General features: G+C 39.2%; 2 protein-coding genes across 7 annotated transcripts; both read right to left on the bottom strand.

Annotated features, from left to right (window-relative positions):
• Positions 1–14,219: 14,219 nt before the first annotated feature.
• On the bottom strand, positions 14,220–35,350 carry LOC104240971 (protein phosphatase 2C and cyclic nucleotide-binding/kinase domain-containing protein). 6 transcript variants are annotated; one of them, XR_011407598.1, is made up of 17 exons: positions 35,146–35,350; positions 33,347–34,743; positions 29,196–29,327; positions 28,873–29,103; positions 28,612–28,737; positions 27,350–27,412; positions 27,095–27,177; positions 26,385–26,616; positions 25,948–26,261; positions 25,697–25,784; positions 25,545–25,611; positions 25,068–25,345; positions 24,919–24,984; positions 23,951–24,081; positions 20,469–20,622; positions 19,650–20,104; positions 14,220–14,643 (listed from the first exon to the last, which is right to left on the bottom strand). XR_011407598.1 is itself a non-coding variant. In XM_009795878.2 (16 exons), the coding sequence occupies exons 2-16, from the start codon at positions 34,385–34,387 to the stop codon at positions 19,859–19,861; spliced, it is 3,252 nt and encodes a 1,083-aa protein (XP_009794180.1). In that variant the 5' UTR covers positions 34,388–34,743; positions 35,146–35,350; the 3' UTR covers positions 19,267–19,858. The 6 variants fall into 6 exon arrangements, 1 of the variants encoding a protein (XP_009794180.1); XR_011407601.1 differs by having other exon boundaries at positions 14,220–14,637; XR_011407602.1 differs by lacking the exon at positions 35,146–35,350 and adding an exon at positions 35,053–35,098.
• Positions 35,351–48,139: 12,789 nt separating this feature from the next.
• Positions 48,140–48,934, bottom strand: LOC138868823 (uncharacterized). Its single transcript, XM_070146394.1, has 2 exons — positions 48,618–48,934; positions 48,140–48,533 (listed from the first exon to the last, which is right to left on the bottom strand). The coding sequence occupies exons 1-2, from the start codon at positions 48,932–48,934 to the stop codon at positions 48,140–48,142; spliced, it is 711 nt and encodes a 236-aa protein (XP_070002495.1).
• Positions 48,935–72,089: the final 23,155 nt, after the last annotated feature.

The raw sequence follows: 72,089 nt of genomic DNA, 5'->3' as shown, positions 1-72,089 counted from the left end.
GATACTTGATCAAATTCTTTTGCAGCTGCCTTGAGGCCACTAAGATTCGTTCATTCAGGCCTTAAGTGAAGGCCTGCACCGCCCAGTCATCGGAGACCGGGGGTAGTCCCATTCGTTCCGTTTGGAAGTGAGATACGAATTCTCGTAGCATTTCATTCTCCCTCTACTTAATCTTGAAAACGTCGGACTTCCTTGTTGCAACTTTGATAGCACCGGAGTGTGTCTTTATGAATGAGTCTTCTAGCATGGCAGACAATTCTATGGAGTTGGGAGCTAGGTCGTGATACCACGTCATGGCCCCCTTCGAGAGCGTTTCTCCGAACTTATTCAGTAAGACGGACCCGATCTCGTCGTCTTTCATGTTGTTGTCCTTTACTGCGCACATATAGGCAGTGACGTATCCGTTGGGATCTGAGGCTCCGTTGCATTTTGGGAGCTCTGGAATTCTAAACTTCTTTGGAATAGGTTTTGGAGCCGCTTCCTCTGGGAACGGCCGTTGTACGGACTTCTTCGAATCCACACCCTTCAGGACTGGGGGTGCGCCGGGATTTGGTCGACCCTGGAGTTGTAAGTCTCGACCTTCTTATCGTTGGCTGCTATCATTTTCTCGCCCGATTCAATCCTTTTGGCGAGGTCCTCGAGCCTTTTTACGATGGTAGGGTCGGCTATCGATCCGTTATTGCTCGATCTCTCAGGTACATGTTCGGCTGGAGGAGCTGTCCCCGGTGCTACCGTGCTGGGGGTCTTCGAGTGGCTTTGTAGCTGAGCGATAGCCAACTGTTGTGCCTGCAACATTTCGAAAATAACACGAAGTCTAACTTCCTATTCTTCCCGAGCCGGGGTTTTTTTGGCTTCCTATCGGTCACCGTGTTGTACGCTCCTATCGGTGTGTGAGGTTTCATCGACCTGTTGTGCGTCTTGCAAACCCGCATCAGTTGGAACCGGTCCAGGCACGTTGTCGGGGTTCTGTGGTGGCGTGCCAATAATTGGAACAGCCACACCATTTTCTCTGTGGTTTTCAAGGTTGTTGTTCTCAACTCTGTTCACTGAGCTAGACATTTTGACCTGAAATCAAAGAACTTGGACAAGAAAAAGTGTGAAAGATAACTTGCGTTGTGTAACAAAACCAGCAAGAAAATAATCACTATTATTTTTAGCCCCACGGTTGGCGCCAAACGGTTTACCGTGAAAATGGTAATAACAATTAAATTTGTTGATGAGACTCTAAAAATACGTGATCTATTCTAGATATGTGAAGATAGAAGATGAAATGCGAGCTAAAATGGAATTACAATCGAACTGGGGGGTAAGCTATTCTAACCTCGGACTGACCGATGAGGGGCCTCGAGGTCGATGACTGGGCTTGGGCTCGAGCTATCGGGGATTATCGGGAAAGGGCTAACAGTTAGGATATAATTAAAGGAGGCTCTTTATGGCCAACTATGAGCAATAAGTGAAGAACAAGTATGAAGACAATAAATATGAGCAATAATACCGAGAGAGTAAGTTAGAGAGAAAAGAGAGAATTGTTATTTATCTTGTGTAGAATAGTTGGAGCAACACCAGCCCCATACAAAGTGGTAAGGAGCCCTTTTATATAGGAGGGGAAATCCAACATAGTACAAAATGCATTAATTGTAAAGGTATAGAGATGGGATGGCTAGATGCGACACCTTGATACAGGCTCCGGATAGGCCGACTTTGTCAGACTTAGCCGCGTGCCTTGGGAATCCCCTATTTTACTCTAGCCTCGATCAATATTCTCTTTAGGTCGGGCCTCGACGAGCTTCGAGGGAGGGAAATCGGTCATAGCTTTGCATCCTCGAGGCCTCGAGGTGTTCTTCTGAAGTGACTTAATAGCAAGAAATTGGACCCTCTGATTTCGCCGCATACAGAATCATCTTGGCAAATCAAAATAGCAGAAACAAACACGGGGAAAGCAGTTAATAGAGGATTGGGGTGTTAATTCTTAAAACGACCGGCCAGGTCGTTACATCCTCCCCCACTTAAAACATTCGTTCGTCCTCGAACGAGCATAGAGACATACCTGAAGTAATGAAAAGATGAGGGTAACGGCTGCGCATATCCTGCTCGGTCTCCCAGGTCGCCTCCTCGACCGACTGACCTCGCCACTGAACATTCACTGATACAATATTCTTTGACCTCAGCTTTCGAACCTGCCTGTCCAATATCGCCACTGGCTCCTCAACATAAGATAGATCTTTGTCCAACTGGACTGAACTAAAATCAAACACGTGCGACGGATCACCATGATACTTCCGGAGCATCGAAACATGAAATACCGGATGAATTCCTGCCAAGCTGGGAGGTAAGGCAAGCTCATAAGCAACCTCCCCAAAAACGTCGCAATATCTCAAAAGGACCAATAAACCTCGGACTCAATTTCCCTTTTTTCCCAAATCTTATAACGCCCTTCATAGGCGAAACCCGAAGCAAGACCCACTCTCCAACCATATAGGAAACATCACGAACCTTCCGGTCCGCGTAGCTCTTATGTCTGGGCTGGGTTGTATGGAGTCTATCCTGAATCACCTTAACCTTCTCCAAGGCATCCTGAACCAAGTCTGTGCCTAACAATCTGTCCTCGCCCAGCTCGAACCAACCCACCGGGGATCTACACCGCCTACCATACAAAGCCTCATACGGTGCCATCTAAATGTTGGACTGATAATTGTTATTGTAGGCAAACACTGCTAGTGGTAGGAACTGATCCCAAGAACCTCCAAACTCTATCACACATGCACAAAGCATATCTTCAAAGATCTGAATAGTGCGCTCGAACTATCCTTCCTTCTAGGGGTGAAATGTTATGCTCAACACCACCCGAGTACCCAACTCATGTTGTACGGCCCTCTAGAACCGGGATGTGAACTGTGTACCTCTGTCTGAAATGATGGAAACTGGAATACCATACAAACGAACAATCTCCCGGATATAAATCTTCGCCAACCACAATCACCCAAATGGCATCGAACTTCCTCAAAGTCCGTGGAAGTCCAACTACAAAGTCCATGGTGATTCGCTCCCACTTCCACTCCGGAATCTCTATCTGCTGAATCAACCCACCCGGTCTCTGGTGCTCATACTTTACTTGCTGATAATTGAGGCACCAAGCTACAAATCCAACTATATCCTTCTTCATCCGCCTCCACCAATAGTGCTATTTCAAATCCTGGTACATCTTCGCGACACTCGGATGGATGGAATACCGCGAACTATGGGCCTCCTCTAGAATCAACTCTCGAAGCCCATCAACATTGGGTACACATACACGACCATGCATCCCCAATACCCCGTCATCACCAATAGTTACATCTCTGGCATCACCGTGCAGAACCTTGTCCTTGAGGATGAGCAAATGAGGGTCATCATACTGATACTCCTTGATACGATCAAATAAGGAAGACCGAGAAATCATGCAAGCTAGAACCTGATTAGGCTCCGAAAGATCCAATCTCACAAACTAGCTGGCTAAGGCATGAACGTCCATTGCCATGGGCCTCTCCGCTGCTAGTAAATAAGCCAAACTCCCCAAACTCTCCGCCCGGTGACTCAAAGCATCGACCACCACATTGGTCTTGCCCGGGTGATACAAGATAGTGATATCATAGTCTTTCAGCAGCTCTAACCACCTCCTATGGTGCAAATTAAGATCCTTCTGCTTGAACAGATGCTGCAAACTCCGGTGATCAATGTAGATCTCATAAGGAACACCGTACAAATAATGACGCCAGATCTTCAAGGCGTGAACAATAGCAGCTAACTCGAGATCATGGACATGATAATTCTTCTCATGCACCTTCAGCTGTGTGGACGCGTAGGCAATCACCCTACCGTCCTGCATCAATACCGCTCTAAGGTCAATCCTCGAGGCATCACAATAGACAGTATAAGACCTCGAACCTGTAGGCAATATCAAAATTGGGACTATAGTGAAAGTTGTCTTGAGCTTATGAAAGCTCTCCTCACACTCTTTTGTCTACTGGAACGGAGCACCCTTCTGGGTGAGCCTAGTCATAGGTGCTGCAATAGATGAAAACCCCTCAACAAATCGACGGTAATAACCCGCCAAGCCAAGAAAACTACGGATCTCTGTAGCTGAGGATGGTCTGGGCCAACTCTGCACTACTTCCACTTTCTTCGGATCCACCTTTATCCCCTCACTCAAACCACGTGACCCAAGAATGCCACGGAATCCAACCAAAACTCACATTTTTGAGAACTTTACATATAATTTTTTTTCTCTCAAAGTTTAAAGCACTGCCCTCAGGTGATGCTCATGATCTTCCCGACTCTAGGAATATACCAGAATATCATCGATAAAGACAATGACAAATGAGTGAAGATATGGCCGGAACACACTGTGCATCAATTGCATGAAGGCTGCTGGGGCATTGGTCAGCCCAAATGACATAACAAAGAACTCGTAATGACCATACCGAGTCTTGAAAGCAGTCTTCGGGATATCTGGCTCCCGAATCTTTAATTGATGGTAACCTGAATGCAAGTCGATCATAGAAAATACTCGGGCACCCTGTAACTGGTCAAACAATTCATCATACGAGGCAAAGGATACCGGTTCTTCACTATAACTTTGTTCAACTGGGGATAATTAATGCACATACACATAAGACCATCCTTTTTCTTCACAAACAAGACATGAGCACCCCAAGGTGATAGACTGAGCCGAATAAAACCCTTATCAAGCAATTCCTGCAACTACTCCTTCAACTTCTTCAACTCAGGAGGAGTCATACGATAAGGAGGAAAAGAAATGGGCTGAGTGCACGACAACAAATCAATGCCGAAATTAATATCTCTGTCGGGTGGCATACCTAGAAGATCAGATGGAAACACACTAGGAAGTCTCGTACTATTGGGACTGAATCAACTGTAGGGTTATCAACACTAACATCTCTCACATAGGCCAGATACGTGTCACACCCCTTCTCAACCATTCGCTAAGCCTTAAGTAAAGAAATAACTCTACTGGGAGTGTGATCTAAAGTACCCCTCCACTCCACTCACGATGCACTTAGCATAGCCATCGTCACAGTTTTTGCGTGACAATCCAGAATAGCATAATGGGGCGACAACTAGTCCATGCCCAAGATAACATCATCTACCATGCTGAGCAACAATAAATCGACTTTGGTCTCAAAACCACTAAGATAAACCAAACACTACCAATAAATGCGGTCCACAAAAAGAGAATCTCCCACGGGAGTAGAAACATAAATAGAGGAACTCAAGGAATCCTGAGATACGCCCAAATGTGGGGCAAAATAAGAGGACACATAAGAATAAGTGGAGCCTAGATCGAATAAAACCAATGCATCTCTATGACAAACCAGGACAATACCTGTGACAACAAAATCGGAGGCGACAGCCTCGGTACGGGCAGGAAGGTTATAATATCCGGCCTGGTCTCCCCTCTAGGGAGACCTCTACCTCCCCGACCTCCACCTCTAGCTGGCTGAGCAGGTGGGGTAGCAACTAGTGCTGTAACAATAGCCTGAGAACTCTGTGGGGCACGCTGTGGCTGAGAAGTCTGTGGAAGTGCACCCCTCCTAAGTCTGGGGCAATCCCTCACCATATGGCGTGTGTCACCACACTCAAAACAAGCTTTAGGAGGACGTGGTGGTTGTGACTTGCTTGGTCCAGGTCTGCTGGACTGACCACTGAAAGCACCTCGTGCAGGAGGCGCACTAGATACTGGAGGTGCATAATAAGGAATACCACTAGCTGTTGGAAGATTTGAATGAACGGGGTGACGAACCGCAGCTGGAGCACGGACACCAGAATAATGGCATGACTCTCGAGAACTCTTAGACTCCCTCTCCTCTCTATCCCGAGCATGCATACCCTCTACTCTCCTAGCAATGCTCACCACCTACTGATAAGAAATATCCATCTCCAACTCCCGAGCCATGCTAGACCTGATGTTGGGAATGAGCCCCTCAATAAACCGGCGAACTCTTTCACGAACTGTAGCAACCAAGACTGGTGCATGCCTAGCCAAGTCAGTAAAACGAACATCATACTCTTAAACAGTCATAGTGCCCTAGCACAAATGCTCAAACTCTGCGCGCCATGCGTCCCTGAGGCTCTGAAGCTCTGAGGGACAAACTCTCTGATGAACATATCTGAAAACTGAGTCCAAGTTTGGGATGATGCCTCAGCTGGACTGTCCAACTCAAAAGTATGCCACCACTGGTAGGCTGCTCCTCGAAGCTGGAAGGCAGTGAAAGAAATCCCATTTGATCTTGATATACCCATAGTGCGGAGGATATGGTAACACTCCTCCAGAAATCTCAGGGCATCATCTGATGCTAAACTACTAAATATAGGAGGCTTGTACTTCTTAAACCTCTCAAGCCTCCACTACTTTTCCTCTGAAGTTGCTGCCCTATCCTCAGGCTGAACTAGGGTCACAGGCGGTACCCGGTATAACCTCTGGGATCTGATCAACCTAGACCTGCTGCTCAGGAGTGCGGGCAGTGGGAGTCTGTATTCCTCACCCGGCCTGGGATGTGGATGCAGCAAAGGGAATCAACCCAGCATGAGCTAGAGTGGTGTACATGCTCACGAATTATGCAAGGGTCTCCTGAAGAGCTATAATAGTAGCAGCAGTAGGCGTATCAAGTGCCTGGACTCTGGTTGGAGCTGTTGTGGCTCCTTTGTGGCTATTTGCGCGGGTGCTCTGGCTGCACCACGGGTGCGTCCTCGGCCTCTACCCTCGCCCCGGCCTCTAGCAGCTCTAGGAGGGGGTGCGGATGCCTGGTCATCTCCGGTAGCACGTGTCCTCACCATCTGTGAGAGAATAGAAGACAGAAGTTTAGAATTTTGATATCAAGATTCTCGTATGACAAGGAAATCAAATGAAGTGGAAATTTTCCTAATAGTTACATAGCCTCTCTTAGTTAAGTACAGATTTCTCCGTATCGATCCGCTAGACTCTATTTAAACTGGCTTGTGATTCATAATTCCTATGAACCTAGAGCTCTGATACCAACTTGTCATGACCCAAGTTCTCCCTCCGTGAACTGTCATGACGGCACCTAGTCTCTACGACTAGGTAAGCCTAACAATTTGCGGAAAAAAAGGAAATAAAAATACAAAACTAGCAAATTACGAGAAATATAATAAAAGAAAGTTTAAAATGTCGCTCGGCATATACCATAATAACACTCTCGACCAATAACAACACTCCCAAAATCCTGAATCTCATGAAATCATAAGCTGTAGAATAACTACAAAGTGTTCTAACTCCAGAATGTCTAAACAAAAGTAAATATAGGAGAGCTAAAGCTAGAGGGGAGAATAGAGAGGGACTCCTCGGTCGGCGAATGTGGAAGATATACCTCGAAGTCTCTGAAGGTCGCCTAGCCTCACTGATAATATGGCTGGGCCGAAGAACCTGGATCTGCACACGAAAAACATGTGCAGGAAAGGGCATGAGTACACCACGGCGGTACCCAATAAGTGCCAAGCCTAACCTCGATCGAGTAGTGATGAGGAAGGTCAGGGCCCTACTAGTTATATACATAAAACGAGGGAAAACAGTATAAAATGTAACAGTATAATTAAAGCACTAACAGTTGGTAGAGAATAAAAATCACAAGGAGAATGTAACTCAGTACACAGAAATAACAACAGGGGATCTCCCGGGATATCATCCCGTAGTCCCAAACGTAAATGTGCAGAGGATCTCCCGGAATACCAATCTGTAATCTCAAAGTAAATATCTAGTATAGGGGAATCTCCCGGGTGTCGTCCCATAGTCCCAAGTATAAACGTGCAGGAGGATCACCCGGAATATCGATCCGTAGTCCAAAGTAAACAAGCAGGGGAATCTCCCAGGATATCGTCCGTTCCCAAAGTAAACAAACAACAGTAGCAAGAAGGAAACTATGGTTCTATTCGTGAATAAACAGGAGTTCTACTCTAAACATGCTACACAGGATACAAGTAAGCAGTTAAAGCAGGTAAAATAATTAAAACACATAGGCATGTTTTTCTTAAGCTAAACAAGAGGCTACAAGTACAAGAAATGCTCAATTACAAGATAAATGCAGATATTTACTTAATAAAAATGTGATTTTTCGATAATTAACATGTGTACACACTCGTCACCTCACGTACACAACACTCATATAACAAACAACACCAAAATCCTAAGGGGAGTTCCCCCACACAAGGTTAGGCAGCCAATTACCTCGAACCGGCTCAAAATCACTTCGAAATCACGCTCTTGCCACGAGTATCCAACTCCGGATGGCCCAAATCTAATCAAATTAATATCATAATGTAAATACAACTACAAACAACTAATTTATCTAATGAAATCAAAGTTAAGGCAAGAAAATAGAAAAAACGCCCAAAAATCCTCCCCGGGCCCACGCCTCGAAATTGGGTAAAAGTTACGGATTATGCACCCTCATTCACTCACGAGTCTAACCATACCAAAATTACTCCAATCCTCTACCAAAATCTTGATCAAAACCCCAAAATTAGGTCTAAGAACTTTTCCAAAATTTTCCCCAATTTCTCAATCCAAATCCGAAATTATATGATGAATTCATGTTTAGATTAATGGGTTATAAACAAAAAGGAGTTAAGAATCATTACCCGCAAACTCCCTCCGAAAATCCTTCCAAAAGTCGTCTCCTACCGAGCTCCCAATTCAATTTTGTGATATGAACTCAAAACCCTCGATTTTGAACTTTATGTTCTGCCCAGATGCGACCTTAATCGCGATCGCGGAAGCTCCCACGCGATCGCGAAGAGCAACTTCGCTGGCTCCCAGATTTACACTATGCGGACGCGATACTTCCCACGCGAACGCGATGCTTGCACTGCTCAAGTCTACGCGATCGCGGTTGACCTCACACGATCGCAAAGAGAAACTCCCACTCCGCAGCTGCCTTACTTCTTCCTCTTCTCGAACGCAACATAGCCCACGCGTTCGCGATTCAACCTTCTACCAATACTACGCATTTGCATTCCTTTTCCCGAGATAGCGTAGAACAAAACTCCATCTGCCTCAGCTAAGCCTTCGCGATCGTGAGCCTCCTCATGCGATCGCGATGAAGGAAAGTCTGCAATAGAAAAACCAGAAAAATCTGATCCTTCTCCAAGTCCAAAAATGGTCAGTTGAGCATCTGAAACACACCCCAGGCCCCCCGAGACCTCAACTAAACATACCAACCAATCCTAAAACATCATACGAACTTAGTCCAACCCCCAAATCACATCAAACAACGTTAAAACCATGAATCGCCCTCCAATCCAAACCTAAAGAACTTGAAATTTCAAGAATCCTATAACCGATGCCGAAACCAACAAAAACAAGTCCGATTGACCCAAAATTTTGCACACAAGTCACATTCAACACTACGGAACTAATCCAACTTTCAGAATCGTGATTTCGACCCTGATATCAAAATTTCACTATTGATCCGGAAACTTCAAAAATTCAACTTTCGGCATTTCAAGCCTAAATAAGTGGACCTCCAAAACACAATTCGAACACGCCCCTAAGCCCGAAATCGCCCAACGGAGCTAACGGAATCGACGAAATTCCGTTCTGAGTCTGTCTTCACACTACTCTGACTACGGTCCAATTCTAAAGCTTAAGCTCTCATTGAGGGACTAAGTGTCCCAAAACACTCCGAAACTCACAACGAATCATCCCGGCAAATTAAAATAGCAGAAACAAACAAACAACAACAACAACAACAACAATAACCCAGTATAATCCCACAAGTGGGGTTTGGGGAGGGTAATATGTACGCAAACCTTACCCCTACCCCGAAGGGTAGAGAGGCTGTTTCCAGGAAACCCTCAGCTCAAAAAAGCAACAGGAGACGATATATTAGTACCATAAAAATGCATAATAGAATAACATCAATATAGGAGATATGAAATACAGAATACGAAATACTAAATAGATGTCTGGTATAGTAAAAACTAGCAGGTAAAGCCCTGCATCAATAGACGAGCAATGACATTCTTAGTCTAACTCCTAACTGGCTAGTCTCACTCTATTGTGCTGTAGAAATATTCACAATTTTCCCCTAACCTACAACCTTAATGCTCGACCTCCATAATTCCCTATCAAGGGCCATACCCTTAGTAATCATAAGTCGCGCCATATCCTGTATGATCACCTCTCCCCAATACTTCTTAGGTCGCCCTCTACCTCTCTGCGTGCCCACTACAGTCAGTCGCTCACACCTCCTCACCGGTGCATCAGTGCTCCTCCTCTGAATGTGCCCGAACCATCTGAGTCTTACTTCCCGCATCTTGTCCTCCATGGGGGCCACACCCACCTTCTCTCGAATATCTTCATTCCTAATCTTATCCATCCTTGTATGCCCGCACATCCACCTCAACATCCTCATCTCTGCTACTTTCATCTTCTGGATGTGTGAGTTCTTTACCGGCCAACATTCAGTTCCATATAAAATAGCAGAAACAAATACGGAAAAAAGAGTTAATAGGAGATCGGAGCATTAATTCTTACAACGACTCGCCGGGTCGTTACAGAGAGGAAGCGGTAAAGGGGCGGCTAGGGTTAGTCCTAAAAGGAGGAGGGTCCGTTCTATTGAAGAAAGGGGGCGGGTTGGTCTTTATTGTTAAGACCTAAGTGAAGGAGGTGAAACGACGTAGTTTCCATGTGAAACTATGTCGTTTAGTGGTCTGGGAGGAAAGGTTATTGGATCGGATTTGAACTTATGGGAATTCGACTGGACAAATTTATTGGCAGACTTGGGCCATTGAAATAGCTTTTGGCCCAATTTTGACTAAAACAAAATAGACTACTTATTTCTTTTCTTTGCTTTCTTTGATTTTAATTCTACAAAATTAACTAAAACCTAACTAAGTCCTACATCAAATCTAATTTGTGGAATTAAACCTATATCTATTTCTCACATTTGAAGAATTAATTAACTTAACACTATTGAAAGGAAATTATTAAAAAAAATATAAAATGACCAATGTATTTTTGTGGTTTTCGTTTAATGATGCAATTAAACCTAAAACGCCATGCCATGAAGAATTAAACATTTTTTTTGTTATTTTTTCATGATTTTAAAACATTAAATATGCACAAAAATGCAACTAAATTCAAACAAATAATTAAAAAGGAATTCCTAAAATTCTATGAAATCAAAAACAATTAGAAAGATTTATTTTTGTGAATTTTGTAGGAGTATTTTCATCGAGCAAAAATCACGTGCTCACATCCATAATTTTGAAATGTGTTTTGTTAATTAGTTAGCCATGTTGCAATTGATAAATGAAGTGATATTTGACTAGTTTGTGGTTGGATGATGTAGTGACTCAGTTCTCAGGTTATACTATTGTATTACTGGTTGTTTTAAATAGAGAAACACCCGAGCTTTTGCATTTATATCCAATTTTAGGATCACAGTTGAAGCTATACCCACTTTGCAAAATAAATTACAAGCCTACCATCTTTACGTTCAACTTCAGACTTATCGGGTCTGAAGTGCAATGCACTTAAGCGCCAATTAAGTATAAAGTGCAAAAATTGCACTTAAGATATACTTATGGCCAAATTAATCTGAAGTGCAATAAATATTTTTATGCACTTAAAGTCAGAGAGGTCTGAAGTGAAAAAATTACACTTCAGATATATTAAAGGCCAACTAGATCTGAAGTGCAACCAATGGTTTTATGCACTTAAGGCCGAAAAGTCTGAAGTGAAAAAAATTGCACTTCAGATACACTTAAGGCCAAATAGGTCTGAAGTGCAACCAATGGTTTCAAGCACTTAAGACCAATAAGCCTGGAGTGGAAAAATTGTACTTTAGATGTACTTAAGGTCAAATAGGTCTGAAGTGCAACAAACGTTTTCATGCACTTAAAGCCAAATAGGTCTGAAATGCAAATTGCTCAGAAATAGAAATTTGTTCTTCGAATTTTAACAATCCAATATATAATTTAACACTTAAATCTACTCCATGTGATCTCAAATTTATAACATAACTTCCATATATCATCAAGAACAAACCTCAATCATTAATTTGTCAAAACAACAATAAATCTAATGAGCCCATTTTGCAATTAAGAAAAAGAAGAAGAAACCCTAAGATAAAGTAAATAATAAAGCGTTACAGCAGTTCACCATTGTAAAACATCATAAACTACTTTAAAATATGTTCACAAACACCATAAAAAATTACTGTCACCCGAAGAAGAACAAGAAGAAGAAAGAGGAGAAAAAAGCATGGAGTCGTTTAAACTTTAGGTACTAGTTAAAAAAAATTAAAAAGTAATTACAGGTTAAATGGGGACGACCAAATAACGCGCTCCGTGAAATTTTAAGAAACACCCGAATACAACCTCATTAGTTGCAATTTGAGGATCTGGCCGCCAGTTGGTCCGATCCAAGCATTCCTGTTCAATTTTTGATCATTTCCCTTTAATAAACACCTTTGAATTCCCGACTTTTGTCGGCCTGTGTGTTTTTTGTTGTTGATAAGAGCCTAGGTTTCAATCTTGAAATACTCAAGTTTGCAACGGTTGTCTCATGGCTATTTTTTCAAACTTGACATTTGCTCACAAGGAAAACAAGGCTAGAGGATGGTTATCTCATGAAGAATAGAAGTGTTTAGCCACTGCAAGTTAGAAGTTGCTAACAAGAAGGGCTACTGCTGTAATAGACTAGCTTCGTTTGATTGTAATATGATAAATTAGTTATTATATCTGCAAGTGTATTCATTTTGTATGAGATTTGGGATAGTTTGTTCGATCAATTGTTTATTGGTTTATTATGTAATGTTGATTGTTAACAATATTCTGGCCGAATTGGACCTATTGCCCGGCGACAAGTGGTTTATGGGGAGAAATTAAAAAATAGCCAGATTTACAAGTGGTTATTCAAATATAGTCACTGTTTCAAAAGTAATCGAAATTTAACCATTTTTCATTTAAAGATAAATTTGATCAAAAATACTGTTCAAAATCCGAAAAAATAATCCAGTATATTATATTGGAGTTCCAGCATAAGTATACTGGGACTCAAGTATAATATACTGGAGTTCCAGTATAATATACCGGTCCAGCATAATATATTGGAACTTTCCGCGTGTTGGAGTTCCAGCATAATATGCTGGAAGTTCATACACAGGTGCATCGATCTCCAATATATTATGCTGGAGCTTTCCGTGTTGCAGCAAAATAGTGGCTATTTTTTAATGACTTTGTAAACGCTGACTATTTTTGAATGACCAATCCGAAAACTGGCTAGCCTGTGCTATTTTTACTGGTTTATGCATAGGTGTATAGGTTTGGGGCCAATAGGGCTTCGAACGTCTACTTTCGTTTGTAATGAGACCTGCCGCCGGGGTAAAAGGCCAGCCATTGATAGTGCCATGCCCAACGCTATTGGGCTCCCACTTTGAGCCCAGTAGGGGTGGCGATCCAATCTTGATTGTTCACGAGCTCGTTACATCACAACAATTAGGGTCTATTGAATCATTTACTCACAACTCAATTACTTGGGTTGTTTGAATCAAAATAACAATAAGGAATAATTGCTAATATATTTCAGGGATCAATTCGAGTGGGTTTAATCAACTCACTCTTTCAAGTGATTCGCTACTAATTTGGAATTTGAAACGGAGGAGGAACTTCACTGCAGGATTTTGCTAAGGCGTGTGATTTGGTAATTGTTAACTCAAGTTTCCCGAAGGAGGAACACTTGGTTACTTTTCAAACTCCCGGTTGATTCTCTTATCTGTTTTCCCGGTGCAGAATATAGGGCATTTGAATAGAATCCCTGTCGTTGATTACCCAGATGTAAGGGTGTTAAACGGGTGGGTCAGGCCGGGCTGGGTTGGGATTTTTTGTACCCGTACGGGTTATGGTCCAGGCCGGTTACGGGTTGGGGCTTACCGGGTTTAACAGGTTCGGGTTCATCCGGATAAAAATTGAACCGTAAGGGTTACGGGTTGAAGGGCCGGGCCGGGCCTGGTTTAGTATATTTTTTATTTATTTTTTGTATTTTGTATAACTATTGTAAGTTAAAGAATACAAGGAATATGGAAAAAAATTGCACTTATAAATTGCAAGTACTACATTTATTTCATAATTCAAACTTACAAATTGAAAGGTTTACATTTAACAACAAGTAAATTAACCAAAAAAAGGTAAATTCAAAGGTTTTGCATTGCCTTAGTAAGTTCTTCATAATCAATATGAATTGAGTGACCTTCTTTTGAAGTGTTAAATTCGGATGGGTTACCATGTGTTAATATATCTCCAGGTTTCTCGTCTTCTGGGCTATCAACATCTTCACGTCCTTGATTTCTTCGTTCCGATCTAATCCAATCTCTAAAACATACTAAAACTTCCAAAGCATTGCTTCTCAATGAGTGACAGGTGTCTCCAAGTTGTTGTCTTGCTTCGCTAAATACACTCTCTGATGCAACAGTTGAAATTGGCACATTCAGCACATCCCGAGCAATAGCGAAAAGAACAGGAAATTACTTTGCATTCTCATGTCACCATCCCAACGGTGAAAATTCCTTTGTGCGAGTTTCTTTTTGCTTCTGCAAGTAGAATTGAAGTTCACCAATGTTCCTGCTACTGGTTTGAGTGTTAGAAAATGTAGAAAAAATATTAAAACTATCAAGGCATTCTTTATCATCCACAGTAGCAGAAGTGGTACAGTGCATAGTGGGATTAATATTGCATATAGTACGAGCATCATCATCAATTACATTTGCATAATAATTATATAATTGTTATAAATATTCATTTAGCTTGTTCATACAATTATATAAATCTAGGGTTTCAGTTGGTCCAATCTCCATATAAGTATATAAAACATTCATTAATTGGTGACAATCAGACATCTTAATAGAAGGATTTAAAATAGCACCAATTAAGTAAATCGGAGGAATTGGAAAGAAATATTTTTTGAATTTTGCTTGCATTTTTTTCACAACATCTTTATATTTTTCTTTCTTCTTAAATTCAAAGAGTAGAAAAGAAATTTCAGCTATATGTACTAAAGACATAGTAACAGTAGGGTAATATGCTCCAGAAAACTCAACAGTAGCTGTATAAAATTTATGTAAAAATTTAACAACATCATTAATGACCTCCCAAGTAGTAGTTGTTAACATACGATTTGGATCAGTACAATGCGCATTAGCAACTTCAGTTATTGGGAATCTATATTTGTAACAACATTTTAAAAATATATATGTATAATTCCATCTAGTAACAATTTCGTCTGGCATGAATCTGGGTTTAAGGTTATACTAGAACGCTTAGTAGACATATGAGAATTCCAAAATCTTCTTGTAATTGTTCATAATCTATATTATCATTAGGCGATGTTTCGAAAACATGTGTAAATGGGGTACTACTATTACTACCAGATGCTGATGGACTACCTCTTTTTTTTATTTCCCCTACTAGCAACTTTTCTACACGCTCTTTTAGCAGCATTAAACATATTGTAAAAATTAAAGTATAAGCTAAAATTAAATATGCAATTAAAATAGTAAATTAGAGAAAGAGTTGGAGGGAGTGCACCGAATTCGATAATAAATTGAGTACTTGATGACTAATTCCGATTGTTACCACGAACAAACGTCAAACAAGTATTTCAATGTTGAAGTTCAATTGTTCAAACTTCAAAATCCGAATGATAAAACACGATAAATTAAATTCAAGAAAAAAGAGCCAAAGAAAATTAGAAGATGAATTGAAGACTTGAAGACTTGAAGTCTTGAAAATTGGAGAATGAGAAAATGAGAGAAATTGAGATTGAGAAATGAGAGTTGAGTGAAGAAATGAAGCAGCGAGAAGCGGGGGGGGGGGGTATTTATAGTTTTAGAGAAGGTTAATTTTGTAAATTGAAAAAAAGTTAAATTTAAAAAAAGAGGCTATTAATGCAATTAACCCGTTGGGCAACGGATCCCTGCCAGGGGTGACCGTTTCCAACGGTTAGTGGGCCCCAGTGATTTCAAAAAATTTAAAAAAAAACAAAAAAAAAAAGAATTAGTCGTTGTACCGGTCCGGTCCGGGCCGGTTAAACGGGTACACGACAATGTTCACGTGGACCGGGTTTGACCGGTCCGGTTAACCGTTACAAAAAAATAAACAGACCAACCCCCTCTACCCCTCCTACCCAGCCCACCCGGCCCCCTATGTATCGGGCTGGTCCGGTTCCGATTTTAACCGGTCTGGGCCGGTCCGATTACGGGGCAACACGGCCCGTTAGACACCTCTACCCAGATGGGATTGCAACTACGTCATATAAAGAAGAATCCCCGAAAACAGAGGAATCCTCGGCTCTTCTCAACTCTCTTACTAAGGGCTTCTATTCCAATAAGCCTACTTATACGTTCTATCTGAGCCTAGCTTTCAGGTATAGGCTTTCCCGATTGATTGGAAAGATTTTAGACTGTCAGAGAAAAAAAAGTTATCTAACCCTGATATCCTTGGTGCGGAAGCCGGGACTAGGATTGGTTATCTACTACTCAGAAAGTCGGATGGAGGTCTGTACGTGGATTACAAGGTCATCCCGAGTGAAAACCTAACGACCCAGCATAGGCTCATGGTCATGGATTTAGAGATTAGGAGGAAGCGAAGAAAGAGGGTTGTGTATGGTCTTCCTAGGATCAAATGGAGAGCTTTGACTAAGGTCAGGGCCCAGGAGTTGGGGGATAAGCTACAAGCTATGGGGGCATGGAGGAGTAGTGGGGACGCGAGTGGTATATGAACCGCGACTGCGAATTGTATTAGGGAGGCTGCTAGGGAGATATTAGGGGTCTCGAAGGGCCCTTCTGGTGTCCGCAAGGGGGACTGGTGGTGGAACACTGAGGTCCAAGTTAAATTGGAAGCCAAGAAAGTGGCTTATTTGAAGCTTGTGGAAAGCAGGGATGAGGAGGAGAAGAGGACAAATAGGGAGCGGTATAAGGTGGCTAAGAAGGAAGCAAAGTTAGCGGTTACTGCAACCAAGACTGCCGCATTTGAGCGCTTGTATGAAGAACTTGGAGGCAAGGGAGGGGACAAGAAGCTGCACAGGTTAGCCAAGGTGCGAGAGAGGAAGGCCTGTGACCTGGATCAAGTCAAGCGCATCAAGGATGCGTTGACGCGTCACATTCAAGGGGAGGTGTCGTGGTGCATGTTGTTTGCAGATGACATTGTACTGATTGACGAGACGCGTTGTGGTGTTAACGAGAGGCTAGAGGACTGGAGACAGACTTTGGAGACTAAAGGTTTCAAGTTGAGCATGACCAAAATAGAGTACTTGAAGTGCAAGTTCAGTGGCGCGACTCAAGAAGAGGACTTGGGGCGGGATGGATGAAATGGAGGCTCGCTTCCGATGTTCTGTGTGATAAGAATGTGCCATCAAAAGTTAAAGGTAAGTTCTATATAGCAGTGGTCAGACTGACTATGCTGTATGGGGCGGAGTATTGGCCGGCCAAGACATCCCATGTCCAGAAGATGATGGTGGCGGAGATGAAGATGTTGAGGTGGATGTACAGGCAAATCAGGTTAGATAAAATGAGAAATGATGCTGTTCAGGACAAGGTGCGTGTGGCCTTGTAAAGGACAAGATGTGGGAGGCGCTTTAGATGGTTCGGGCATGTGAAGAGAAGATGCACTGAAGCTCCGGTTAGGAGGTGTGAGAGGTTGTCATAGGACGACCAACGAAGAGGTAGAGGCAGGCCGAAGAAGTATTGGGGGGAGGTGATTAAGCAAGATATGGCGTTGCTCCAGCTCACTGAGGACATGACCATGGATAGGAAGGTGTGGAGTTTGAGAATAAAGGTAGAGGGTTAGGTGGTCGAATGTTGTCCTTGTTTGTAGCAATAGCTTTGACACACAACTTGGTGCCTTCAAAAGCAGCCTTTTTTTTTGTTACTACTTGTTGTCTTGTGTTTCGGTTTTCTGAATGCATTACCTTTTGCTAGTTTTGTATTTGCTTTGGTTGTCAGATATGTTTACTTGTTATTGCCCCTCCCCTCCCCTCCCCCTTCCTTAGATGAGGGTCTTCCGGAAACAGTCTCTGCCTTTTTAAAGGCAAGAGTAAGATCTGCGCACACTCTACCTTCCCCAGACCCAACTTGTGGGCTACACTGGATATGTTGTTGTTGAATATCATCAACTTATTAGTTTACAAAAATTATGAGTATAGGTGACTTGAAAATAATTTCGAATAATACACTTCTTTCACAAAATAAATTCATAAATTCCTAGCCTCACAATAACCTCAAATTTAGGAAAACAAATCAAAATGCTAGTGCGCTTCTGTCGCATTTCAAACAAATTAATTTTCATGGCTATATATGTACACGTTCACATAACAATACTTATGATCCATAAATTAAAGGGCAAACTAATCGTTCACACGACTTGACAAATCAATTTTAAAATAATAATAAAAGTCTCACTAATTGTGTACACGTGCGCGTGACATGATTTTTGACACGCAAATAAAACAAGTACGTATACCCGTGACTTGATCTAAGATAATTTCATAATTACAATGATCAAGCAACTAAAAGCAGATAAAACCCAAATAAACACAAAATATCTTAAATTAGTTTAAGTCAAGATTAAGTTAATAAAGCGACTATGCTAGAACCACAAAATTCGAGGAGTGCCTAATACCTTCTCTTCGGTCAACAAAATTTCTTACTTGGTCTTCTACGTTCGCGGACTATATTTGAAGTCAAAACTCCCTTGATTAGAGATTTAATAATTGGTGACTTGGAACACCGAAATGACTCAAATCCAAGTGGCGATTCCTAAAAATAATAAAATTAGTCATTTTTCAAATAATGTCACCTCAATTGGAAAAACTCCTTTCCACCTGAAAAAGGAGGTGTGACAACTATAACTATATGTACATGTAACAGGCTGTTTTGCTAACAATAGAGGAAGATAAGGATGCAAAATAGCTCATAACTACATGTACATCATGTAACAGGCTGTTTTGCTAACAATAGAGGAAGATACGGATGCACAATAGTTCATAACTACATGTACATCATGTAACAGGCTGCTACTTATATAACAGAAGTTAGCTTAGCTAAACGAGATGCCCATTAATCAATTTGTAGTTGGTCCTCGTATCTATACCATAAATGCTGAGAACTCAATAAATTAAAGTGAAATTGTCAATTGCCCATATCATGTTTTTGGTGGCATAAGACAGTGAAATCTGCAATACCAAACAAGGCAGAGGGGAGGAAAACCTCAAATAACTAGAATAGGTTTGAAACAAGGCATTATAGCTCCAAATTTGGAGAATTCTTTACAGAATAAAAAGCTCTTCATTCTATCGAAATGTAAAACCTAAAATCTGATAAGGTGGTGCAACAATGCTAAAAAATGGCTTCTCTCAGCCACTGGCTTTTAAGAGATACATTTTCTTTTTCTTTTCTTTTCTTCTCTTTTTTTGGGGTTTTTTTTTTTTTTGGGGTGGGGGGAGGGGGGGAGAGGAGATGGGAAGACTAGGGTGCGATAAAAAGAAAAGGGCTCTGTTTGATTTACACATAACATATTTACAGAAGCATCGTAAACTTTATAAAAGAACAGAAATTAAAAAAAAAAAAAACATATTATACCTGTAGCATAAGCTTATGATTGTCCAAGAAAAGCAGAAAGATATTTCTCCCTAGGCCGCCACGTGGTTGATGAACAGGATTTAGAAGCGGCACCTTACTCAGTTCATTTGACTGATTCTCCAACAGGACAGTTCTGAAACAATAAGCTGGTCAATTTTGCCGCTAGCAGCATCCTGGAATGTGATGGGCAAAACTTTATTCAAAACGCGCTACCAGTCTTCAAGCCACTCTGGAGTGTTAAGCTCCTCCAAGTCCCGAATAGGGGAATGTAGGGAAGCTATGTTGACATCACCATGATTTTCCAAGCGTTGACTTATACGAGATAGAATCTCTGCAGGAACAGGACTTCGATGATCTGCTACTTCTTTCCAATCAACACCAGAAAACCATGGATGATTTTTCAGAGAGTGAACACCTTGGCTTCCGAGTCTCAGCTTTTCATCAACTTGAAGTAACTGGCACGAAATTTACATCACGATACAAGGAAAAATAACAAGAAATTGGAGAATTTGTATAACAAAAAGATAAAGAACTTATACTTCTCATCTTCTATTTTTTATAACTTTCAATACTTCTTATTTTTCTATTTTTTATTTTGTATAATGCTGGCCTAGTTGAATTTAAATGGGGAACATGGTCAATGAGGATTTATATAGCCGACCCAACTTGTTTGGGACTGAGACGCAGTATTATTGTATATAACTAATACTTCTTGCTGTTGATTTTAAGGAAAGAAAAAGAAGGGATAAGAAAGTAATATATACTATCAGTCATTTTTCTAATTCCAGTCATCATTCAACTCCTTAGACTTGGAGATACCTTGGTAATGAGATCAATAGCTTCTTGGCTGAATGTATGTGGAAGTGTAAACTGTCCTTTAGCAATCCTTGCAAATGTAAGCTCACTCTCTCTCCATGATCCAAATGGCATTTCACCATGTAGCATGAAGTAGATCAATGTTCCCAATGCCCACCTGCCAATTTCAACCAGCAAATATTGGTCAACACCACAATTGGAGAAATAGCTTATGCCATAAAAGAAGCACTCACAACATCTTGAGAAAAATGTATGTAGCTGAAGACTCGAAGAATTATGATGTCTCAACAAAGGGTGCTCGCTAATCAAAGATGTGTGATAAGCCACGTCTCTTTCATACAAGGAGGAAGAAGCAAAGAAATGTAGGAGAAGATAATGATCTGCCTCTTCTCAAATTCCTGGAGCTTTCAGTTATGGAGGATTGAGCAGTTTCTATACAGTTATTAGAAGTTATTTGTTTATGGTTATTAGAAGTTATCTGTATTTATCCTAATTGGTTATGCAGTAGTTAAGGTCCGCCTATTATATAAATAATAGATCTAGTAATGTGTAGGTATTTTTTCAGAATTAAAACTACTTTATTCTGGAAGCTTGTCCTCTCCATATGGACAACTTTATTGGTGTAATTGTATTTAAGATTCTTGCACAAACTATTGCCAAAAATATTAACTTCTTTGTTCTATTTCTTCTATTATCTACTTCTGGTTACTATCAGTTTGGTATCAGAGCAGTAAGATCTGCCATGGTGAACATACGGACCAACGCTTCCCACAGTGAACCCATCATTCCGACTCTTGATTCGATTGCCCAACAATTGACAACTATAGTAGCAAAATTGGAGGCCATAGATGCTTTAGCCGCTAATGTGGTTGATTAAAGGCATAGAACAGTGGCGATTACAGCAAGAAGGGGAAAGCTAACATCATAGCAGAAGAGGGTGAGGTTAACATCAGTTGGCATCGAGAAACTTCCCGGTGTTTGCAGACAAAGATGGAATTTCCAAAGTATGAGGAGGAGATCCTAGAGGCTGGATTCTGAAAGCAGAGAAGTATCTCCAGTACTATCAAAAGCCTGGGGATTGCAAGGTTGATGTGGCTTCGATGTACTTGGGAGGAGATGCATTGGATCTTTTCGTTTGGATCAACAGCGAGCGAACCATTTACTATTGGGACGAATTGGTGAAAGTTATGCAAGAAAATTACGGACCTACTAAGTTTCACAACCCTGACGAACATCTCTGTGATATCCAACAAACTGGAATAGTGCTCGAGTATAGGCAAGAATTTGCAAACGAGATGCGCGTGTGCAAAATTGGCCTGAACACTATTTGCTCGGAGTTTTCCTTAGTGGGCTCAAAGAAGACCTTCGCATGGACATTAGGATTAACAAACATTTGTGTTGAAGGCAATGAGCCTGGCTTTAGAATATGAAGGAAGGCAGTGACCAAATCGGTCATGTAAGGCACCCACTTGGCCTTCGGTATCACGACCTTCTTCAGCTGGGACATCATCTTTAACGGCTCGAGAATCCTTCAATTTTCTGTCATCCCGCCAACCAATTACACGTTCTTTTCAACCACCATCACTTCCAAACACTCGCTCATTGACTCCTAAACAACAGATTTGGCGAGACAAAGGCCTCTTCTATCGTTGTGGAGAAACGTTTAGCCCTGGTCATCGCTGCAAATCTGGGACTTTTGCTCAACTGGAGTTGATGCAAGAAGAGAACGATGCAGAGTGTGGGAGATAATAACTGTCTGGGCATAATTTTCTGAATTTTGCCGTGAGGAGAATTGATCTTTCTAGGAGGGGTGTACTGACAAGCCACGTATCTTCCATACTTATTGAAGGAGGAAGAAGCAAAGAAATATAGGAGAAGATAATGATCTACCTCTTCTCAAATTCCTGGAGCTTTAAGTTAGGGAGGATTGAGCAGTTTTTATACAGTTATTAGAAGATATCTGTTTATGGTTATTAAAAGTTATCTATTTATGGTTATTAAAAATTATCTGTCTTTATCCTAATTGGTTATGCAGTAGTTATGGTCAGCCTATTATATAAATAATACATCCAGTAATGTGTAAGAATCTTTTCAGAATTAAAACTACTTTATTCTGGAGCCTTTTCCTCTCCGACAACTTTATTGGTGTATTTGTCTTTCAGATTCTTGCACAAACTATTGCCAGTAATATAATCTTCTTTGTTCTATTTCTTCTATTATCTACTTCTGGTTACTATCAAAGTGTGTCCAGTGAAACTCAAAGACGCTTCTAAACACATGATAGTCAATGCAAGCTTTATAAGATTATTCTATTCTCTTTTCCTTAGAGGGGAGAGAAACCATTAGAATTTTGATTTGACTCTTTGAGAAGAATGACACGGAGGGCGAGTAGGAGATGCTCAAGTAGCTAGCCTCACAAGTCACTCATTATTGTCTTCCAGTTTACTCAAGTTGCAGAGGCTTCTCCATTAACCAACCTCAGACACTTGTTCATTCAAAGGTTTAAAGAATTACGTTACATTACTTCTATATTACTTCAATGTGCCTCAAGTATACACCTTCATCATTTTGAAGCTATTGGATTTGTTTCCAGAAATTTTCAATATGAAAGAGCAATCTACCTAACTTCATTATCTCATCATTCCCCAAACCTCAAAAACAAAACAAGAGAAGCATTTTCATTGACCAGACAGGGCTGGCTGCAAGTTAGCCTCTACTAGCAATAACGATCCCATTGTGCATGCCTTAAAGGGTACGGCTCGGTGACTCTAAAGCTAAACTCATACCTCATAACCATGAGATCATGGGTGAATTATCCTTTGCCCATTTGATGTATCACACAAAATATATACACATGCATACACAACCACTTGTTATAGGAGTTAAAACAAAATGATAAATTCACGTTTGTAGTCTTATAGTCAGAAGGACGGGACACTTATTCATTTCTAGATACACAACTCCCAGATGATCACCATCCTCTTAAACTAATTGCCAAAGCATGATAATCCATAGACCTCTTTTAATGTTAAGCAATCAGACTAAGTATCTCATGTTATCTCATTTCGTAGTAATTTATGCATCATTAACCTATAGTAATTATTTCAAAACTTCAAGATATTCCATGGTTAACAGGGCTAATATGGCTGCTGAAGCTCATTAATTATGCTTGCATCACTTTATGATAGTCATTGAATCATTGGATAACCAAATATGTTTTAGACATCATGATAGACAGAATATCCCATGCGCCTTTGTATAAGTTCTCTTAAGCATTTGCATAATATTAAGGCAATTCCAAACTCTGCACTATTTGCTCTCAATTGTACTTCTCCGCTGTCAAATTAGGTTTCCATAGAACAGACCCAAGATAACCAGTTCTCCATCTCCATAATTCATAATGCTTTATTTACCAAATTAACTTTTTCAAGAGTCATATGTAGTACTTCCAACAAATTTTGACTGGTGTGGGAGTAGCATTTTACCAGTCAGCAGCAAAGCCATGGCCTTTCCCTTGGACTATTTCTGGAGCTAGAGAATCAGCCATCCCGCATATGGTAAATGTCCTCTCATCCGACTCAGAAGAAATCTTCTTAGCAAATCTGAACTCCACTAGCTACAGAAAATCAATAGAGGAATATCATTATTGGAAAAAGTAATTACCAGCGACATACTCTGGTTGTTTGTTTGACGAACTAGTTATAATATAGGGATCATTATGCGGTTAAGCAGTGAATAATAAAACATGGATTGTTAAGCGCTGAACAATAAAATACAATGATTATTATGGAATTAAAAAAAAGGGGGTATTATCACCTTTAGCCCGCGCCAGAAACTATTTACATTCGGTAGCCGAAAAAGTGTTAAAATTTGTATAACTTTTGTATATAACATGCATAATGTATATATATACAAAAAATATACATTTTTTCGGCTATTATTTTGAGAGTGGCTATACAGTGTCATTTTCCCCAAAAAAATAACATGAATTCTTATGGGGGCATCCTTTTGCTGTTTTGGCTTCCGTAAATAGTATACAGCTGTTACAGCACATCCTTTGTGCTCGACTATCTACAAATTACCTTACCTTTTAAAAAAATACATGGATTCTTATGCAAAGATTGCAATACCAAAGTCAAAATTTAGCTTTATCTTGGTATTGATAATTCAACAAAAATAATTATCCCGAATAGAATAATATATAGATCTCCGTATAAGCTATGCAACTATTAGTTATACATAATTTATACAGGAAAGCAAACACTATATTATGCAAAATTTTATACCGGAACCAAACACCGTATTGATAATACAGATATTTATACTGGAACTAATTTTTCTTATACAGAAAACCATACACGCCCTGATCGCAATAGAATCATTGTCATTTATGGAGGTCCATATAAAAAGAACTCTGAAAGCAATTAGCTACATGAGCAAGAGAAATATTTACCTGTATATGGCCGGTTTGGTCTAACATTAGCACATCAGGAGACACACCTCTATAGAGAATACCATTCTAGAAACAGAAGGCAAAAGGAAAAGAGTTAAATCTTGAAATTACCATGTGCTTATAATAACTAGGACCTCGAGACAACTTACATTGTGCAAGTCTTCCAGGGCAATGACAACGGATGCAGCACAGAAACGTGCTGACTCCTCATCAAGGGGGTTGTGAAGTATTGCTACCACAGAGCAAGCCAGGCATGAGTCCAGAATTATGCCAGCATGAGTTTCATCAGCACAGGTGCATAAAACTTTAGGTACTGAAGCTACTCTGTTCATTTGCTTCAATAGATTCTTCTCTTTTAGTACTTGTGCTTCTTTGCCAAGCATTTTAATTTTCTGCTTTGAAAATCTCTTCAAGCTAAGCAGTTTATCTGCAGAAAGACGAGACAATTTTTAATTCCTTGTACTGAAAACACTCATCAAGAATCTTTGTACGTCCACTTACTGCTTCGAATGGGTATTACTGGTCAGTCACAAAGTAAACCAAGAGAGAAAAAGCCCCCAAAGGAATGGCCACTGGAATTTTCAGCATTTAAAAGAAGCACTACCGAGGGCATAAGAAAAACCAACCTGAGTCTTTCAGGCGCACTAGGCCAATCTCACTGCAGTCCGTTGAATACAAACAAGTCTGCCACTCCTAGACAAATAGCTAATATATTTATACATCTGCCTCATAAAAGTTTTTCAGAAATACGTTAGGAAGAAGTACAAGAATCCCTCACCAAATAGGCAAGCTGCAAATCTGCAAGCATAGAAGTGTCAACGCTCTGGATAGACTCTGAAGAGAGAATTGTTTGATGGCCCTTTGCCCTATATAATTATGTTAGTGGAAAAACTTTTAGTCGTAGATACGAAGAAAAAGTAAAGACTGCAATCGCTTTACATCATACATCTATCAGACCCCAAATGTAAAACATATACGTCTTTTTTCTTTTGCTTCTGTAACTTCAATCTCGCTAGATTTTAGACATACTTGAGATCATCCTGTGAGAGCTTTGCCAAAGAACCCACAACTGAATCAAACTTCTCCTTAGTTAAGATAGCGCATACCACATCACCCACAGCAATGGCACTCAAGGAGGCTATTTGTTCCCCAAGAAGTGTCCATTCCCCAAAATAGCTCCCTTCACTCTTTTCAACTGTTATGCCTTTTTTGTTCTGTGTATCATCCTGCTTTTGGTTTTCACACATGAGGCTTGATGCATTTTCACATTTTACTAAATCCATGTCAAATGTAATTTTTACAACCCCTTTCTGGATAATGTATAGGCCCATAGGTTCCTGATTCTGCAAAAATCCAAAGCATGTGTAAGAGAATGTAGCTAGCACAAGGCAGTTGTCATAAAAATAGTTATCATTTTAAATGGAGCAAAGTGTAAGCAAGGAAGGAAAGAAATTTGAAATAGCTACCTCATTTACTATTGTCTGCCCATCAGAAAAGGGCACTTCTGAAACCAACTCTGCAATATGACTTAGCTGTAAAATTGTCAATCTTGAGAGAAGATCTACAGATCGCAGCAGCTTCAACGAAGACAAATTAGTAAACTCGGACATAAGAATATTTCTAAAATCTTCTCTTTTTAGTTCCCACAAAATTCCATTGGTGACAGCACGAACAGAAGCTTGGAGTGGTTTATTGTACCTATGGTGCAATTGAATTCAACGAAAAACAGAGATAGTCAGAATAGTTCTACAGATGATCCAAAGAGTAGTTGAGATTAATCAACTGTAACTAATAAACTAGTACTACGGTGTTGCAACTTGCAATATTACGATCCACACAAAAAGATATAACTACCAAATAGGTAACTCAGGTTGATAGGACCCAGCACTTCATTTAAAGAAGAGAACGGACATATTGCGTTGCTGCTTCAAATTGTTAGAGAGGATATGGGAAGAACGAACTAGACTAGCATATCAGTGTAAAGCTTCACGATAATATAACTTTCAAGGTACCACATATTCTTCAAGTACCATACGGCTTGTCTTGGAGTAAAAATAGAAGGGGAAAGATAACAGCTCTGCGATTAAAAGCATTAGACCGTATTTCACTTTCCCCTCAAAGAACGATTTCGAATTTGATTGTGACGAATTACAAGGGAAAGAAACATTTATCTTACATCAGAGCCAGCTCTCCAAAGGATGACAGCTTATCAGCCGTGTAGTGCTGAAGAACCCTTGGAACTCCTCCATTCTTCTCATCCTGGCATTTTTAATTCAAAGTTGAAGACTTCAAACTAGATCCAATGAGAATTAATTGGGACAAGCTTCTTTTTATGATAATGATGAATCTGATAATTTCCAGAGAGTAAGTGAACCGCACACAGTTAGTTTGATAACATTGAAACAGAATCAAGTGAAAAAACGACTCCCACCTGTGTCGCTAAGACCTCAAACTCTCCACTCCCAATGACATAGAAAGAGTCACATTCTCCACCCTGCAAAACATTGACCATTTGGTATTACAGAAGGAATTTTTATAATGTCAGAATTTAGTGCTCAAGAAATTGCTGTGTCATGTGGCTGGAAAGTTTGAAGGGAATCTATCAAAACCTCCCTAAGTCCTAAAATATACATACAGATAGGAAAAACAAATCATCACATGTGGCCAGGAAAGAGACCATCATAAGTTGTCTCACTAGCCAGGACATGTTGAAGATAAAGTTCCAATAATCATGGGCCTATCTTTACGTGTAAGCATCATCACTGACATTCTTGTTTTGATATAGTACTCCAGAAACCAAGGCCATTATCAACTCAAATACCAAGAGAATCTACTTTTAATAAATATCTCACTCGATCATGTTAATGAAGAGTTCTTACTCAAATGATCACTCCAACAATAACTACACCTCAATCTCAAACAAGTTGGGGTCGGATTGGGACCAATTAGCGTTTCCTAAAACTAGGAATTCTATAAACCTCAAGTTATCTCCACAAGGATTTGCAATCTCTAACCAAAATGAAAGGACTCTTCTCTAACACTGGACTTAGTGCAAGTGTAAACCTTCATAAGTTTTAAAAGTTAATTACGACTAACCACGATCCTAACAGCTTAATTAATGTGTCCCCGGGGTGTAAACAAAACCATATGAAGGTGGTGAAATGTTTAGGACATGATAATATATGTAAGGTATGGTTTGGGAGTGTTTAGGTGGATAATGGCCAGTGTTACCAAAAGCGAAAAGCGCAAAAAAGCTCTAAGGTCTTATGGGACTTTAAGCACAAAGCGCAAATAAAGGGCGGTTTAATAAAGAAAGGCGCAAATGAAGAAAAACTACAAATATATATGTGTAGTCCAAGACTAATATCTATAAGCATGATTAGCAAATATATGGACAAAGAAATTGAAGAAAATTTACGATAAAGTGAAATATCAATTGCTCAGTACAATTTACTCATGAGTTAATTAATAATTTGAATGAATTTCATCTCATTCATGAATCATGCAAAACTACAAGAGACGAAATTGGCAGTATATAAAGATCATATGTTTTTACCTCAAAAGTCAAATAAAAACAATTGTGGTCCTCTAAAACCAATAATACAGGACAACATACAAAAAAATTGTACTTCATCTTGAAGTTTCCTTATCCATATTACATTACTGGATCAAAGCTCTGGTACAAAGATATACCTGTTTGACTACAACATCTCCAGCTTGTACCTCAACTTTTTGCATACAATCCAATAAAACTTGACACTGAGAATCTGTAAGCTTTCTAAAAAGAAAGTGGTCATGCAAAACCCGGTCAATCTGTGCCTGTCATGCAGAGATGATGAAATTACTTTTTATCCATGAGATTAATAAAACTGATAACAATTGAGGAAGTAGGTGATAAGCTTCTTTGGTTAGAACAGAATATCAAAAGGCAACCGATGAAGAAAGAAGGGTTACTTCTTCTTCCCATGTTTTTCTATGGGCTGGAGAAGGGGGGGCCCACATCTGTCCATTCTTTAAGGAATTCTCAATAGCACGCAATCGTGCCCGTGATATATCTTGCCTGGCACGTTGATTCCTGGAATTCCAGTTCATAACTGATGGAGATTCTGATCCTGATAATTCAACAACCTGAGGCAATGGTGGTCGTAAAACTACATCAGAACTTGTTGATTGACCAACCGCAACCTGACAACAAAATAGATGTAATAAGTGAGTATTTGAATTAAAGTATAAATATTTTAGAAACAGAGAACGTCAGAGCAAAGAAAACATATTACATCAGTCAATCCGTTGACTTGTACAACAATCACGGTAATATCATCTGTGCGAGTTTCATACTGTAGCCAAAGACGGTATGATTCAGCAACAATTGCAGCACAAGCATCACGAGGATCCTTATACTTTGCAACCTACAAGGTCATTCAGTGAATTAGGAATATTAACAGGTAAAAGAAGAAAACAGCGTAGACACCGTGATTGTAGCATGTTGTCATTCCCAACTGATCTTAGGAGACCTGTTGAGGTGGAACACGCACAAATATTACAACAGAGAAACATACATGAGCGCAAACTGGTGTTATACTCCCATGAAAGTTCACTGTAGAGTTTAAATTTTCTTTAAGACCAAACAACAGCAAGAACACTACTCTGTCCAGAAACTTCAATGCAACACAGTATTCGAACAATGATGATTAATATGTGCAAGTGCTTACTAATATTGTCATTTGAGGAGAAAAGGTTATAAAAACTGCATCATATTGCAGGTAGTATGATATTAAAAATCTAAAAGCCTAGAAACTCTAGATCAATAGAACAAGTTGATGGGAGAACAGTCCCTACACATGCTCAGTTTCTCTCAGGAAGAAACTCCTGTCTTCTCATGAATTCTCATCTTCAAGGTTCAGATGAGCTCAGCCAGATCACTTGCAAGTTGATGCAAAAATTGATCCTATAATTGATGACCACAAAGCCCCACACAGTCTCTAATAACAAAGTTAATCAAGATAGGACCTGGACCTTTAGATTGATGGACCACGAATTGGTTTGGTATTAGAAAGTATAGAGACAGGATGCCTCAAAACTCAAAGGCAAAATAAAGCCTGTCGGATCTGGATGATCTTTTTCTCTTAAGAAAATTACCTTAGCATTTTTTGGTTTAAAATTCTCTCAAGGGGATGTTTTCATGCTAGGAGACACGGTGAATGGTAGGGGCAGAGCGCACAACATATTTTTCATCTAGCTTATGGGTTTAAGCGTGCCTGGAGCGAGCCTTGACAACCATGTTAAGTAAGCTTTAAAATGAGCCTTAAATAACACAAATTACATCATCAAGTTTAACTATTCCTCCAAGTCCACATTCTCAATACTAGGAGCCCGTTTGGACATAAGAATTTTTTCACTTTTTTTCGAAAAATTCACTTTTTTCGAAATCATTGTTTGGCCATGAAATTTTCAATTTTCACTTGAAGATAAATTTTGGAATTTTTCGAAAATTTGAAAAACTCAAAAAAACTGTTTTTCAATTTCACTCAGATAACTCACAAAACTTCAAAAACAACCCAAAATTATATTCATGTCCAAACACAACTCTAATTTTCAAATACCATTTTCACTTGAAATTTTTTTTCACCTTTTTCGAAATTTTACAATTCTTATGTCCAAACTCCCACTAGGACCTCCTCTGGTGACTGGTCATTGCCATTGCTGATGAATAATGAATTAACCCATGCAAAAAACAACTATTTTGAAACCCAATGAGATAGAATAGAGCTGATTGGAATTTTTTTTTCTTTAGTTGATAAAATAGGGTAATTTTATTAACGCAAGTACCAAGAAGGTATTGCCAAAATACAGCAACAAAATACAAATGCTCTTAACTCAGCATTCACCTCATGGAGTGTATGAACTCAACAAGGTGATTCATATCTTCTATCCTGGTTTCCTTACTCCATAAGTATAAATTTTGTATATAACTACTGTTAACAAAAGATACTGTTGTTTTTCTCCTTCGAAGCATCTTCCATTTCTTTTTAGCCACATAGTCCACATGACACAAAAAGGAAATCTCCTCCCAATTTCCTGATTGTGAATCTTTTACACTTGAATGAGAATTAAGACATGAATTCTATTACTAACAATTGCCTTGCACAGCCCAAAAAGGGATGGCCTGGCCGAAGAGTTGGAATAACAACCTTGAAAAAGAGGTTCGACTCCTAGCAAAAGCAAAATAATGTGAATAATTCTCATCTATCTAAACTTTGATGGGCAAAGTTACCCAATACCTGTGGTGGTGGGAGGTAGGAAGAGGTATGCGTAAATTGGCTTTGGCACCACCGTTTTGTATATATGAACACACACACACACATTATATGTAATATGTATGTATGTATGTGTGTATATATATATATATATATACACACACATACATATATGCTCGGTACCAAGGTAAACCTTATGGAAAACTGTGCAAGTCTAATTACTCCCTCTGTTTCATATTAGATGAGGTAATTTCCTTTTTAGTATGTTCCAAAACAAATGACACATTTCTAAATTTGGAAATAATTCAACTTTAAACTCTTTCATTTTACCCATTTACCCTTAATGAGAAGCTTTTATAATCACACAAATGTCATGGCCCCACAAACTTTTTACACCTTAAGCTTTTAAAACCACAAGTTTCAAAAGTCTTCTCTTTTTTCTTAAACTCTGTGCAGAGTCAAATTACCTCATTTAATATGAAACGGAGGGAGTATTATTTTGCAATAGGAAAAACTACTACAAATTTATAACTAGCTAATTTTTGACTCATTATATGTTTTAAGGCAATTGTCACCTCATGAGTTGGCTTTTGGGGTTGAATTAGACCTAAAGTCTATTTTCTTTAGAATCTGAAAAAAAATGGTACTACCTTAAGTCCCAAGTCATAAAGGAATCATTTCATGTTAATTGGTCAAAGTCCCCTATCAATTTTGGATCTAGTAGCTAGTGAAAAGAAGTCATCTCACAAAGTAACGGTTTTGAGCTTTTTGGATTTCTTGGGCGGGTTATGAATATTCATCAAAGAAATGAAACTCATCTGCTTCCTGCACACCCAATGTCTCACCAATTGTATCTTCCAAATAATAAGACGGTCAGATAATTGAGTTGCTGAAATTTGAGAGAAAACTCTGGAGTTTATTTCTCGAAAGTCATTTCTTTATCTTGAAGCCATAACTTCAAGTGGTGGAATTTTGCAAATCTTTATCACCTTGGTTGATGGTTGGTGCTTCGTCCTTTAGGCCAAGTTATGGTAGTTGCTGGTTTCTTATCCATTTTTTTACCTTTCTTAAAGATGTCCATTTCTAATATGATTTCATCCATCTTTATATTCAACATACAGAACTTGTTTCCACTTGTTTTGGAGTCACTCCTTGCTTGTTTTGAACGAGTAACTGAGTAAGTAGTTACTTGATAATCAGAGTCTCATCTTTCACTCGTTTTGGAATCACTTTATTTTGTGTTCTACAGCCTAACATACATCTATTCTTGAAATCTAACCATCATCCATTATTTCAACTTAAAAGAACTTAATTGTATCATATATCATTTATTTGCACCAACAAGAAATTACAATATCAACCAGTCAATCAACTACGTCTACATTTTCTTTTTTCCATCCTGGGGAAAGCAGTTCAAGAAGATGTTAACCATAAGTGAAAATCAGTCGTGCTGCTTTTATTCTTCTGGACTGCAAAGAAAATGCACGCAGCATAATCTCAAAATGCTCTATGCTTTTGTTCTCCGCTAGCACCCTAAACTAATCATCAGGATTTGATTGGTTCGCCAAAACACTGATCTTATGTAAAGTTGAAATGCGCACACATGTAAGAGATTCGTTTAACTTTAACATGATATTAGTGGATGTAAAAGACATCAATTAAATAATAGCGGAGTCAGGTGCATGAATAGTGTTGTGGATGATGTAAAAAATTTAGATGCCCCAAAAAGGAAAGATGTCCCATTATAAGGAAAACATAAGAGTACTTTATGGTAAGATATTTGCTTTCGTCAGAAAATAGTTGTCTCCTGTATTATTCCAACATAGATTTGGGAATTGATGTTGTACTAAAGGTTTAAATGAGCTAGCCTTTTGTGGTTAATTAGTAAAAGATAGTTTTGCAAAGCAAAAACTAGAGCTATTTCTTTCATTATTATGGGTGCAAAAACTGATCAATGGCCTTATCGCAGCCTCTCACTAATTTCCAACAGTCTGCACATTTCCTGAATACTAATTAAAGATATGACTACACATGTCAAGCAAAAAGACAAAGTCCTCAAAAGTCCAAAGCACTTTATTTATTACTAGACAACAGAATAATTTTTAGTCCAATGTTGAATAAAGAGAAGCTAAAATATATAGTAAGTAGAAGGAGAAAGAAGAATTTATTACCATATCCACAACGGTTTGGCTTGAAAGAAACTCAAATACCCCATCACTGGCAATCACAAAGAAAGGATGATTTGAGGTGAGCTCCAAAACAACAATTTCAGGATTTGGAACAACACCAATTGTCTCAGCCACAGAATCACCTATACTTCTTGTAAAAGCTGTACCAGGATACATCCCATTTGGCACCCACAACCTTGGAGGATCACCATCATCACCTTCTTCAGTGTCCCAACATTGCACGTCAGGATTCTTCAATCCTTCAATCTGATCCAGTGTAAGAACTCTTGCTCCACAGAGCTTAACCCGCTCAGACTCATCAGGCCTAAATGGTGTTTGGTCGATTGATAAGTCAACAGCCACAATTTCGTTACCCTGTCTCTCAGCTATAACAGCTCTTGAATCACCCGAATTAGCAATGTAAAGTGTCCTACCTCGTACGAGTATAGTTATTGCAGTTGTTCCGCTCATGCTATCATCTATAGCATCAGCGTGCAACTGCGTATTGGTCGTCAAGAATGCCGCATGACATGCCTCTACAGCATCTGAATGAAATTTACTGTTTCTAAGCAAATTCTCACAAAGTTTCTTTTTCACAAACTGCGAGCATTGAGCTCCAAACTCTCCATGGCCATCAAAAACACCAAAGAAATGATCATTTGGGCTTGTTCCAAACGGAGTGTGAATGCAAAAACTGTCTTGATTAGCTTTATCAAGGGCATCGGGATAGTACCCTCTTTGAGATAAAAATGAACATCGTAGTTCATAATTCCCTGACGGAACTTTTACAACCCGGGAACCATCGGGCGGTAAAAATTGTGCAGAGACTCTTGACAGTCTAGTGATACCAATATCATTGTCCCTAGATAGACTTAATTGATTTAGTTGGTCTCTAATTTCTCCCTCTTCCCCATCTGATGAAGAAGCAGGTGAAAACACAGCAATTCCAGCAGCTGCTTTCAAATTTTCAGGTTCTTTAACTTCCACATTTCTTGGTGCACAAATCTCCCCAATGCAAGAAGCTCTTGAATAAACACAACCCATTATTACAAATACCAAACTGAGTCAACCCCACACCTCAAAACTATCAAATGATTCATCACCAGCTCAGGGGCGATTGCACTGTAGAAGCTACGGTTTCGGCTGAACTCAGTTGCTTAGGCTCAGACCCTGTATACGTTTTTAAGAACTACTAAATATTAAATTTCGAACCAGTAACTCAACTGGTCCGTGGGTTCAGCCACATCCCGGATCCACCTCTGCAGCAACTTTTTAACTTTAACCAAACAAAATTTTCAGAAACCCCTTATCCTGAATTCCGCGAAAATTGGCAGCACCTTGTCAAAGCGTAGCTGACAGCCCCTTGAGATTAAAAAATTGCAGGAGCAGTAAAGTTAAATCTGAAAAATAGAGAAAAACACAGTAATAAATATACCAAAATTCAACCTATCCAAAAAGATTATGAAAGAATTGAAAAGAAAAACAAAATTGCAATTGATAAAACTAGAAAATTCAGTAAAATCCAAGGAGAAAATGAGACATTGGTATAAAGTTATCGATCGAGATTACAGAGAAGCATAATTGAGGAGGTAGGGGGAAGGGTAAACAAACTTTTTTTAGAATCAGAGTGATTTGAGTACTTTAATTTGATAGATTAAAATGTAAATACTCCGAAACAACTTGAAAATAATGAATAGCAATTCTCATACTCAAATGTCAAGTAATATGAAGAAAAAAAATCAAATATATTGAGAGAGACATCAGTAATTGAAAGAAGTAGAATGAAGACGAAAATAACATACTTCAGCAAAAATTGAGATTGTATTATAAATGCAATATTCTAACAAAACTGGGTTTCTTCGTTCTGAGTAGATTGACAGTGTGAAGTGACATAAACTTGGTGCCCAATCATATACTAGCAATTTTTAGCTCAGAAAGAGAGAGAGAGAGAGAATGTGTGTTTGTGTGAGAGAGAAAGAGAGAATGTGTGTGGTGTGTGTGTGTGTAGAGAAACGTAAGCAATGCATGTGTGGAAGGGCTTGGCCTGTAACTCTTTTTCTCTCACACGCCACGCGCTTTCTTTAACACGCGCCTCCTTGTGTAGTTGTTTCCGTTCCCTTGGGAATAAATCGCGGGCCCAAACAGCTATGCACTGGCAATGTGACTAGAATAGATCACAATGCATCGACGGAGTAAAAAATTTAAACATATATGCTATCAAATTACTTAAAAGACAATACAGATTATATTCTGCATAAACATTAGTTGATAATCTTGTATATATGTATACAACATTAAGTGGTAAGCGGTAATATTAAGAAAATGGAAAGCAATTTTTTTAATAGGTGAAAATACAGTAATAGTATAAAAAAATTATTTATATTAACAGTTTATATAACTTAAACTCTTAAGTAAATATTTATTATAAGTAATATTAATAATTAATACTATATAGGGTAAAACCGAGCTCATGGTACACCCCGGCTTCCGGTAAGATACATCGAGCTTGAGACATGGTGACAAGGAACCGGAATCGAGGCAAGGGTCTCATCGAGTCAGAGTCCGGGGAGTGACACCCACCCTCGAGAATATCGGGGCCATGAGCCGGCATCGGTCTAAATCCCAAAAGACTTCGGAGGGCGTTGTCGGACAATCAACCACGACCAACAGAAGGTCGTGATATTCGCGACCGACCGGATATCACAGCGCATATCTCGGCACACATCGATAGTGAATCAGTGATTAGTTAAACAGAATAGTACTTAGGGTAAAACTCCCCTACTATATAAAGGGGAGTATGATTATTCATTAGACACATTGTAACGCAAGCATAGCAAAGCAATATACTATTATTTTCTTTGTTCTTATTGTTGTTCATCAGTGCTGGTCATTGTGAGTCCGGATCAAGGGTGGATATTTCATTAAGGCTAGAATCCTCCTCCTCACGTGGTTTGAATTTACTACATCTTTATTTATTTAATCTAACGCAGTATACCATTTATATCGAGTTAATCCGCATGTTCTTAAAATCACTTACAAATTCAATTTATCTATTTTTTAGGGTAAACAATTTGGCACCCACCGTGGGGATAAGGATAATAGTGGCAGTTCGATACAAATTCCGATAACACACCCTAATTTAACTTATTCTTTTAAGTACCTGTAATTTCAGGTCAAAGGTCAAAATATCAAACTCCCAATCTGTCCCTCTTAACGTTGATGTTGAGTCTAGCCACCACGGCGAAAACAACAATATAGCGCCCAACAACGAGGTTCACCCTATTGACCCCAACGGGGCCACAATCTCAGACCCGATCGACGTCAGCTCCCACGTGGCCATCAACGGTAACTTGCCCACCGACCCGGAGGTCAGCGTTCGCGGGAAAGTCAGGTCAGTAGCCGGGGATACACACGGCAGTAAGGGCGATGGGATCAACTTATGAGTGATCTTCGAAATGCTACAGGCTCAACAGGCAGTGAAAGCCCAGCTGCAGAACCAAAATCGTGCCCCTAGTAGAGTTGAGCCCGAGCCGTCCCGGGAAATCACTCATAGAATCGAACAAGTCATAGAGAGGCCGAATATAGCTGAACCTGGTTCTAACCCCGAGATCATACAGATGCTCGAGGAGCTGACAAAACGAGTAGAATCGGGAGAAAAGAAAATCGAAACCAATGATAAAAAGGTGAAAACCTACAACTACAAGGTCGACCAAATCCCAGGAGAACCACCGATATTGAAGGGCCTGGACTACAAGAAATTTGTTCAAAAACCTTTTCCTCTGAGCACATCTCCGAAACCAATCCCAAAGATGTTTCACATGCCCAAAATTCCAAAGTACAACGGGATAACTGACCCAAATGAACGTGTGACCTCTTACATGTGCGCCATCAAAAGGAACTACTTGGAGGATGATGAGATCGAGTTCGTCCTGCTAAAAAAGTTTGGGGAAACTTTGTCAAAGGGAGCTATGATATGGTATCATAACTTACCCTCATAAATCTATTGACTCGTTTGCTATGCTTGCAGACTCCTTCGTGAAAGCGCACGCCAGAGCCATCAAGGTCGAGACCAGGAAGTCAGACTTTTTCAAAGTGAAGCAAAGAGATAATGAGATACTCAGGGAATTCATGTCCCGTTTTCAAATGGAACAAATGGACCTGCCTCCGGTCGCAGACAATTGAGACATTCAGGCCTTCACCCAAGGACTCAGTACTCGAAGTTCATTGGCCAGCAAAATCTGGTAGAATACCCAGCGGTAACTTAGGCTGACGTCCATAATCCGTACCAGCCAAAAATTAGGGTCGAAGATGATCAGCTTGGGGCCCCTTCCGGGTCCATTTCCAAAAGAGACTTTGATCGTGAACCAAGATCAAATAGAGACCAACATCAACCATACAGCGGAGATCGAAGAGGTAACGGGTTCGGGCGCAACCCTGTGAGGAGTAAAAGAAGGAGCAATCGAGGTCATAATAATCAGGGGCTCATGAGCAAGAACTATTTTGACAGATCCAACGAGCCTAAAGAAGCACCGAGGTTATCGGAGTACAACTTCAACGTCGATGTTGCTGCCATCGTATCTGCCATTTGACACATCAAAGACACCAAGTGGCCCCGAACTTTATAGTCTGATACTTCCCAAAGGGACCCCAACCTAATGTGTAAGTATTGGAACTCACGGCCACAGAATCGAAGACTTCCAACAACTGAGAGAGGAAGTAGCCCAATTATTCAACAACGGAAACCTCCGAGAGTTCCTAAGCGATCGAGCCAAAAAAAAATTTAGGAATAGGGACTCCAATAAGCATATCAAACAAGAGGAACCTCAGCACGTCATTAACATGATTATCGACGGAGTAGTTGTCCCCCAGAGGCTAATGTTAAAGTGCATCAAAGTATCCATCACAAGGGAAAAACAGACTCGAGATTACGTGCCGGAGGGAACCATATCTTTCAATGATGAGGACACTGAAGGCATCGTGCAACCACATAATGATGCATTGGTAATATCTGTACTCATAAATTATCTCGAGTTAAGCTGGTGTTAATTGATCCAGGTAGTTTGGCCAATATCATAGATCGAGAGTTGTATAACAACTGGTCTACAAGACCAAATTGTGCCTGCAACCCGAGTTCTAAACGGATTCAACATGGCATGTGAGACCACTAAAGGGGAGATCACACTACCTCTAAACACCGCCGAGACCATTCAGGAAACAAAGTTCTATGTGATCGAAGGAGATATGAGATACAATGCTCTATTCGGGAGGTCGTGGATTCACAACTTGAGGGCAGTGCCCTCGACACTGCACTAGGTGTTGAAATTCCTGACACCTAGAGGTATTACAACAATTTACGGAGAGCAATCGACCACTAAGGAGATGCTCGCGATCGACAAGGTGGTCCTGATATCCGCACTTCAGCCCCAAAATATTCGAGTTCGGTCGTCAAGGGAGAAACCAAATATTAATCACTGACATCGGCCCCGGCCGAATCGGAGAAGCAGAGGATAGGTGAGGACGATGAATACAGAGTTCCTAGTCTTTCATAGTCCCCGACAATTCCGACACCACCAAATCAGTGGTTGAAGAACTGGAGCAAATCATATTGATCAAGCATATGCCCGGTCGTAAGGTATACCTGGGCACGAGGTTAAGTCCCGAGCTCAGGAAAAAACTCATTAAATTCCTTATAGCTAATATAGATTGTTTTGCTTGGTCCAATCTCGATATGACAGGGATCTCGCTAGAAATAACTACTTATAAGTTGAGCCTGGATCTGAAGTTCCACCCAGTCAAACATAAAATGAGGCCTCAGTCTGAAGTTAAGCATGCATTCATCAAAGACGAGGTATCTAAACTCATTAAAATAGGGTCCATTTGGGAGATTAAATACTCGTATTGGTTAGCAAACATAGTGGTAATCCCTAAAAAGGGGAATAAGTTAAGAATGTGTGCAGACTACAAAGACTTGAACAAGGCATGCCCCAAGGACTCTTTTCCTTTGCCCAACATCGATCATATGATTGATGCGACGGCCGGCCATGAGATCCTCAGCTTTCTCGATGCCTATTCTGAGTACAACCAAATTCGGATGGACCCGGGCGACCGGGAAAAGACATCCTTCATCACTAAATATGGCATACTGCTATAACATAATGCCATTCGAACTAAAAACGTTGGTGCCACTTACCAACTCCAAGTAAATCGGATGCTCGAAAAACAAATAGGAAAATTAATGGATGTTTACATTGACGATATTGTCACACCTCCTTTTTATACCCCGAGAGGTATATGAGAATTTTTCCAATTAAAGTGACATTAATCGAGATGGGATTAATTAAATTATCAGAGTCGCCACTTGGAATAGTTTAATTGGTGTCCCAAGTCACCGGTTTATTTTAAATCCCAAATCGAGGAAATTTCGACTTTGTTTAAAAGTCTGCGAACCAGAAATTCTAGATAAGGAATTCTGTTAACCCGGGAGAAGGTGTTAGGCATTCCCAGATTCCGTGGTTCTAGCACGGTCGCTTAGCGATTTATACTTGGCCTAAATTGTCTAATTACTTATTTTAGAACCTATGTGTATTTACCTTTTTACCGCTTTTAATCACTTGATTTATTCGTAATTAAAGAATTGAATTATGCGTACGTATACTCTTTTCTTTTGGCGCGTCAAAAATCATGTCACGTGAATGTGTCCCCAACTAATAACGCTTTGTTTATTTTATTAAGAAAGGTTTAGTTGAAGTTGCGCGAACGCATCCCTCGAGTCTCTTTTTAGAATTAAATTTGCAATTATGTTACGCGAATGTATACATAATCACAATAGTAGTCTAAGTCGAGCCTAAAGTAAACTACGAGTGTTTAAGATAATTTAATACTAGGTTAATATCAATATGAGGGCCATAGGTGATTTAATTAGAATGACACACCTCAATCCATTTTTAAGAATTATATCTAACTACAATAATCTAAGGATGTTTTTATATGACTATTAGTTGAAAGAAAAATAAGTTAGTGTACATGCTGGGACTTTAATTATTTGGAGGAGCTAGACTAGCAACGAACCCAAACTAAAATCTGATTAAGGGCAGCGAAATGTTGGGACTGTCTGGCCTCGAAGTTGAGCCCAAAAAGGCATGGATCTTGAAGACCTCGTCAGGCTTAATATGGTCAAGGTTGTTTCATTTGGGCTGATGCCCATCCCAACAATCTCATAACATACACATTGGAATTAATTAAAGGGGAGACCTGATTAAAAGAAACAAACCGAGGTTGAACCCTGTTGGGCTTGAAATTGAGCCCAAAAACAGAAGAAGACCAGAATCTGGTCACTCTGGACTCGCAGTAGGCGGGCCAGCTTATGGGGGCCAAAATTAAGCTCAGCATATTAATAGGAAGGCCTCTAACATAACAAGGCCATGGCTGAAACCTACACCTCTTAATTCACAAATAATAACAAGAAAACTATATGAAATCCTGGAAAACTAAACATGCATGAACAATCAGATTATAGACTTCTAATTCATTTGACATGCCCTTAATACTAAACCATAGGCTTAAAACATGCCTTAACCCACTCAGCAGCCATATTGATATCAAATACAAGATCTATTTAACAATGTTGAAATCCAAAACTATTCAGCTGAAGGGACATTGCATCTTTCAAACATGGGTAAGATACCAACCAATATTCTTTAATGAAATATCTAATTAGAGTTGTCATGGATAATACATAGGAAGATGAACTAACTTAAGCACTCATATGTGAGATTCCCAACTAAGAAAAGAAACTGTTGACCATCATGCAAGTCAGAAATACTTAAACAAAAATAACAAACTAAGAATATCCTGAAATACTAAGCTACTTGAAAGAAAATCAGACTTAAATGAAAACCGGAGATTAAATATTTGAGTATCATTATATTCACTTCCATTCCAAGGATTCGAAGGTGTACCTGGATATTGAAACAAAGCAAAAAGGAATGAGAAGTTCAACAAGCAAACAAATGTGAGCAAATCAGCAGCTCAAACAACAATATACAGCTTTTTAGACCAATCTTAAACCCAGAAAACCAGAAGTGTTTCAAAAACTTTGAGGTTCTTACTAGAAGAGGGAAACCAAGGAACAATTCTAAACCATTTTTAACCAAATAATGCAGAAACTTTGAGTATTTTTTAGGGTCTGGATTTCTGATGTTTTTTAGAACTTTTTAGGCAGAAGATGATACTGAATCTGTCTGTGTGAGTGAGGGAATATTTTTCTTTTATAGAGTGCACAAAAAGGCATCAAAAGAGGAATATTCTAACCTAAAAATTCTAAAAATCAGAATAGTACAACATCTTTTACAGGTGTCTGTCATTTTCCTTATCGAATACTAGCATTTTAGGCTAAGGATGAGGACATCTGTGAAAAGTCTAGAACATTCTGATATTTAGCCTTTGCAAAAGTCTAATTTTACCCTTTCATTTGCTAAATATTTCAGTTCAACCAATTCAGTCCTAATATTCAGATTATTTGATTTACTCATTAGCCCCTTCTAGAAACTTCTAGGTAATTCTAGACTTGGAACCCATCCCCCTAATTTAGTTTTCAATTGACCCTCTTTGTTATTACTTTTTCAATTCTTAAACCATTCAAAGCTTAAAATCAAACTGACTAAAACAAAACAGCCTAGCTAGAACAAAATTCCTAATTGAACCTAAGCTAATGACTGAATCAGGGCATTTAACTAATTGAAAATGAACCTGAATTCCACAACAATAAACAAAAGAGAAGAAGAGAAAAAGAAATAACATGAAAACAACAATAAAAAACAGAAGCAGTAATGAATAATTCAATTATCCTAAATTCGATTAAATTAGCAACTCATACAATTAAACTAATTAACTAGTAATTAAACTAATTAGGTTATTATTCAAACAAACAGTCTTGAAAGGCATTTAAAGCTAAACCTAATAATTTGGATTCTAACTAAGCATTTGATTAGTCAAATGGCCTTAATTAAAATATAATGGCTAAGCACATGCTAGTCAGATAGAGGAAGAAAGAAAATACAGAAGAAAAAAGAAAGAGGAAAAAGGATAACGGGATACCTAACACAATCAATAGGGACGACTGGCTTGAAAAGACTCCGGCAAAGCAACAATCTTCGAAATAGACCAAAACTAATGCTAATCAATCGTTCTCGCTGAGAACAATCAATTAGTGTAGGTTTCGACCAAATCGAGTTTTGAAAGCTTCGGGAAAAATCAAAAGAGGACGGGCTAAGGTTTTCTATTTGTGGTTTTGGATCTAGATTTGGGGGAATTCGGTGGGGTTTTGGGTCAAATTGGTGGTGGAATGATGAAGATGGTGAGGTGAGGAGTATATATGGTGAATTTGGGTTAGTTTAGACGAACTAGGATTTAGAGTCTGATTTTAGATCCAAGATTTGAGGATTTGGGTAGGGATTTTGGGGAAGAGGTTTGTGGATTTGGAAAGGGGAAGGGAAGGAGATTATGGAGTGTTAATTTGAGGGTGTTTGGAGCACCGGAACCGTCGTGAGGCGATTTCCGTTGGGTGGTTGATGGCGGAGGTTGCGGAGGAAATTAGGGCGGCTAGGGTTCTTAGGGTTTGGGTGTTAGAGACGAAGTGAGAGGGATTGGAATGGGGGGTACCGGTTAGGAAAGTAATATAGTAATTGAGTGACTAGTTCCGAGTCGTTGGATCAAATGAATCCAACGGCTGAGATGAAAAATAGGGCAAAACGACGTCATTTCTTGGAGCTGGGGCTAGAACGGGTATGGCTGGTTTTCGGCCTGGGTTTGGGAATAGTTTTGGGTTAAAATTTGGGCTGGTTTTGGCTTAAAGACATAACCCAAATTCAATATTTAAAAATCCCCTTTTAATTTCTTATTCCTATTTTCCTTTTCCTCTTTTTTTAATTAAAATCCTAAATTAAAAATTCTAAATTAATCTAAATTACAAAATTAAACTAATTACCTAATTACAATAATTATAGAAATTACTTAATCCTACATTAAAAGAGAAAGATCACTAATCTAAACATTAAAAGGTAAAAAATATAAAATGAGCTATTTTTTGTGATTTTCATTTTTAATACAACAATTAATTAGCTAATTAATCCTAAAAAGATATAAAAACAAAATCTAAATGCAATGCATGATATTTTGGTATTTTTCATGATTTTAATAAGAATTAAACGTGCACAAAAATGCAAACAATTAATAAAATCCTACGAAAATCCTACAAAATGGCAAATAATTGAAAAAATCTATTTTTTTGGATTTTATAGGAGTAATTCATATAGGGCAAAAATCACATACTCACAGCTGCCCCTCTTTGCTCGGAAACATGAAGGTTTTTTGGGCAAAGATAAAATGAGCAATTATAAGGGATTTTTGCCCGTTTGAAACTCCATGAGAAGCATCTTTTGAAAACGTCTGACCGAACCTTGGTTTAGAGGTTGCCTACATATCCTTGGCTATAAAGGAATTAGGTCAGTATAGTTCTGGAAGTTTTGGTAGCTGAGACTACCGAAAAACTGTGATTTCACTGCTGTTGCTGCTATTTCTTCTGGCTGAACTCCTTATTACACCAAAATGAAAGATGAAAAGCTAAACTAGTTAAGCCTATCAACTACGAGTTACAAGATTCCTATCTATAAACTTTCTAAAGCTTGATCTTAAGTCTTGACCGGTTCTTCTTACAGACTCTGATCTAAATCTTGATGCTCGTTAGCTGCAACCGCTGGTTCATTCTTCTTCAATTTTTTGGATCAAGGCGGGACATGCAAAACTTGCGACTTCAATCATATCTTGGGCAGTTCGCATCTTTTATCCGCTTCTATAGTTAGAGTTCAACTTCTTTTCTTGTCTCTTCTTTTCTTTTATTTGGGTTGAGACTTCTTTTGGTCATCTCAAACCTTGTGCCTTATGGTGAAAACCTGTTCAGGCGCCAAATCAAACAAATGAACGAAATTTTCTGCCCCAGTTTTCACTAGAAAAATTTCGTGAGTTATTCGTAACAAAAATATAAACTATTTCTTTATTGAAAGCAATAAAATCAGGATTGTGTATCCTTAGGAAAAAGATATTAGGGAGTGGAGCCCTATATCTATAATAAAATCAACAAGGGAGTGGAGACCCTATGTTGGAAAAGCAGACTAGGGAGTGGAGACCTTATTCTAAAATAAAATCAACTAGAGAGTGGAGACCCTATATAGGAAAAGAGACTAAGGAGTGAAGACCCTTTGTCTAAAATAAAATTAACTAGGGAATGGAAACCCTATATTGGAAAAGAGACTAGGGAGTGGAGAGCCTTATGTCTAAAAAAAATTCAACTAGGGAGTGAAGACCCTATGTTGGAAAAGCGAACTAGGGAGTAGAGACCCTATGCCTAAAATAAAATCTACTAGGGAGTGGAGACTCTATGTTGGAAAAGCAGACTAGGGAGTGGAGACCCTATGTAGGAAAAGTAGACTAGGGAGTGGAGACCCTATGTTGGAAAAGCAGACTAGGGAGTGGAGACCCTATGCCTAAAATAAAAATCAACTAGGGAGTGGAGACCTTATGTTGGAAAAGCAGAGTAGGGAGTGGAGACCCTATGTCTAAAGTAAATTCAACTAGGGAGTGCAGACCCTATATTGGAAAAGCAGACTAGGGAGTGAAAATCAATTAGGGAGTGGAGACCCTATGTTGGAAAAGCAAACTAGGGAGTGAAGACCCTATGTCTAAAGTAAAATCAACTCGGGAGTGGAGACGTTTTGTTGGAAAAGCAGAGTAGGGAGTGGAGACCCTATGTTGGAAAAACAAACTAGGGAGTGAAGACCCTATGCCTAAAATAAAAATCAACTAGGGAGTGGAGACCCTATGTTGGAAATGCAGACTGGGGAGTGGAGACCCTATGTCTAAAGTAAATTCAACTAGGGAGTGGAGACCCTATGTTGGAAATGCAGACTAGGGAGTGGAGACCCTATGTCTAAAAGTAAATTCAACTAGGGAGTGGAGACCCTATGTTGAAAAAGCAGACTAGGGAGTGGAGACCATATGTCTAGAGTAAAAATCAACTAGGGAGTGGAGACCCTAAGTTGGAAAAGCAGACTAGGGAGTGGAGACCCTATGTTTAAAGTAAATTCAACTAGGGAGTGGAGACCCTATGTTGGAAAAGCAGACTAGGGAGTGGAAACCCTATGTCTAAAATAAATTTAACTAGGGAGTGGAGACCCTATGTTGGAAAAACGTAACTAGAGATTGGGGACCCTAGGCTACCATGTTTTTGAATTTTCTTCTCTTTTTTTATTGAAAAAAAAAATGAGTAAGAATGCAGGAAAGAATTTGGAAGAGACTTCCTTTTTTGGATTGATTATTGCTGCAAAACTGTTTCTAGCCCTTGCACAGTTTCTTTTGGTTGCACCTGCTTCTTGCAAGGTTGCTTTGGATTGCACCTGTTTCATGTTTTCAAACATAGAACAATTGTTAGTTTGAAACGGTGGTTAGTTTTGTGGCCTTGATTTTTTTGATCTCGACCCAACTCTTTCGATGAAAACCTCTATTGCTTGCTGGCTTTCTGGAGATCGATCTCTCTTCTAAACCCAGGGATCTTGACTTTACAAAATTTCACATAATGGTTCATCCGTATGGGGCTTTGGCCTTTTCATCTTATTTTTCCTTTATGGGCACTTGACTTTGGATTTCTTTCCTTTTCTATAATTTTGACTCTGAAGCATCGGCCATTATGACCAGTCGAGATCGACTTGATGCACCTGTTGAGGCTGGGTGCTTCTCCTTGAATTTGGCTTTTGTTAAGTAGAACCCTGTAAAACCAATCTTGCCATCTTTTCTTTGTATTAGTTTCGAAGAAGGATTAAACCGAAAGGGGTTTAAAGAGGAGTAAACAAAGGACAGGATAATGAATTTAACGAGAAGTGTCCCTTTCGGGGGAAGAAAGAAGGAGTTATCTGGAGTGCATGCAGACTTCAATAGATATGACATGCTTCTTGGAATGGATACACAATCTGCGCAACCATCCAATCTCTCATAAGCCCATCATAACTCGTGTCTTAAAATCGAGAAACCTTTCCAGGACTCTATCAGTGCCGATGTTTGTAGGGAATTCCTTCTTTTCGATCAATGGTGCCCTTTGCGAGTTTTCGCCAACTGACCTCTCTCGTTTCTCTTTTTACCATCGCCTTATAGTGCTCTTTGCGAGTTTTCACTAACAAGACTCTCTCATTTTCAGTTTCTCTGCTCAACATCGCCTTACGGATCCCGTGTGGGTTTTTACCAATAAGACTCTCTCATTTTATATCTCTCATTTGGTTGTATCGGATCCAACAAACCCCTATTGTGAACTTCTTTACCGATCGATCTGAAAGGCTTTGAACAGGATTTTGGGTAACTAGAGTTTGGATTGAACTACAACTTTGGAACCTTTCAGGCTATTGTCGCCGAACCCTTATAAATTCTGCCCCAGTTTCAACTTTTAGGGAAATATGGATTTTTATTTTGGTGTGACTGAACCCCAGAGAGAGGCTGCCTATGTATCCTTTCGGAATCAAGTCGAACGTAGTTCAGGGAAAGTTTGTTTTTTTTTGCAAATATTTTCGGGTTCCAAAGAGGGTGATCAAAGAAAGGTAACCAGATCAAAGGGTTAACAAAAGGTTGAAGTGTTTGGGGTAGCGAGAATGAAAGACTTCGTCATCCCAATCGGATAATATTTGTACCGCAGAAGGGTTAAATGTAATACCTCTTGACCGCGTCTGCGTTGACAGCTGTTTCAAGGTCATTTCCTTCAATGTCTCCCAAGTACAATGCTCCTTTCGGCAAAAATTTTCTTATAATGTACGTGCCTTTCCAGTTTGGAGCAAACTTTCCTTTTGCTTCCTTGTGATGTGGGAGAATACGTCTCAAAACGAGTTGCCCTACTTCAAAGCTTCTAGGCCGTACTTTCTTGTTGTAGGCACGGGCCATTTTTTGTTGATACAACTGCCCGTGGCAAACTACGTCCATCCGTTTTTCATCAATTAGGGTTAGCTATTCTAGACGGGTCTTGACCCACTCACTATCCTCAATTTCGGCTTCAATGATGATTCAGAGAGAAGAAATTTCAACTTCTGCTGGTATTACGACTTCAATGCCATAAACCAATAGATAGAGTGTTGCTCCAACTGATGTGCACACAGTTGTGTGATATCCCAACAATGCAAACGACAACTTTTCATGCCATTGTCTAGAACTTTGGATCATTTTTCTAAGGATCTTCTTAATGTTCTTGTTTGCTGCTTCAACAGCGCCATTAGCTTTAGGCCGATAAGGGGTAGAATTCCGATGTGTGATCTTAAATTGCTCACATATATCCCTCATCAAATGACTATTCAAATTTGCAGCATTGTCCATAATGATAGTTTTAGGAGTACCAAAACAACAGATGATGTTGGCGTGCACGAAGTCTACCATTGCTTTCTTAGTGACGGCTTTGAGAGTGATTACTTCAACCCATTTTGTGAAATAATCAATGGCAACCAATATGAATCTATGCCCATTTGAAGCTTTTGGCTCAATTGGCCCAATGATATCCATACCCTAAGCAACGAACGACCATAGTGCTGATAAAGGATGCAGTTCTGAAGGTGGTGCATGAATCAGGTCACCGTGCACCTGACACTGATGACACTTTCGGACAAAACTGAAGCAATTTTTTCCATAGTCATCCAGTAATAGCCTGCTCGAAGGATTTTCGTTGCGAGGACGTATCCATTCATATGGGGACCAACACTCCTGCATGCACTTCATTCATGATTCTTCCAGCCTCTGTGCATCTACACATCTTAAAAGGTTCAGATCTGGAGTCCTTTTGTACAAAACCTCGCCACTCAAGAAGAAACCACTGGCAAGCCTTCTAATGGTTCTCTTTTGGTCTCCACTAGTTTGCTCAGGATATTCTTTTGTTTTCAAAAATCTCTTGATATCATGATACCATGGCTGAACATTTGGTTCCATCTCAACCGTATTGCAATAACCATGCCTTTCTTGGATTTGGATTTCCAATGGGTCAATGTGGACATTGCTTGGATATGGCAACATCGAGGCCAAAGTAGCGAGTGCATCGGCTAACTCATTGTGAAACCGAGGAATGTACCTAAACTCGACTGACTTGAACCACTTGCTAAGATCTTCCACATGTTGCCTGTATAGAATAAGCTTGACATCCCGAGTTTCCCATTCACCATGAACTTATCGGATAATCAAGTCCGAATCTCCCATGATTAACAATTCTTCCATATCTTGGTCAATTTCCATGTTCATACCCATAATACAGGCTTCATACTCGGCAGTGTTGTTGGTGTAGAAAAACCGAAGCCGGACTGTGGCCAGATAGAGCTGACCAGTGGGTGAGATTAGGATTGCCCCAATCCTGACACCTTTTGCATTCACAGCTCCATCGAAGAACATCTTCCTTGCATTAGTATCTTCGGAAATTACCTCAACCGAATTTACTTCCTCGTCCAGAAAATAAGTACTCAAAGGCTGATATTCATCATCAACAAGATTTTCTGCTAAGTGATCCACTAAAGCTTGAGCTTTCATTGCCGTGTAGGTGACATAGACTATGTCAAACTCGGTGAGCAGGATTTGCCATTTTTCTAACCTCCCCGTGGGCATCGGCTTTTGGAATATATACTTCAAAGGATCCAACCTGGTGATGAGATAGGTGGTGTAGGCCAACAGGTACTGCCTAAGCTTCTGAGCGACCCAAGTTAGGGCACAACAAGTCCTTTCCAACAAAGTGTATTTGGCTTCGTAACTAGTGAACTTCTTGCTCAGATAGTATATTGCCTGTTCTTTCTTCTCGATCACATCATGTTGCTAGAGAACACACCCAAAGGAATTCTTCAATATTGTCAAGTACAAAAACAAAGGCCTCCCAGGTTTGGGTGGGACCAAGACTGACGGATTCGACATATATTCTTTGATTTTGTCGAAGGCTTCTTGACACTCATCTGTCCATTTAATTGCTACATCTTTCTTCAATAGCTTAAATATGAGCTCACATGTAGAAGTCAACTGAGCAATGAACCGGCTGATGTAATTCAACCTTCCCAACAGACTCATAACCTCTTTCTTGGTTTTCGAAGGAGGCAAATCCCGAATAGACTTTATCTTTGTTAGATCTAGCTCGATGCCCCTTCGACTGACTATAAATCCCAAAAGTTTCCTAAATGAAACTCCAAATGCACATTTGGCTGGATTTAACTTCAAGTCATACTTACGCAAACGCTCAAAGAACTTTCTTAGATCCCGAACATGGCCATCCTGCATTCTTGATTTAATGATTACATTGTCCACATACACCTCGATTTCTTGGTGTATCATGTCATGAAAGACGATAGTCATAGCTCTCATGTAAGTTGCCTCGGCGTTCTTCAAACCAAAAGGCATGACCCTGTAACAATAGGTGCCCCAGGGTATGGTGAAGGCTGTCTTTTCCGCATCTTCTTCATCCATCAAGACCTGATGATATCCAGTATAACAATCCACAAAAAACTGTATCTCATGTTTGGTACAGTTGTCAACAAGGATGTGGATGTTTGGCAAAGGGAAGTTTTCTTTGGGACTTGCTTTGTTTAGATCCCGATAGTCGACACACACTGGAGTTTTCCCATCTTTCTTTGGCATTGGAACCACATTATCCAACCATGTGGTGTATCAGACCACTCGGATCACCCCTGCCTTTAACTGTTTGGTGACCTCTTCTTTGATCTTGTCACTGATATCAGTTTTGAACTTCTTCTATTTTTGCTGGACATGAGGATGATCGGGGTAAGTTGGCAATTTGTGCACCACTAAATCAATACTTAGTCCTGGCATATCATCATAGGAACAAGCAAACAGATCTTTGAATTCGAACAAAAGTTGGATCAATGCATCCCTGGTTCTTTCATCCATGTGAATGCTTATCATGGTTTCTTGGACCTCTTCTGAACTACCCAAATTAACCGGTTCGGTTTCATTTAAGTTTGGCTTAGGTTTATTCTCAAATTTTTCCAATTCTCGGTTTATTTCCCTAAAAGCCTCGTCTTCATCATATTCCGGTTCTTGATTCATTATTTCACAATTAGAGAATACGTTAGGATCTGGGCATGAAGTTCGCAAGCATGTCATGTTATTTAAGTCCGCATTATTAGAAATGAAAGAAGAAATAACAAAAATAACAAAAATAAAAAATAATAAAGAAAGAGATTCATAGACGATGAAATATTGATTTCATTTCATTGAATTTAAAGATAGAAGGGTTTACATTAGAATTTTAAAGATAATAAACTTAAAAGACATTCGAGTTACACCCTGGAATAACTCAGAATGCAGAAAAGGTGGCAAGACTGGACTACCGGGATTCCCCGCCTGACTGGGAACAGAGTAGCCTTCCAATTTTGCAGCTTGGCATCAGGCCCCATAAACTGCACCTCAGCAGTGCTCGAGCCTTCACCCGGCTGAACCATGTGAGCATCATATAGTATTTGCCTCATGTCTCCGTATATGTCCTCAATTTGCTCGACCGTGAAAGCCTCATCTTCTTTTTCTTCTTCTGTGTACTTTGGCTTGATGAACGTTTTGGAGAGATGCGGGACCAACTGAGGAAACACCCAACCATTGCTCTTTCGTTCATTTGCCCATGTCACATAAGCTTTTGTAGCATGAAAACCCACATTGAAGAACTTCTCGCTGGCAGCTAAAGTGATAGGTTCTGTGATACCTTGCAAAGATACCCCGAGCCCCTTCCCGGGCTTATACCCGTGCTTGATCATTTCAGTAGCGACCATGATCGATGCATTTGACAGAAAGGGTTGAGAACACGGGCTCCCTTCCTACATTGATCTGCGACCACAACCTTAAAAGCTTGATAGACTATATGCTCTCTACCTTCCCTAGCCTCGACATATGGGACTGATGGGTCCTTGTAAATTGATTGCTCGTCCTCTCCATGGACCACGATTTCCTGATCTTCGTGTTCAAATTTTAGCATTTGGTGGAGAGTAGAAGGTACGACCCCTGCAGCATGGATCCAAGGCCTTCCTAAGATAAAATTATAGGAGGTATCCATGTCCAAAACCTAAAATGTCACTTTGAAATCCACATGACCGATAGTCAAGATCAAATCAATCTCCCCTATTGTGTCTCTCTTGATTCCATCGAAAGAACGTACACAAACATTGTTGGGCCTGATTCTCTCAGTCCCAATTTCCATTCTTTGCAAAGTTGAGAGAGGGCATATGTCGACCCCAGATCCGCCATCCACCATGACTCTTTTCGCATAGTACTCGTCACACTTAACTGTCAGATAAAGAGCCTTGTTATGGGCATCCCCTTCCGGGGGCAAGTCATTCTTGCTAAATGAAATCCGATTGACTTCAAAGAATCGCTCCGCCATCCTTTCCAGTTGATCAATAGTGGTTTCAATTGGAACATATGCTTTATTTAGGGTCTTTATCAACACTTTCTGATGCTCAGTCGAGCTTATCAGTAGAGACAAGAGCGAGACCTGAGAGGGAGACTTCTGGAGTTTGTCAATTACCTCGTAGTCCGCAATTTTTCTTTTTCGGAAGAATTCCTCTACTTTTTTGGCACTGACTGACTTTTTAAGTGGAAAACGCTTCTGCTTGGCGTTGTTCACTTCTTCCAGATTGAGGTACTTCCCAGATGGATTTGTTTCATTTACTTCCCTATGATTTCTTTCCCATTGTACGTCACAATTGCTCTGTTGTAGTTCTAGGGGACTGCAGTGGGGTCTTTCATGGGCCTTTGTGGTGCGCGGCTAATGATCACGGGCTCGTTCAACTTGGATGGAGTTACTGGTCCCCACGCCACATAAGTCCCTTTGGGTACATACATCTTGGGTCCTTTGTTCAGCTCAAACCTTTTAGGAGGACTCAACGCCAATTGTTCTTTCCTGTGAGCCCGAGGAACATAAAGAATGGCGTCTTTAGGGGGTACTGCCCCTGTTTTAGTTTCCACCGTATTTTCTACCTTTTGAGGGGCGGAGTACTCTTATTCTCCCCCTTGTCTGGCTTTGCAGCCTCCCTTGGCTTCTATTCAACATCGGTGATGGCAATGATGGTTTTCAGAGCTGGGTCAAACTCTTTATCTTCACAAATTATCCCAATAACTGGCCCGTTGTTGTGAGCCGACAATGGGTTATTGGTCACGTTGGGGATCTATTCATCTTTCAGCACTACCCTCTTTTGCTCTATTAGGTTTTCGATTGCCCTTTTAAGGGTCCAATAGTCTTCACTATCATGCCCTTCCGCTCTTGAATGGTAAGCACATAGAGTACCGTATCGGTAGGAGGGCGACTCTGGGTTTTGCTTGGTTTGGGGTACGGGTTACAACAAACCCATTTGGACCAGTTTAGGGAAAAGGCTAGAGTATGATTCACCAATAGGCGTGAAGTTGGTTTTTCTGGGTGGCTCCCGGGCACGGGCATTGTATGAGAAATTATTTTGTGGGGGATGGGGATTATATGGAGCTTTGTAAGGAGGGTTATTTCTAGGAATTTGAGCTCAGTTTTGGTTAAACTATTGTTGTGTCCAAGCGTATGGCTGGGCATTCATCACTGCATAAGGCTGAGGAGCCATGGCATAAGCCACATCCTGGTGAGGATAATATTGTTGCGGGGTGTTTGGCGAGAAGTAACCTCGGGGTTGATGGGGGTTTCTCAGACTTGAAGCCACCATTGCCACTTCTGCTTTCTTTTCTCTGTTTGCTACACCTCCTGACCCACTCTGGATTGATTGGGACGTAGCTCTTATAGCAGACTGGCTCAATATGCGGCCTGTCTTCAAATTATTTTCGACCATCTCCCCAATTTTGATAGCCTCAGCGAACGGCTTTCCCATTGCAGACATCATATTCTAGAAATAGTCAGCCTCTTGGGCTTGTAGAAAAAACACTGACCATCTCGATCTCATCCATCGGGGTCTTCACCCTGGCCGCTTGTTCGCGCCACTTAACAGCATATTCTCGGAAACTCTACAAAGACTTCTTTTTTAGATTAGACAGAGAATTTCTGTCTGGAACTATGTCTATGTTGTACTGGAATTGCTTGACAAAATCTCGAGCCAAATCATCCCTTATGTGCCAGCGAGACATGTCTTGATCCATGTACCACTCGGATGCAATGCCAACTAGACTCTCTCCAAAATAAGCCATTAGGAGCTCTTCTTTTCTGCCTACCCCTCTCAATTGATTGCAATACCTCTGGAGGTGGGCTATGGGATCCCCGTGTCCGTCATACTTTTCAAACTTGGGAGTCTTGAAACCGATGGGCAAATGAACATGCGGGAACATACATAAGTCAGCGTAGGATACACTTTTCTAGCCACTTAAACCTTGTATATTCTTGAGGCTCTGTTCCATGCATCTCATTTTCTGAGTGATTTCCTCTTGTTGGGGATTATTTGTAGCTCTCTCTTGCCCCGCGGTAAACTTATACCGGGGTTGTTGAGGGTAAGAATTGGTGGTGAAATGGGTAGTGTCTGGTGGAAAAGATGGTACTTGAAAGGTGAAGGATGATTGATCAAAGCTTGGCCTGGGCAAGGTTGGCTGTGCCGTAGCCGAAGTTGGCGGTGCAGTAAATATGTTAGAAGCCACTCCTGAAATCAATGCTTGGGGGTGAACCTCAGAAGTTATTCCGGTGAAATGGGCTGAGATGGTGGGATATCCAAATGGGGTACCGGGTAACTTATTGGGACGTTGGAAGTTCCAGTTGCTCTGGGAAGTAGCTCGGGGAAACTAGGTATAGCACTCGGCGGCTCTCTACCGTTGGACCAGGTGTCCCACATTTCCAACATGTGGAGGCGTAGTGCCCTGTTCTCTTCAGCAGCCACCGACTCTGATGTTGGGATAGCCAATAACGAGCTATCATCTGGGATGGAAATTGTTTGTAGATGACTATCTGATCACATTTCGACGCTCCCCTTGGATCTTGTAAAGTAAGGGTGTGAAGCCAGATTACCACAAACCCACCACCTTAAAAACAGAACCTAAACTCAACAGCAGACACAACAAAACGGTTAGTTCGAGGCAATTAACACATAGGGAATCGCACATTGGGGGGGGGGGGTGATGCACCCCTACAGTTAAATGTGTTTCTACATATTTTGCAACGATTGTGTGTCTCATCCCGGCTTTTGTTTATCTCCCCGATATTTTCTCTTGCTCTCTTTTATGCTCTCTTATTTTTCTCTTGTTCTCGTTCTCTCTTCCTTGTTTCTCTTTTTTATTCTTTGCTTTTTCCTCTTGGTTTTCTCTTTTCGTCATTTTCTCTTTTATTTGAGTTATTTAAAACCATGACCGGATCTGATGGTGATTGCCTACGTATCACGATGCTGAGTGAATCAGATCATCACGTAGTTCAAAGATAAATGCGAAATAAACAATTTTTGGGTTTTTTCAAATTTTCATTAAAACAACAACTTCCATTGCAAAGACTCGATCATACATACTTAAGACTCGAAAAACTAAAACAGACTCAAAACAGACTCTAGGAATGAAAATACAAACTCAAAAAGAGAAAGGAAAACAACCAGGAGTACATAAGTGCCTCCAATCCTGCCCTAGGGACACCAGCTAGTCTTGCCGCGGGCTTACGTGCCATGTTATCCTGGAGGCGATAGAGGTCATCCATTATCTAGCGAACAAAGATCATTACTGTGGCAAAGAACATGGACCTGGTCATGTCCTCACACTCATTGCACTTCATCACAATGTAGTCGACGATTCTTCTAACCCTTTCCCTGATGATGCCCTTTTCTTGTAACAACCATGCAATCTACTGAGATCTAGCCTCCAAAACCTGGGTGACCGTATGATTCTACTCTTGCAGATGCAGTAGGTCCTCCTCTAGTTGTGCCATCAAAGCGTAGCAATGTTCTCTATCGGCTTTGAAGCTCTTGGCTTGTTTAGTCATTTCACCCTCAAGGCTATTTAAGCTCTTTTTTCCAACCCATGACCCCTCTATCATATCTTTCCTTTAGCTGTCGAACGAAGGTTAGCCGTTCTTCTACATTTCTAGCCAACTTTGTTCGGGCTTTTGCTAGCTCAGCCTCAGTCTTTTGCAAATCATACTCATAGTCACGTACCTTCTGCGTAAGGTTGTAGATGAACTTTTTATCTTTTCTACTTCTGCCCGGGTTCTCAGCTGCTATTCTCATCTTTCGAACTTGGGCCCGGAGAGCTTCATTTTCTTGGGCCAACCTTCTTCTTTCACCTTCATCTTCTTGTGTCTGTAGATCATTATTGAATACGACGTTCCTCAATTCTTCTTGCAAAGCGTGAATGGTGGCTTGATATTTTTTCTCCTTCTCCCCCCAGGCCAACCTTTCCCAGATTTTATCATCAAAAGCTTGAACATGAGGTCTTTTGGCGGGCCTTTCAGGCTCGGGCTCAGGCTCTGGCTTATTATTCGCGCAAAACCTTCTCTTAAACCATGAAGCATAATTTGGATCCACTTCTCCTCTCGCAAGATCTGGTACTTGAGTGTCACTTTTCAAATATCGGCAACCATTCCAATCCCATTGGACTAAAGCCTCATGTAGTGTTTCTTCTGGGTGTAGCTCAACGACCTGGGTACTCAAATCTACATCTTCGGGTACCACTTGATACCTTCCTAGTTGCCTTAGAACTCTTTGTGGTGCATATGGTTGGATACTCCTCAGGCCCATCATCATCAAATAGCCTTTTGAAGCTGTCATGTATATGACCTCCGTTACCGGAAGCCATCCTTTGGTCCATTCAATTTGACTTGCTTTCAGAGTTCTTAAATGGGAGACCCAGGCCTCAAACCCTTTGGAGATTTGTAGTCTTCCACCCTTTCCTCATAATTCTTGATGAAGTTGTTCCCGTCCGAACCATAACTCATGAACTTGGGGTGACAACGGAGATTTTTGATCAACCACATTTGAAGAAGAATGTTGCAACCCTCAAAGAATTGAGCCCCAGATTTACATAAGGTTAATGCTTGATAAATGTATGCCAGCACTAACGGAACAAGTGTGTGGTCTTTCTTGGTAGTGAGGATTTGTGCAATTCTGGACATGCGAGTATCTATTGTCCCTTTTGCATTTGGAAAGACCATGATTCCCAAAAATGCCACGATGAAAGCGAACTGACGATGAATCTGCCAGGTGCTTTTATCTTGTTTGTTGTTTAATCCCTTTTCATGCGTTTCAAACCCAGCTGAGTGCCCGAACCTGAAGTACAAGAAGTAGAAAGAACAACATTCGTTGTTTACATGGGCCTTCTTCATTTGCTTACTTATATTCAGAAGATCAAAGAACTTGTGCACAGAGGGAGCCCTCGGGAATATAAGTTGTTGTTTTCTCAAGTCCTGTCCAAAGTCAATATATCCAGCCATTTCCTCCAGAGTAGGGGTGAGCTAGAAATCCGAGACGGAACACGTTGTGGACAAGATCCCAGAAGGTTACCAAAGCTTTGATTAGATACTCCCGGGGTTCGATGCTCATGATGTCTATAAGGGAACCCAACTGCTTTTTTACCCAATCCTGACCATCTTTATCTATATCATTCCCACCACATGCGAAGCTGCAGCTGAACCTGTTCTATGACCAATTGTGACGGGTTCTGGACAATATTCATTTGTGACGGGTTCTGGACAGTATTCATTTGTACCTATAGAGGTTTAAGGTTAGGGTTGACTCTTGTGGACTCTTTTTGCAAAACAAGTTTTCAATTTCTAAATGAAAATCAACGGGCAATGACCCCTCTTATGCTATTTTAGCAAAAATGATCGTTTTTGTAAACGTGGCCCCTTCACAATTCCAAATAAATTTTGAGGCCGGGGGAAGGTATTTTATGGAAAAAAGACACCTTACTGATAGACTTGTCTGTTCTTCACGAAAAATAGGCTTTCAACAATTGAAACATAATCTAAGGCTATCCCGGCAAAAACGACTTAAAATATAACCGAAGCTGGGTCGGCTTATTCTTTTGACCAAATCCCTAAACTACCATTTACTTGATTATTTTTTGTAAAAAATAAGGCCGAACCTTATGTGGTTTGCCTACGTATCCCACATCCGGTGAGAATCAGACCTGCGTAATTCGGTCAATTTTGCCATAATTGGAAAAAACATGATATTTGACTCACTCTTTTTGAAATACATTTTCCTTTCCTCTTTTTCTTTTCAAATTTTTTTGCAGAGTTTTGAGGCATTTTAAAATACCGGGATTTTCAAAACCAGGTGAATTTTCTATCCTACCTCACTCTTGGTTTTTCTCTTTATTTCCTTCTCCTAGCCGGTCAACATGCAATCCAAATCAAATAAATATTCATATAGCACGTAGGATGCATCAGGATGGTCTTTATTTTGCGTACACCTGTCCTAGACGGACCCAACCCCTGTGTTGAGTCCCCAAGGTCAAATGCACGTGATGCAAATAATCATTCCTACTAGGGATCCGGAATGTGGTTATGTTATTCTAAGTTTAAACTTGGGGTTGTGTTCTAAACCTGGCTTACCCAAGTGGACAAATATGAGTTGAGGAGGGGGCAACGTACCTTGAGCACGAAAGTCTGCCCGGCCTTGTTGCTTGCCCAACCCCATTCTATTTAGCATAACTCTAACAAAAAAGTGGGCCACACAAATGTGAGCACCATTTTTTAGAAGACTCAGAAGGGAGACGTAAGAAGACATTTAAATACAGTTCAAGTAATATTAAAGCGGTAAATGACAATTAGCACATTAAGTCCACGAAATACAATAATATCAACAATAAATAAAGCCAAATAATAATCACATTAACAAGCTCGAATTCTTGAACCCTGAACCGGAAGATTCTAGGTTCTTGTCCCTAGCGGAGTTGCCAGGGTTGTCACACCTCCTTTTTACACCCCGAGAGGTATATGGGAGTATTTCCAATTAAAGTAACATTAATCGAGATGAGATTAATTAAATTATCAGAGTCGCAACTTGGAGTAGTTTAATTGCTGTCCCAAGTCACCGGTTTATTTTAAATCTCAAATCGAGAAAATTTTGACTTTATTTAAAAGTCTGCGAACCATAAATTCTATATAAGGAATTCTGTTAACCCGGGAGAAGGTGTTAGGCATTCTTGGGTTCCGTGGTTCTAGCACGGTCGCTTAGCGATTTATACTTGGCCTAAATTATCTAATTACTTATTTTAGAACCTATGTGTATTTACCTTTTTACCGCTTTTAATCACTTGATTTATTCGTAATTAAAGAATTGAATTATGCGTACGTATACTCTTTTCTTTTGGCGCATCAAAAATCATGTCACGCGAACGTGTCCCCATATAATAACGCTTTGTTTATTTTATTAAGAAAGGTTTGGTTGAAGTTGCGCGAACGCATCCCTCGAGTCTCTTTTTAGAATTAAATTTGCAATTATATTACGCGAACGTATACATAATCACAATAGTAGTCTAAGTCGAACCTAAAGCAAACTACGAGTGTTTAAGATAGTTTAATAGTAGGTTAATATCAATATGAGGGCCATAGGTGATTTAATTAAATGGCACACCTCAATCCATTTTTAGGAATTATATCTAACTACAATAATCTAAGGATGTTCTTATATGACTATTGAAAGAAAAACAAGTTAGTGTACATGCTGGGCCTTTAATTATTTGGAGGAGCTAGAATAGCAACGAACCCAAATTAAAATCTGATTAAGGGCAGCGAAATGTTGGGACTGCCTGGGCTCGAAATTGGGCCCAAAAAGTCATGGATCTTGAAGACCTCGTCAGGCTTAATATGGTCAGGGCTGTTTTTTTTGGGTTGATGCCCAGCCCAACAATCTCATAACATACACATTGGAATCAATTAAAGGCAAGACCTGATTAAAAGAAAAAAACTGAGGTTGAACCCTGTTGGGCTTGAAATTGAGCCCAAAAAACAGAAGAAGACCAGATCTGGTCACTCTGGACTCGTAGTAGGCGGGCCAGCTTATGGGGGCCAAAATTAAGCCCAACATATTAATAGGAAGGCCTCTAACATAACAAAGCCATGGCTGAAATCCACACCTCTTAATTCACAAATAATAACAAGAAAACTATATGAAATCCTGGAAAACTAAACATGCATGAACAATCAGATTATAGACTTCTAATTCATTTGACATGCCCTTAATACTGAACCATAGGCTTAAAACATGCCTTAACCTACTCAGTAGCCATATTGATATCAAATACAATATCTATTTAGCAATATTGAAATCCAAAACTATTCAGCTGAAGGGATAATGCATCTTTCAAACATGGGTAAGATACCAACCAATATCCTTTAATAAAATATCTAATTAGAGTTGTCATGGATAATACATAGGAAGATGAACTAACTTAAGCACTCATATGTGAGATTCCCAACTAAGAAAAGAAACTGTTGACCATCATGCAAATCCGAAATACTTAAACAAAAATAACAAACGAAGAATATCCTGAAATACTAAGCTACTTGAAAGAAAATCAGACTTAAATGAAAACCGGAGCTTAAACATTTGAGCATCAAACTTCATTCAGCATTTAAGGTTACAAGTATCATTATATTCACTTCCATTCCAAGGATTCGAAGGTGTACCTGGATATTGAAACAAAGCAAAAAGGAATGAGAAGTTCAGCAAGCAAACAAATGTGAGCAAATCAGCAGCTCAAACAACAATATACAACTTCTTAGACCAATCTTAAACCCAGAAAACCAGAAGTTTTTCGAAAGTTGAGGTTCTTACTAGCAGAGGGAAATCAAGGAACAATTCTAAACCATTTTAACCAAATAATGTAGAAACTTTGAGTATTTTTTAGGGTCTGGATTTCTGATGTTTTTAAGAACTTTTTAGGCAGAAGATGATGCTGAATCTGTCTGTGTGAGTGAGGGAATATTTTCCTTTTATAGAGTGCACAAAAAGGCATCAAAAGAGGAATATTCTAACCTAAAAATTCTGAAAACAGAATTGTACAACATCTTTTACAGCTGTCTATCCTTTTCCTTATCCAATACTAGCATTTTAGGCTAAGGATGGGGACAGCTTGAAAAATCTAGAACATTCTGATATTTAGCCTTGTAAAAGTCCAAATTTACCCTTTCATTAGCTAAATATTTCAGTTTCAACCAATTCAGACCTAATATTCAGATTATTTGATTTACTCATTACCCCTTTCTAGAAACTTCTAGGCAATTCTAGACTTGGAACCCCTCCCCCTGATTTAATTTTCAATTGACTCTCTTTGTTATTGCTTTTTTAATTCTTAAACCATTCAAAGCTTAAAATCAAACTGACTAAAAAAATAGCCTAGCTAAAACAAAAATCCTAATTGAACCTAAGCTAATGACTGAATCAGGGCATTTAACTAATTGAAAATGAACCTGAATTCCACAACAACAAACAAAAGAGAAGAAGAGAAAAAGAAATAACATGAAAACAATAATCAAAAAACAGAAGCAATAATGACTAATTCAATTATCCTAAATTCGATTAAATTAACAACTCATGCAATTAAACTAATTAACTAGTAATTAAACTAATTAGGTTATTATTCAAACAAACAGTCTTGAAAGGCATTTAAAGCTAAACCTAATAATTTGGATTCTAACTAAGCATTTGATTAGTCAAATGGCCTTAATTAAAATATAATGGCTAAGCACATGCTAGTCAGATAGAGGAACAAAAAAAAATACAGAAGAAAAAAGAAAGAGGAAAGAGGAAAAAGGTTAACGGGGCTACCTAACACAATCAATAGAGAGGCTGGCTTGAAAGGACTCCGGCGAAGCAAAAATCTTCGAAATAGACCAAAACGAATACTAATCAATCGTTCTCGCCGAGAACAATCAATTAGCGTAGGTTTCGACCAAATCGAGTCTTGAAAGTTTCGGGAAAAATCAAAAGTGGATGAGCTAGGGTTTTCTGTTTGTGGTTCTGGATCTTGATTTGGGGGAATTCGGTGGGGTTTTGGGTCAAATTGGTGGTGGAATGATGAAGAGGGTGAGGTGAGGAGTATATATGGTGAATTTGGGTTAGTTTAGACGAACTAGGGTTTAGAATCTGATTTTAGATCCAAGATTTGAGGATTTGGGTACGGATTTTGGGGAAGAGGTTCGTGGATTTGGAAAGAGGAAGGGAAGGAGATTATGGGGTGTTAATTTGGGGTGTTTGGAGCACCGGAATCGCCGTGAGGCGATTTTCGGTGGGTCGTTGATGGCGGAGGCTGCGTAGGAAATTAGGGTGGCTAGGGTTCTTAGGGTTTGGGTGTTAGAGACGAAGTGAGAGGGATTGGAATAGGGGGGCCGGTTAGGATAGTAATATAGTAATTGAGTGACCAATTCCGAGCCGTTGGATCAAATGAATCCAATGGCTGAGATGAAAGATGGGGCAAAACAGTGTCGTTTCTTGGAGCTGGGGCTGGACCGGGTATGGCTGGTTTTGGGCCTGGGTTTGGGAACGGTTTTGGGTTAAAATTTGGGCTGATTTTGGCTTAAAGGCATAGCCCAAATTCAAGATTTAAAAACCCCCTTTTAATTTCTTATTCCTATTTTCCTTTTCCTCTTTTTTTTTAAAATTAAAATCCTAAATTAATCTAAATTGCAAAATTAAAATAATTACCTAATTACAATAATTATAAAAATTACTTAATCCTACATTAAAATAAAAAAGATCACTAATCTAAATATTAAAAGGTAAAAAATGTAAAATGAGCTTTTTGTATGATTTTCATTTTTAATACAACAATTAATTAGCTAATTAATCCTAAAAAGGTATAAAAACAAAATTTAAATGCAATGCATGGTATTTTGGTATTTTTCATGATTTTAATAAGAATAAACGTGCACAAAAATACAAACAATTAATAAAATCCTACGAAAATCCTACAAAATGGCAAATAATTGAAAAAAATCTATTTTCTTGGATTTTATAGGAGTAATTAATATAGGGCAAAAATCACATGCTCACAGATATATTAGTTCAGTCCCTGCTTGTAGAAAACTATTTGAAACATTTGTAGGAAACCTTCAACAAATTGAAGAAATACAATATGAAGTTGAAACCGGAGAAATGCGCATTCAGAGTCAGGTCTGGGAAATTTCTTGGATTCACAGTGTCTAACCAAGGAATCGAGATTAACCCCGATAAGATCAAGGCCGTAGAGGACATCACCATGATGGACAATGTCAAAGTCGTTCAAAGGTTAACATGGTCGATTCATCTCGAGGTCCTTTGACAAGAGCCATCAGTTCTTCTCGCTATTGAAGAAAAAAAATAACTTCTCATGGACCCCGGAGTGCCAACAAGCCTTGGAATAACTCAAGAAGTACCTCTCGAGCCAGCCTTTACTTCATACCCCGAAGGCAGATGAACAAATGTACCTATACTTAGCGGTATCCGAGATAGCGGTAAGCTGAGTCCTAATCCGGGATGTGGAAGATATGCAATTTCCTATCTATTATGTTAGTATAACCCTAGGCGAGGCCGAAACTAGGTACCCTCACCTAGAAAAATTGTCCCTCGCTTTGCTAAGCACCTCGAGGAAGTTAAACCATAATTTCAATGCCATCCCATATGTATTATAACTACTTACCCGTTGAGAAACATAATGCATAAACCCGAGCTCTCGAGACGATTGGCCAAATGGGCTGTGGAGATTAGTGGGTATGATATTGAATATCGACCTCGAACTGCCATCAAATCTCAAATTCTGGCAGACTTCGTGGCCGACTTTACGTTGACCCTAATACCTGAGGTCAAAAGGGGGTTGTTGTTGGACTCGGGGACTTCCTCGGGAATATGGACCCTCTTTATGGATGGTGCCTCGAACACAAAGGGGTCCGGACTTGGCATCATGTTTAAGCCACCAACAGGTAATGTAGTTAGACAATCTATTAGAACTGTAAAATTGACTAACAATGAGCCCGATTATGAGGCCATGATTACAGGTCTCGAGCTGGCTAAAATCCTGGGGGCCGAGGTGATTGAAGCTAAGTGCGATTACCTCCTTGTAGTGAACCAAGTCAATAGGACGTTCGAAGTTAGAGAGGAATGAATGCAAAGATATCCGGATAAACTGCAGGTAATGCTACATCGGTTCAAAGAGTGGACTCTGCAGCATGTACATCAAGATCAAAACAGCAAAGTCGATGCTCTTGCTAATTTGGGATCCTCGGTTTATAATGATGAATTCAACTAGGCAACGGTTGTGTAACTCATGAAATTGGTAGTAGAGGAAGGCCATGCCAAGATAAACTCGACAAGCTTAATCTGGGACTGGAGAAATAAGTATATAGATTACCTGAAAACCGAGAAGCTGCCCTCGAATCCTAAAGAATCGAGAGCTTTGCGCACAAAGGCGGCCATGTTCAGCATGTCCAGAGATAACACCCTATTCAGGAGAACGTTCTATGGACCACTCGCCATATGTCTAGGACTGGGAGATACCGAGTATGTCTTGGAGGAAGTTTACAAAGGCACCTGCGGGAACCATTCGGGTGCTGAATCGCTGGTTCATAAGATAATCAGAGCCGGATATTACTAGATCGACATGGAGAAAGATGCTAAGGAGTTCGTATGAAAATGCAACGGATGTTAGAGGCACACACCAATGATCCACCAGCCCGAAGAGCTACTGCATTGGGTCTTGTCACCTTGGCCATTTATGAAATGGGGAATGGACATTGTCGGTCCCCTGCCATGGGCACCCGCTAAGGCTCAATTTATTTTATTTATGACTGACTATTTTTCAAAGTGGGTGGAAGCCCAAGAATTTGACATAGTTAGGGAGAAAGAAGTTATTGACTTCATTTGGGACCACATAATATGCCGGTTCATAATGCCGGCCCAGATCGTGTGCGACAATGGGAAGCAGTTCATCGGCAACAAGGTGAGCAAATTTTTTGATGACCATAAGATCAAAAGGATACTATCAACACCCTATCATCACCCTAGTGGAAATGGTCAGGTGGAGTCTACAAACAAAATCATACTTTAAAACCTTAAGAAGAGGTTGACCAACGCCAAGGGAAAATGGAAGGAAATTTTGCCCGAAGTCCTATGGCGTACCGTACAACCTCAAAATCTAGTACTGGGGACACCCCGTTCTCATTGTTCTACGACACCAAAGTGCTAATACCAATTGAAATAGGAGAATCGAGTCTTAGGTTCTGCTATGCGATCAAAGAGTCAAACAACGAGGCCATGACTACAGGCCTCGAACTGTTGGATGAGAGGCGCGAATCCGCCCTCGTCTAGTTGGCCACCCAAAAGAAATGGATCGAAAGGTATTGCAATCGAAGAGCTAGCCTCCAACACTTCAATGTGGGGGACTTGATATTAAGAAAGGTGGCACTAAACACCCAAAACCCGAATGAAGGGAATCTGGGACCGAATTGGAAGGGTCCATATTAGGTTATCGAGATCACCGGCAAAGGTCATACAAACTCAAAGCGGTGAACGGTGAGCGGCTACCAAAAAACTGGAATGCAACACACCTAAAACGATACTACTACTAAGGTACGACTAAATCCATTATTTTTCTTTACATATATTACAAATTAGATTAACGCTTGTAGGTAAAGGCCAAGGAATAATGCAGATCTTAGGCCTAAAAGTACGCGTTGCACTATTTTTCCCTTGAACCGATTTTGTCCAGAATGGGTTTTCCATCAAGGTTTTTAATGAGACAACAGTGGATCATGCTAAATTAGAATTAAAGACCAGTTTATGCACCGGAGTCGAGGATCACATCAACAGTATCCAAGCCCTCTCCATGATCGACCTCGAATACTGGGGGCCATCACCCTTGGATAGTGATTTTAGCAAGGAAGGAAACTTTATGCTCGAACAGCCTAGGCCTGGTGGAAAGGATTTATTGTAAGGGCCAAACAATCAAATGAATTGTGCCCATATAGACCACTTGAGCCATAACACGAAGCTTGTAAACATTTACAATCTTGTATGTTGCACATAAAAATGAAAGAAAGTTTATACCTTGCAGATACATATTTTGTCTACTAAAAACTACTACATTTTGTTCCTTAAGGATATCGAGCCCAAGGACACCTCAATCCGAATCAAAGAGATCAACCCCACTCGGGGACTGTTGTCCAAGACAAATTTGGACAACTCGGGTTGTCAAAGCCCCGGGGCACAAAAACCTATAGGAAGTGCTCGAACCTCAAAGGTTATGGCCGCCCCCACTTGGGGACTGCCATCCTAGGTAAGCCCGGATGGCTCGAGAATCGAAACTCGGGGTAATAAGACTATTGGGCAGTACCTGAACTTAAGAGGCTACGACTATCCTAAAAACGGCTCGGAGATGTTCAAAACCCGTAACCAAAACATAAGGCCTTAAATTTTGCAAACCGGTTCAAAGGCTACCCTCGACAAATTTATAATCTAAAAAATTCTTAGTAAGCACTTTGGCCGGTCATACCGAGCCCCCACGAGTCTTAAGCAAAATTGCATCAAGAACAAGCCTTGTTCAAACATTCAAACAAGACCTTGTTATTACGTGCTAAGACATTCAAAATCTTTGCAATCATAAAGAAAAATCAAAAAGAAACAAACTTGAAAAGTGTCGAAGGGAAAAAAGGAAGAGCAAATTCTTAGTAAGCACTTTGGCCGGTCATACCGAGCCCCCACGAGTCTTAAGCAAAATTACATCAAGAACAAGCCTTGTTCAAACTTCAAACAAGACCTTGTTATTACATGCTAAGGCATTCAAAATCTTTGCAATCGTAAAGAAAAAGCAAAAAGAAACAAACTTGAAAAGTGTCGAAGGGAAAAAAGGAAGAGCCTTATATGTATGTATGTATGTATGTATGTATGTATGTATGTATGTATGTATGTATGTATGTATGTATGTATGTATGTATGTATGTATGTATGTATGTATGTATGTATGTATGTATGTATGTATGTATGTATGTATGTATGTATGTATGTATGTATGTATGTATGTATGTATGTATGTATGTATGTATGTATGTATGTATGTATGTATGTATGTATGTATGTATGTATGTATGTATGTATGTATGTATGTATGTATGTATGTATGTATGTATGTATGTATGTATGTATGTATGTATGTATGTATGTATGTATGTATGTATGTATGTATGTATGTATGTATGTATGTATGTATGTATGTATGTATGTATGTATGTATGTATGTATGTATGTATGTATGTATGTATGTATGTATGTATGTATGTATGTATGTATGTATGTATGTATGTATGTATGTATGTATGTATGTATGTATGTATGTATGTATGTATGTATGTATGTATGTATGTATGTATGTATGTATGTATGTATGTATGTATGTATGTATGTATGTATGTATGTATGTATGTATGTATGTATGTATGTATGTATGTATGTATGTATGTATGTATGTATGTATGTATGTATGTATGTATGTATGTATGTATGTATGTATGTATGTATGTATGTATGTATGTATGTATGTATGTATGTATGTATGTATGTATGTATGTATGTATGTATGTATGTATGTATGTATGTATGTATGTATGTATGTATGTATGTATGTATGTATGTATGTATGTATGCATGTATGTATGCATGTATGTATGTATGTATGTATGTATGTATGTATGTATGTATGTATGTATGTATGTATGTATGTATGTATGTATGTATGTATGTATGTATGTATGTATGTATGTATGTATGTATGTATGTATGTATGTATGTATGTCTATGATCCAATATATTTTAATACTCAACCCAATCTGCAACTATCCCTTTCTGATGTTAATATTCTTGATGCTTTGACTTTAAATGTGAAAACGCATGGTTATAATTATGCGTCTGGTTCTGAACTTATATGTCTGTCCTATAGGATTTATTTCAAATTGTTATCTACTTTGAATCCTAGATGTAAGTTATACGATCTGGGAATGGATCTGGGAATGTAAGCTTTTGGAATGGATCTGGGAGAAACAAGTACTAAAAGTACTAGAATTGAAGAGGTAGATATACCTCAAAACCTTGATTTATTGAATAAATGGACAATTCCTAAAGTTTCTATAAAAACCATTTATGATTATGGTTGGTTTGATAAACTTTCTTCTAAGCAATTGATAAAAACGACTGAGCAGTCATTAGCATTAAATTCGTCTGAACAGACTATTCGTTTGTTAAACAAACATGATATAGATTTATATAAACATCATTACCATTATCTGCATATTGGTATGGTTCAAATTGCATTTAAACCGTTAACCCTTAAAGGATTACCAGAGACCTTTTTAGCAGCTCTTAGAGATGCTAGAAATCTGAATTTCAGACAGTCTCTAATGGGTTCGATAGAATCTACAGTGGCCTATGGTCCAGTATATTTTAATACTCAACCCAATCTGCAACTATCTCTTTCTGATGTTAATATTCTTGATGCTTTGACTTTAAATGTGAAAACGCATGGTTATAATTATGCGCCTGGTTCTGAACTTATATGTCTGTCCTATAGGATTTATTTCAAATTGTTATCTACTTTGAATCCTAGATGTAAGTTATACGATACATCGGATCAGACCATATTGGTAGAAACCAATTTTGCAAGGTCCAAGGTCACCACTAGGAGACCTATTAGGTGGGAAGAAATTAATTTTCCAACTACTTGGACTTTAAATTCTGTTATATCCTCAAGTCAGATTACTAACGACTTGTCAAATACTGAATTTTCGCATGTCACTCAAAATCCGGATGGTAGGATTTGTATTCAATTTGATGATAAGTCTACTATTTATAATAGACATTCATTTTCTAATCATAGACTTCTCCCTGCTATTCAACATATTTCCCCTGTTGAACCAGTCTACGGTCCAGCTCGCAATCGTGCAGCTTCTTTACACACTATTGCAAGTGATAAGCCTGAACAAAAGGTTAGGAGGGTTGAAAGGGTTAAGATTAACCCTCAAACAAATATTGTTCAAGATAATGACAATATTTCAGATAAAAATATTCCTTCTGTATCCGATATGGATTTCGACCCCAATAATATTTAATGATTCTACACCAAATAGATTTTAGCCCTGGTTCTCGGGCACGTAATTATATTCAAAAGGAATTTTTTAGTAATAAGTGGAACCAGTTTAAAACATGGTTTTTTGATACTTATAGCAAAGATGATTTGAACAATATATCTCAAGAATTTTATGAAACTTGTGCCTTGCATAATCAAATTATGTATTTTGTTCCTTGGTTTATAACAACTTATTTACCTCTTTATATAAAGGTTTTGGAAAGATCTTATAAAGATGGGAGTGATAATATTACTAAAGCAATTTATCCTCCTCAGGCTCCCTTTATTCTACCTAATAATACTGGTATTACTTTCACTGCCTTTCAAAAATTTATTGATGATAACGTGGCAGCTATTAGTATTGCAGAAATTAATAAATTGATTTCTCAAAACAATTATTTGGGTTTGTATGTAAAAATTTTAGGAGAACATATTGGTTCTCTTGATAAAAAACTTGATGATTTGACTATTTTAATAAAAGAAATGGGTACTAAGAAAGGACCAACTGATATTGCCTCCACTTCAGGAAGTAAAACAGTTGATCAAGCTATTCCTACTCATATTCAAAGACCTCCTGAGATTCAGGATTTTAAATTTAAATCTCTTGATGACTTAGCTCAGCTTTTAAATAAAAAGCTTTCTGGTTTAAATATTAGGCCTATTGATTTATCAAAAAAATTTGCTGATAAAATTGAAACCGTTTCTGATTATAAAACTGAGACATGGTCAGAGTTTAATAAACTCAAAGGAGTTGTTAAACAAAATCATAGGTATGCTGACAAACCAAGGATGCAGACTTATTATTATCCCCGTCCTACTCCTCAAGATGTGTTGATTGAGGAACGAGATTGGAATCAGACTAATACGTCTTATAACGGTTCCGAAATTTATGAATGGAATCTTGATGGTCTAACTGATAGACAATTAACCATTCTCGTACACAGAATGCTTATGTATTCGACTATCTGTAAAAGTGTTAAAAATACAGATAGAACTATTTGCAAAATGATTATTGCAGGATTTACTGGCCAACTTCGTGGCTGGTGGGATAATCATTTATCTGTAGAGGAAAAGGCTTTCGTCATAAATGCTACGACAACCGACGAAGGTGTTGATAACATAGGTATGGCTCTAGTAATGGGTAGAAAAGATGCAGTTTATACCCTTATCCTTACAATCTTAGAGCATTTCAATGGTAGATTTACCTCAAATCATCAGACCATCCGAACCTTACTTAATGGACTTAGATGTAAGACCCTTAGTGAATTTAGATGGTATAAAGACACTTTTATGAGTAGAGTTATGGAACTACCCGACAATAAATTTGAGCATTGGAAAGCCAAGTATATAGATGGTCTCCCTTCCTTATTTGCTGAAAGAGTTAGGGATGTGTTAAAGGGTAGTTGCGGCGAGATTCTGTATAATAATTATACCTATGGTAAGCTTATAGGAGTTTGTACACAAGAAGGATTGAAATTGTGTAATGAGCTAAGGCTTTCTAGACAGCTTAAGATTGATAAGCTTAAAGAAAAATCCCAATTAGGTGACTTCTGTACCCAGTTCGGTTTACCCGGAACTTCTACTCAAAGTAGGAAGAAGAAAAACAGATATCATAGGTATCCTTACCCGGATAGCCCGTATAAGAAAAAGAGGTCTAGATATAGGCCTAAGGAAGAACGTGATACTAGAAAAGCGCATCAAAAATCTACTCGTTTTACGAAGAATAGATCTAAAAGAGATCTCGCTGATATTAAGTGTTATAAGTGTGGAAAGTTTGGTCATATTTCTCCAAATTGCAAGCTTCAAAAGCTAAAAACCTTAGAACTCGATGATGAGTTACACGATAAGGTTTATGGCTTGTTATACACTTCAGGATCAGAATCTGACTATTACTCGGAGACTGAATCTGAAGCTGAAGTTGAGTTAATTGATTTTTCTGATAATAAAAATATTGATACTTCTTGCACTGCTTGCAAAGATGATATTTGTACTTGTGATAGTGACGAATTTTATAAATTGCAATCACAATTTGATAATCTAAATATAAAAACTATTACATCTGATAATGTAATAGAACTTTTAAAAGAAGTTACTGATGAAAAACTTCGTGAAAAAATTATTAATTTAGCTGCAAGTTCTAGTTCTAGTAGTTCAAAATCTGTTGAAAAATACAAGAACGAATTTGAACATTTTGCACCTTATTCTTTATCTGAAATAAATAGAAGACTTCAAAAGTCCAGTACGCCTAGTAGAGATATTCTTTTAATGATTTAAAAGAAGAAATTGAGAATTTGAAAAGAGATATTAAGTCTCTTAAGCAAAATCAAATGATTTGCGATCACCGAATTACTCAAATTGAGAAAAATAATTCTCTACCTGAATTTTCGACTAAAGAAATTTCTGAATTTTCTAATGATAAAGGAAAAGAAACTTCTGATCCAAATGCAGAAATATCAGACTTGTTTTTAGGTATGATGCAAATTATTACTGCACATAAATGATATATTAAATGTACTATTTTGATCGATAATAATTTTTCTATAACTGATATAGCTATGATTGATAGTGGTGCAGATGTAAGCTGCATTCACGAAGGATTAATTCCAACTAAATATTTTCAAAAGACCACTCATTTGGTTAAATCCGCTTCTGGTCATGCTTTAGATATAGAGTACAAACTGCCAAATACTCATATTTGCCAAAATAAAGTCTGTATTCCTCATTTCTTCTTTTTGGTAAAAAACCAGTTATACCCTCCAATTATACTTGGAACCCCTTTTATTAATGCTATTTATCCGTTCAATAATATAGATGAACATGGTTTTTCTGCTACTTATCAAGATAAAAAGATAAGTTATTCCTTTGTTACAGATCCCGTAACTAGAGATATTAATGCCTTGATTAATATGAAACAAAGGCATGTTGATTCATTACAATTAGAAATTCTTAGCATGAATATATTCGATACTTTACAGTCTGCTAAAGTTCAGCAAAAGATTAAATTAATTGCTGAAAAGATGGCAGTTGATGTTTGCGCCGATCACCCTAGTGCCTTTTGGAACCGGAAAAGGCATATTGTAACTCTTCCTTACGAAGAAAACTTCTCTGAGGATGATATTCCTACTAAATCTCGACCTTGCCAGATGAATGCTGAACTAGTTGAATTCTGCAAAAACGAGATTGATAGTTTGTTACAAAAGGGTTTGATAAAACCCTCAAAATCTCCTTGGTCATGTTCTGCCTTTTATGTTAATAATGCGGCAGAAAAGGAACGAGGTATTCCTCGCTTAGTTATAAATTATAAACCATTAAATAAACATCTAAAATGGATTAGGTATCCTATCCCTAATAAAAGGGACTTGCTATCTAGGTTATGTGACGCCAATATATTTTCAAAATTTGATTTAAAATCTGGTTATTGGCAAATTCAAATCTTTAAAGAGCATACTTATAGAACTGCTTTCAATGTTCCATTTGGGCAATATGAATGGAATGTTATGCCATTCGGTTTGAAAAATGCCCCTTCTGAATTTCAAAAAATTATGAATGATATTTTTAACCCTTATTTAGATTTTATCATCGTTTATATTGACGACATATTAGTATTTTCTAAAACTTTGGAGATGCATATTAAGCATCTTGATATTTTCAAGAAAATTGTTATACA

The sequence above is a fragment of the Nicotiana sylvestris genome, chromosome 5, assembly GCF_000393655.2.
Source record: "Nicotiana sylvestris chromosome 5, ASM39365v2, whole genome shotgun sequence".
NCBI classification, from domain to species: Eukaryota; Viridiplantae; Streptophyta; class Magnoliopsida; order Solanales; family Solanaceae; genus Nicotiana; species Nicotiana sylvestris.
This window is presented reverse-complemented; position numbering and strand designations above follow the sequence as displayed.

What these genes read in the sequence shown, in the direction of transcription:
- LOC104240971 (XM_009795878.2), bottom strand. Translation starts at nt 34,387, where the DNA reads ATGGGTTGTGTTTATTCAAGAGCTTCTTGCATTGGGGAGATTTGTGCA. An exon ending in TTTGGAGAGCTGGCTCTGAT is followed by an intron (nt 26,617 to 27,094) that starts GTAAGATAAATG and finishes ATTGCACCATAG; the next exon opens with GTACAATAAACCACTCCAAG. An exon ending in CCCTGGAAGACTTGCACAAT is followed by an intron (nt 24,985 to 25,067) that starts GTAAGTTGTCTC and finishes TTCTGTTTCTAG; the next exon opens with AATGGTATTCTCTATAGAGG.
- LOC138868823 (XM_070146394.1), bottom strand. Translation starts at nt 48,934, where the DNA reads ATGAAAGCTCAAGCTTTAGTGGATCACTTAGCAGAAAATCTTGTTGAT. An exon ending in GACCAAGATATGGAAGAATT is followed by an intron (nt 48,534 to 48,617) that starts GTTAATCATGGG and finishes TATTCTATACAG; the next exon opens with GCAACATGTGGAAGATCTTA.